Source organism: Triturus cristatus, chromosome 3_1 (assembly GCF_964204655.1).
Source record: "Triturus cristatus chromosome 3_1, aTriCri1.1, whole genome shotgun sequence".
Taxonomy (NCBI): domain Eukaryota; kingdom Metazoa; phylum Chordata; class Amphibia; order Caudata; family Salamandridae; genus Triturus; species Triturus cristatus.
In genome coordinates this window covers 50,149,982-50,222,070 of record NC_140583.1, presented here as the reverse complement: position 1 = coordinate 50,222,070, position 72,089 = coordinate 50,149,982, and the positions used below count along the sequence as shown (strand labels likewise).

Below are 72,089 nucleotides of genomic sequence, written 5' to 3'. Positions count from 1 at the left end.
GTGGAAAGCTTTCAATATTTATTGAACCTAACATGCTCTCTCATGCAAAAACTGTGCTGTCATTTGGAGACCTTCTGAAAGTCAATAATGTGATTAGCACAACTAATAAACTACATACAATGAAAAGCCCTGCCATAGTGAATGACAAATCAGCCCAAGCCTACCCTTGCTATGGAAAAAATATATTATACTAAAGATCTCTTGGATTAGTACCGGACCCCATTCCTGAGAGTCATAATCAGTTGGTCTACATCTCAGACTAGTAGCTTGTTCATCTCAGGACTTCTTCTCTGCAAGCTTCGTTGGGCTCTGTTTTTAGAAATGCAAGTGTTGACTTATATGATAAGACTTGTTCTGTTAAAAAACAGCAGTTGGATTTATCTATTGTGTCAAGGTGTTAGTGTCTGAACACAGAGAAAAACAGGGCAGAATGTCGTTTGGCCTTGCATGATGTACAGACTAAACCCCAGCAGAAGAACAGATAACAATACATATGCATCATATTTAAAAAATAACAACCTGGCATAAAAACAAGCGTGTTACTGCTTAAAATGTGCAATGCATAGCAGCCTATTATATATGTGCTTGGGCCAACATAAGGCAAAACTACAGTGGGCTTTATAGGGGACTCATGACAGCCCTGCAAGTGGACTGCCCAGAGTCTTTTCAGGATCTGCACTCTCAGACTGGGTGCATTGATTTCAACCACATCACTGTAGGCGGAGACTTTAAACTAAGTATAGACCCCTGCCTTGAAACCGCCAGCCTCTGCCTTGGCTGGGAAGTCAAGATCTCATAAAATCTTGAGAGACATCTGTGACACACATACATTAACAGATGCCTTGCACCTGAAGAGTGTGTCCACATTGGGATTTATCCATTACTCTGTCCAATATAAGGCTTGGTCATCCATTGAATATTGCCTTTCATCCGTGACCCTATGCCCTCAGCTGGTTACACTCCAACATCTACCCCATACATTTTACAGACAACTCTCTTCTCCATGTCACATTCTTACCATATGCTGGTGGCCAGGAGAAATATTTGCATTTCCCCACACTAGCGTTACAAGATGTGCTTTTCCGTTCCAAACAGCATACAGCAGTATTAGATTATTACTGCATTAATGAGGGTTCAGTGGACTCACATACCACCATCTGGGTGGCTTTAAGGTGTACATTCGGGGCATATGCATATCCATGCACTTAGGCATGCTGAGAGACTTGCATAACGAGTTTAGACACATCAAAAAAGACCTGACAGACCTGGATTTATGGGCTTCACAATGCTATGGGGATCCACACCCACTTACCCGAGCCACACTGCTGACTGAATACTGAGAACTGCCTAAATTTGAGGTCCTCTTCAAGGTAAATATGTTAGGGCTCGTATATACAGAGAAGGCAGCATTTCGGATGTACACTGGCCCGACTCCTCTGTCCCCCAAGAGGCATGTACTATACAGTAGACCTATGTACACATGGGGGATCCAACTTAACTGGTCCAAATGCGAACTATTCCTTTCACTCCTGCCACAAAACTCACTAGGTGCGAATTCCCACTGACCTGGTGCAAGGGGTTGATTAAATATATAAGCATTTTCGTACACCAAGATAGGGAGCAAGTAGTGTGGCTAAACTACGGCCCGTTGTTGACACACTATCAACACAGGTAGACCTCTGATTCCTTTTACCGCTCTCAATGGCTGAAAGATTGCCATAGCTAAATGGTAGTCCTCCCCCTATTCCTTCACTTCTTCCTAAATATTCCTATACCACTCACCAGCTCGTTCTTTGCTACGATGCGTTGACTACTCCTCAAACTCGTTTGGGCCGGTAAACATCCATGCATCAGCTGGGACATACTAGTATTTCCAAATGAGAGAGACAGTTTTGGTGTACCTCACCTACACCTATATTATGTGGCAGGCCAATGTCAATATGTCAATGTCAATATGTCAATGTCAATATGTCATCACTGGTATCATGCAGATGCTAGGCTTCTATATTTCAAACCTGGGATAGACTTGGCCACAACAACTCCCCTTGCCTCTATCCTCACCAAGGGAATTCCTTTCGACACAAAGGATATCCAAAGTTACCCACCATGTGCTGGACATGGAGGAAACGTCAGCATATTTTAGGTAGTTCTCTACTTCATTCTCTAGATTTAACACTATTAGACAACCATTGGCTCTCCACCACCTGCGAAACCCTAATCAAATGGACCTTGATATGGTTTCCACATGTTCAGGGACATCTTCCCTGTGAGTCATGTCATGTCCTAACGCACTCCACAGATACCCGCTTTGCTTTGGCCTCAATTATGAACCTTTTCATAATGCACCAGGTGCACAGCGTGCTGAGAGCTGCCATACTGGCATGCCCATTAGCGCCTGACGACTTCTCTACCATAAATCTCAGTAATAAATTACCCTGACAGGTGATGACTGGTCTCAAAACTACGTCACGTCAGTATGGTGCTATTCCCGGCTCATGATACGAAACTCAGGACCTACTTGGAGGAGAACTATGGGGGTCATAATTATCGCGGGCGGATTGCCACCGCCCAACCGGCGGTGGCCATCCGCCCTCCATAACAGAAATATCATTTTTGAAATACCAAAGTGTTGAATACCATTTGCAAAAATATAATTGCATTCTTAGTTCTACAGCGGGTTGTGGGTTTATAGGGGAATAGGGTGGGTAGTAATTTAATTATATTTAATTAATTGATTAATTTGTATTTATTAATAATTGAGATGTTATAGTGTTAACTGTGTAAATTAATGTATTATTAATTAATCATTAATTGGTTGTTTATTAATTTTAATTATTCAATTGGTAAGTAATTATGGTAATTGTGCAATGAATTTTAGGTTTGTGTTGTGACATTTATAGGTGTAAATGGTGGGAAGAAATGTATTATTAATTTATAAATTAATAATTGGTTGCTAATTTTAATTAATTAGTTTGTAAATAATTTTGGTAATTGTGTAATTAATGATATTTGAGTGTGGTAGTTTTTATATGTGTAAAGGGTGGGAAGCAAATTATTTTTAATTGATGAATTAATAATTACTTGTTAATTAATTGTAATTAATTAATTGGCAATTAATTAGGGTGATTGTGTAATTAATGTTTGGTGTGTGTTGTGGTGTTTTGTAGGAGTAAAGGGTGGGAGGTTTGTGTTTAATTAATGTTAATTATTTGATATTTATTTAGGGTAAATGTTCATCTTTTTATGTTTTGTTTTTACTTTTAAATGGGTAAAGGGTGGGTATTAAATAACATTTTGTATTTATTTATTAGTTGTTAATAGTAATAGTTTCTCTTTAAAAAATAATATATAATTATTTTTTGTTATTTCATAATTTGATTTAGGAGAGTGTTGTGGATATTAGATTGTTAAAGATTGCGTACTCAATTAATATATATATATATTTGTATTAATAAGATGTTTTTTTTTATTTATTATTAATTATGTTAAGTATGGAAATAAATGTAATTAAAAATGTTGAAGTGTTTTGTTATTGGTGTATGAAATAAAATAAATATATTTATGTTTGAAATCATTTTTTAGTTAGTTTATATTTTCTACTTTTAAATAATTACTGTTTACAAATGTATTTTTTAATTATTTTATATATTATTTATTGATTTTTGTTGTATGTAGTTAATATTAGAATAGGTGTTGTTTGTATATGTTTAATAGATTTTAATTTATATTTTTTAAATATTGTTTTTTATTTTTATGATTCGTTAAATGTTGTAATATTTTTTGTTACAACTGTTTGTTATTAGTAGTTTTTGTTTCCCTGCTATCCAACACTTTACATAGTGTTGCACTCACTGGAGGAGGAATAATAATTTTTACCTCTTTGCTATCCAGTATTTTCCCTACTGTTGGATTCACTGGAGTAGAAATAGTAATTTTTACCCCTCCGCTATCCAACACTTTCTCTACTGCGTACTCACTGGAGAGAGAATAACAATGTTTACCCCTCCGCTATCCAACACTTATCCTACTGTTGTATTCAGTGGAGTGAGAATAGTTATTTTTACCCCTCCACTAGCCAACACTTTCTCTACTCTTGAATTCTTTGGAGTGGGAGTAGTAATTTTTATCCCTCTGCTCTCCAGTACTTTCCCTACCATTGCACTCACTGGAGTGGGAATAGTAATTTTTGCCTCACCACTATCCAACACTTTCCCTACTATTTCACTCTTTGGAGTGGGAATAGTGATTTTTACCCCTTCGCTACTCAACATTTTCCCAACTGTTGCACTCACAGGAGCTGGAATAGTAAATGTAATCCTGCTGCTATCCAACACTTACCCTACTTTTGCACTCACTGGAGTTAGAATAGTAATTTGTATCCCTCCACTATCCAACACTTTCCCTACTGTTGCACCATTTGTATTGGGAATAGTATTTGGTACCCATCGCTATCCAACACTTTCCCTAATGTTGTACTTACTGGAGTGGGAATAGTAATTTTTACCTCTCCACTATCCAACATTATCCCTACTGTTGCACTCACTGGAGTTGTAATAGTACATTTAATTCCTCTACTATCCAACACATATCCTACTTTACACTCACTGGAGTGGGAATAGTAATTTTAACCCCTCCGCTAGCCCACACTTTCCCTATTGTTGCACTCTTTGGAGTGGGAATAGTAAATATTACCTCTCCACTATCCAACACTTTCCTTACTGTTGCACTTACTGGAGTGGGAATAGTAATTCTTTCCCCTCCACTATCCGACACTTTCCCTACTGTTGCTTTCACTGAAATGGGAATAGTAGTTTTTAACCCTATGCTATCCAACCCTTTCCCTACTGTTGCACTCATTGGAGTTGGAATAGTACATTTAATTATTCCATTATCCAACCCTTTCCCTACTGTTGCACTTATTGTATTGGGAAATGTTAGTTTACACTTTATTAATAGTTTAATGTTTTAATTTATTATAGAAAGTTGTTTAAATTATTGATATATATATATATATATATATATATATATATATATATATATATATATATATATATATATATATATATAAATATATAATTTTTATATAATTTTTAAGTTTAACAAATAAATAAAGATAATAGTTGATACAATATTTTTAAGTAAATATATGTATATGCATACATTATTATGTTTGTGTGTTTATATTCTTTTAATTTAAGTGTATTTGCCCATGTTCCTCGTTGGCTTTGCTCTAGCAAGTGTATTGTTTGCTCTATCACCAAAAGCTGCTGCTAAGCCTGTGCTCGCACAATGCAGTGCATGCATGTCTCGTGCCAGATACCTCACTTATGCTGAGATACAATAGGCATGTGTAAATACTACTGGCCTTTGAGGTTTCTTTGTCAGGGCTGCCAACATCTCATGGTGACGTTCAAAGTGTTTGCTACGTGCAACCTTTCATTGTGCCCCTGCATAATTACTGCCTGTACAAGGGTGTGAATTAAGTCTGGGCGGTGAACTCCACTCCGCTCGAGGAGTTTGCAGAATTTTTCGCTTGCGTTCGTCAACATCAAATTGGCGAGTGTGGAAAATCAACATCCCGGCAAGATTTCTCAACTCGGGCGGTGAGATTTCTCATTACGATTGGTCACGTATGCTCACGATTGCTCGCGTTGAGAAACCATCCACTTGCATTGAAGAAGCTGCCTGTCGAGTAAAAATCTACTCGAGCGGCAGAAATGAAGCAGTGCCCGCTTGCAATGTGCAAGGTGCCGTTCACGATGATTGCACAGTGCGGACAAGCACCTGGCATTGAAAATCACCATAAACGGCATTTATCTAACACACTCCACTGCTTGCAGAGCTCTGCTTAGCCCGGCAGTTTTTTTTGCACTTTGCATAGTTCCGCGTGGCAGAACTCCACGAACTCCGCCTAGACTAAGTGTGAATGATCTAGTTTAGTGTGTTTGTTAAAACGTTTTTAAGGGCTAATATCATTTTCTGAGGCAGTGTTAGCCTTGTAAAAGGTGTAAGGCTGCAAGTGATGTTAATGCTTAGAACTCATAAATTCATGTTTCAGAAGTTTACTCACAACCCTTTCATGCTTTCTTCTAATTTAGTATTGAACCGACTTAGGGTGACCGCTTTAAATTCGGGTCTTTCCCTTTATTTTACAGTTCTCCTCAGTGTGGTCTGTGGTTAGTTAGTGTTTGGTACAGTGTGTGCTAGGCTGGGCAGGCCTAGTGTGTCCTTCTGATAAGGAACTAGACAACAGCACACTAGTGGGAGTCTGGAAATAAACAGTCCCAGACTTCCAATATATTACTTATAAAAGATACAGCACAATAAAGGTGTCAGATGCTAGTCCCTACTGAATAGGTGGTCTGTGGTGTCACTGCGTGAAGCCGTTAGAGCATTTTTCAGGCACCGAATGTGTTTTATACTTTGTATTCAATACGAGTCTTTCACCGTAGAATAAGGGGGATTACACTGATTGTTCGTGAAGGAAGTTGCTTACTAGATGGCAGTGTATGCAATTATTTGTACAGCATGAATAAAAACAACAGCCTGCGTCATTAGGTATATGCAATAATCTATATATTAAATGCCTACCTGATAACTTAAAAATCATGCATGAATTTGCTACTAACCTAAAAACGTTCTGAAAAATTACAGCTTTTTCACCATTGTTCATTGCAACACTCCATATCACTGATGCATAAAATGTGTTATTTTAAATATTACTGTATGTGGTCCAGATTTTTTTGGGTTTTGCAACACGGCCGGAAAATCAGGGAGCCTGCGAACACAAAACTCTTGCTCAGACCGCAAAAAGCTTACAGATATCCTGAGGAATGATGAATGATTTACGTGGCACCGGCCTCGCCAACAAATGAGATCCATTGTAGCGAATGCAATAAGAACTTGACCTTCTAAATCCCAGGCATGGTGGTCAATGTGTTTGCGGCACCCTAGGCTTGTTTTGACAGCGCACTGGGTGCCTCAGCACATAGTTTGGGAACTGCTGTTCTAGATGATGGGAACTGAAAAGTGTACTTCACCTTGCCTCAAGCACCTGAAGGGTGGTGTCGGCAGAGGGCAGCACATCTCCGATTCTTACTAAGTTTTCCCACTTGCCCTCCCGCCAAAAAGGGGGTGAGGACAGGAAGGGGGGTGCCTCCTTTTAACAGGAGGCTTGGGCCACATTACAAAGGCAAAAAGAACATTTGATGGACAGAATGCAGAACAATGTCATACATTCCCCCTAGTACAGAAATCTGGGTCTAAATCAATTGTTTTTTTGCTCACCAAGCCATTCCAGTTTGGACCCAGCCATATGCAAATCAGTCTTGACGCTGCTCCTCATGGGAACAGCGCAACCCAAATTATCAAGCTACGTTCTCCCTGACTAAGAAGACAAGCAATCCAGGACAGGTTTCACCCTTGCTATGGGCTCATCAGCAGAATCTGGCTTGGTTACAGTGGCACAGTGAGCATGGGACTCACGTCTGGGCATACCCATGCCATATTAGGGTGGTACATGAAACACACAAAAGGTGATGGGAGGCTGCTTGCAATAAGTCCATCTACTGCCAAGGCCACTCAGTGTAGCACTCGAATCCATCGTTCTTTTGATGACAATGCCACCTCAGTTTGAACCCAGCAATATACAACTCAGTCTTGTCCCTGCTCCTCATGGGCACCGTCCAGCCTGAACTGGAAGGCCAAGTCCTCCATGAACCGGGACACAAGCAACCCAGGACCGGTTTTGCCCTAGTTGGCAGCTCATTAGCTGGGTACAGCTTGGTGCCAGTGACACAGTGAACATTGGACCCAGGTCTGGGCATACTCATACCACTTAAGGGAAGTACTTGGCACACAAAAGAAATTGATGGGGGCTGCTGCAATAGGTCTATCCAATGGCAAGCACTCGGGGTAGCACACCAACCCATTGTTCTTTTGCTCACCGTGCCACCTCCATTTAGACTCAGCCATATGCAAATTAGTCTTGACACTACTCCTCATGAGAACAGTAAAGCCCAAAGTGTCAAGCCAGGTCCCCCCTGAACCAGAACATAAGCAACCGAGTAATTTTTTTGCCCTAGTTGTGGGCTCATTAGGCAGGTACAGCTTAGTTCCAGTGACATAATGAGAATGGTACCAAAGACTAGGCATACCTATGCCACTTATTGTGGTACCTGAAATGATGACGATATGCAATTTATAAAGTGCACAGATACTCCAAGGAGTGCCCGGTGCTGGTTTCAGGCTGCCTACAAAACATAGATCATCCAGTTAAGCTTGTTGAAAGAGTCATGTTTTGAATTGTTTCTTCGAGATGGATAGCTCAGTTATTGAATGTAGCTCCAGGAGAAGTTTATTCCAGGCGGCCAGTCCTAGATATGAAAAGGACATGCCCCCGATTCTAGCCCATCAGAGTTTTGGAATTTTTACCAATCGATCGCAGGAGGACTGTAGGTCTCTGGAGGGGACATAGGAACACATCCTCTCTCTCAGATAAACAGCTCCAGTATCATGCAGGGCTTTGTGAGCAAGAGCCAGAGATTTAGGAGGGATCCTTTTTTAGGTCGAGCATTCGAGACCACCTGTATATACTTTGGTATATACTTATTATATATTTATATGTATATGTACTTTGTGGGCTCTGGAGATCAGCCCTAGCACTTGTCTGCTTCCGCTTAGGGACTTCTTTTTCTGTTCAACTGCCTCTTTTTAACTGTCTTGATGGAAAACGACCAGCAGAGGTCAATAAAATACCAGAATTGCCTTAGCATTCTCTAGATTCCAGTCCATAGAAATTGTCTTCCACGAGCACCCATAGACAATAATATTTTTTCGAATCTTGTATTTTCAGTGATATGACCAACGAAGGCCCTGATTTTATATTAACAGTAATATTTCTCTCCATGTGTTCCCATACCTGGCGTATCACGCAGTTTGGTGCTTACTTTCCCTCCATGTTAAAGAACAGTAGATGTTTCAGCTCCCAGGCTAATGTGATGCATAGCTAATTACATATAAAGTCCCAAAGGCGAGACTGATTGCATTGAAATGCTTGTCTGGTTGGCCCAAGCTATTAAAAACATGCAAACACATACGATTTCTAGCTATACATGTAGTTACACAGTTCAAAACTCTTACATTCCAATTACACGAAAGTACACCAGAAAGGCTTAGGCGCATATGTATGAAATTTAGTTTTTGCGATTCTCAAAAAGCGATTTTTAGAGAATCGCATTTTTAGAATTGCAAAACTCAATGTAAATAAAAAATCGCTAATATTTAGCGATTCCCAAAAATTTGCAGAATTTCACTGCGACCCCGCAAATAGCGATTCCTTAATTGCGAATTCGCAAATAAACAATTGCAAAAATGGAGCATCTGCAATTCAGGTGCAGCCTGATGACAGCACAAGCAGGAAGTGTGACTGTCCATGCTGCACCTGATTGCCTAAGGCTGAGTCAGAGGCTGGGAGGAGAGGCAGAGGACTGAGAACTGCATTTTCAAACATTCCCAATGGATCCCCACGATAAAGAGAAGGACAAGGAGGAGGCTGGGAGAAAGAGAAAGCAGAAGTTCAGCGAGAGGGAGCAGGAGGTGCTGATACTGGAGATGGTGCACAGCCATGAATTATTATTTCCGTGTCCCAGAGACCAGAAAGAGGAAAATATGGCTGGACATCCAGGCACAGCTAAATGCCATTGGTTTGACCCAGCGCTCCGTGGAGGACCTGCGCAAGTGATGGTACGATATGCGCTCCAGGTCCAAGGACAAGGTGGCAACCAGGCTGACAGAAGCTAAGAAGACTGGTGGGAGAATACCAACTGCAACAGAGTCTACACCCCTGGAGGAGTTGGTGGAGTCCACCCTTCAGCCCGAGAGCGTCAGTGGCGTGGCTGACATTGACAGCTCCAACCCCGCAAACACCAGACAAGGTAAGATGCATACCGAATCCTGCGTAACACATCACCATACGATTCACACACTCAGGAATGCACCAACTACAGAGTACATATGCTACTCCAGTATACTTTTTCCAGCACACACAGCAATGCATCATGGGAGATGTAGTCAGATGCATCGTACAGTGGGGGAGTGAGACACAGCAATGTAGAAGCTATATGAGTAATTCAGAAAAGGCCACAACACTAGACAGCAGTTAGCTAACGCAAACTGAGAAAACTTTATTCAGTGAGAAATGCAGAGCATAACACAAAATGAAAATTTGCATTTTCATTTACTGCACCACCTGAAACACAGGATGACAATGCAGGAGCTGAGGAGGCCGCACATATGGAGGAGCAGGCAGGGCAGGAGGACACCGATGATATAACACTCACCACACCAGTCCCACCAAGAAAGCGCAACATTGTGCCACCATTGCCACTTTTAGAGGCAGAAACACAGTCCGTAGCGGAGGATGATGCCCAGGCAGAGCCAGGCCAGTGTGCAGCACAGGTCCAGGAACAGCCCACTCTGCACCATAGGGCGGAAAGATCTGTGAGACGCAGGCCAAGGGCGAGCACCAGCGCTGCTGCAGATGATGAACACCCGGTGTTTGTTGGACTGGAAGGCAGCATGGTGAAGATACAGCGCCTGCAAACAAGATCGTTGCGGTCAATTCACCGGAAGCTGGTCTCAGTAAACCACAACCTAAGTGACATGAGGGAGGGCATCAGGGACATGACAGGTGCAATCAGAGAACCGTGTGCCACAATGAAACAAGAGCAGGCAGCCAGACGCAGGGGGAGACAACGACTCTACAGCTGTTTGGACACCTACAGCAAGGCGGTGAACCGCCTGTGTACTGCCATGATCCTGCTTTCACGTTGCTCAGTGAGCATGCAAGTAGAGATGCAATGCAGCTTGGATGTGGCCAAAGGCCTGGTGCAGGTCACGACCGCCGTGGACCAGCTGCAGACAGCCACCACCGGTGGCATAGGACTCCTGGGCTCAGGGGATAGCGAGGAGCTGTCAAGCACGAGCAGCATAACCCCACCAGTTCCCGAAACCAGACGGCGCAGTGGGAGACAAGGCAAAACATCTGAGGAGTCAAGGGAGGGCAGTCAGCACCCTGAGCGTACGCCAGCAGGACGTTCCAGGAAGAAATGAACTGTCATCACTGAGGATAGCAAATGGGAAAAGCAACCCATTACATCTGGACTTGTGACTCGCCTACATACCTGCACTGTGGCCATAACATGTGCAACATCTAGTGACACTTATGATGTGTTTGTCAGGCTGTGTGACTAAAATTACCCTGCTGCTAAAGGATTGATTAAACACAGTCATGCACCAAAACATCTTTTGCATTGTGTCATCATTTCTCACCTAGAAATAGTTCTGTATGATCTCATCACGTCTCTGTCGTCCAGCAGCGGCCCCAACTCTAACTGCTGGTCTGCAAGGCGGACCTGGGCCCTCATCCTCAGAAGTATCTGTATCAGCTAGTTCTACTGGAATGTCTTTTTTCGTAGCTATGTGTTGGAGCTCTGCACAGGTAGCCACAATCTTGCAGCAGGTCTCTGGGCTGTATTGTAGTGCTCCTCCGCTTTTATGCAGGCAGCGGAACCGGCTATTCAGTATCCCAAATGTCCGATCAATTACACAGCACGTACATTTGTGTGCGCAATTAAATCTCCCCTCCCTTGCATTGGCTGGATTGCGGTATGGTGTAAGGAGGAAGTCCCGCACTGCATATGCACTGTCACCTACAGGATGGAAAACAAGACTTTAGTTACTGTCCTCCCACCCCAGACATTTACTGTATGTTAGAATGTTTGACATGCATTTACCTAGCAGGTTGCCCTCAACAAACTCCCCAGCAGAGAGACGTCTGTATATCCCACTATGTCTAAAGATAAATCAGTCGTGAGTACTGCCTGGGTATCTCGCTATAATCTCATTGATGATATATTTGTCATTTCAGATGACCTGTATGTTTAGTGAATGATAAGATTTTCGGCTCCGGAATACATATTCATTGTTTGATGGGGTGAGAGGGCTAGATGGGTTCCATTGATGCAGCCAATTCCATGGGGGAATTGTGCAATCTGGTAGAAGTCCTGTTTTGTTTGCTGTAATGCCTGTTGTGTGCTGGGGAATTGTATGTGACGATGTAGCCTCTGTACCACTGCATCCAGGTAGAAGAGCGACAGGCATCTCTGGGAGACCCCACCTGCTGCTGCTTTCACCCCTTGAAAACTCCCTGATGCCAGTAAGTGCAGTGAGCACAGGACCTGCACATGGGTTGGAATTGTTTGGGTCCTGAGTGTTGGGTGTTCCAGCAGGGGTTTCAGCTCCTCTATCAGGTCCATAATCGTGGCTGAGTCCAGCCTATCCTTCTCATGGGTCTCCTCGTCAGTCTGCTGGAACAGAGTGATGCGCACTCTGAAGATCCTTCCTGTTGCCTCCTTCTCTGTGCTGCAGTCCGAATTCGCAGCCTCCTGGCTATCACATACAGCGCTGCCATTGTGGAAGTCCCTGTTGCATTGTGGGCTTATTTAAATAGGTTGCACCTGGTTACCACCTGCTTTGAATTGGTGGTAAAATCAATGTGCAAAATTGCGATTCTCACAAATTCACAATTTGCTATTTTTTCATACATTGACTTACGAATTCGCATTTTGCGATTTCTCTATTTGCAAATATCGCAGGTTGAGGTTGCGTGTCGCAGTTTGCGAATTCGCAGTGATAATTCACAGATTTTTGCAAATTTCTATTTTGCGATGCGAACCTATGACATGCATAACACATGTCTATATTGCGGTCGCAAACACTGTTTTTTTGTGATTCGCTGTGTTAGCTTTATATCATAGAAAACAATGCATCAGTCTCACTATTGGAAGTGATAAATATACATAGTTTTAATTCTTCAAATAATTTCAATTACAATTCACTTTAGGTTTAGAATAGTCCATAAATTAAAACGATACTGAAACTTGTAATCAGTGGAAAAAATCTATTCATGTTTCAGTGGTTACAGTCCATATTTTAGTTCATAACTCTAACTTTCCAATTACATTACAGTGCACTAAAAAGTTTAGCATATTTGTATTACAAATGAATCAGAGATCAAAATTCGTAGGCAAATTATATGCATTAGTGAGAAAGAGAATCATGGTCGCCATGTGTTTTATTACAACACTCTAAAGTTCCCATACAGCAAAAGCTAATGAAATACGTGTTTGGTGAACCAAACCACTTAAAACTCCAATCCCCTTTCCTGTCCTAAGAAGAAAGATAATTGGTGCGCTGTATCAAGGACGCTCTTATACTATGGTATCTGATTCTAGGGGTAACTGTGGTTCATGGTCAGCTTTTCAGCAAGTCCATTCAGAGCGCTTCAGGTTTTTTCCCAGGTGGTATGGCTCCGGGAAGTACCAGATGGGTTTATGTGGTACTCTTAATATGTACCAGTATTGGAGGAAGATGGACCGAGGTCGTGATGCTACCAGCAGAGCAGCTTGGAATTTGGTAGCCAGTCACACAGAACAGAAAACATTCTCACAGAAGATCATGGCAAGCTGGAGAGAAGTGGTGTGGGTTGCAAAGGATGTGTATTTCAGCCGCAAGCCAGTCATTCCAAATGCAACTCCATATTTGACGTATCCTCTGTTAGTAGTAAGTCAAGCTGGACTGGGTCTGTTTCGCAGGGCTTGCTCTCTAATGGGGAGTCACAACATCACACTCGGGCATCCCTTTAAGATGAATCCTGTTACGTGGGTTTGACAGGGGTCAACCGCAATCAGCACATCAGCTTGCTTTAAAGACTTGACATACTCTACATAGGGTGGATCCTGGAGGAAGGAAGCCAGACTCTGGGATTCACCCCAAGTGGACTTCCATGTCATTGCACTCCTGCATCCCTTTAACAGAGATGCTCTTCTTTAAATTTGGTATCAGCAGACCTCAAACCAGTGCCACACCTCTGGCGCTTCCTAGATGGGCAGCTTAGTGTTGTTCATCTTCCTTAGCCCAGTTGAAATGACAGGGCCTGCCAAACTATTTACTCCCCTCCTGTAGATATGGCTGAGCCTCACAAAAACACAGTCTAAAAAAGCTTTCTTTTTTATAAAGATGTTCTAATGATTGTTTGTGAAGATGCAAGAGATGTCTCTGCAGTTCCTCAGCTATGTTAGTGACTCCAGTATCTACATCAGCTACTAACTCAGAACTGACCAGGAGACAGGTGCCAGCAAGAAGAATAATATTATTAATTTTGATATTGAGTTTTAGTGGCACACTTTTTAAAGTAATCCTAACACGTGATAGTCTTAAAGCATGCCCATTTAATCAAGTAATCATCATGCAAAAGCAAAAGCGTTCACAAGATACTGCAAGGTATATCAGAGCAAGCAATGTGAAAAGGAGTGAATTAATAAATGATATAAAGGACAAAGTGTTCTAATTTATAGAAAAACTACAAAAAATGGTCAAAAATAGTTTTTATAGTCTCTGCAAGATTCCTAAATGTTGTGGCTGCAACAGGATTTGTGACAGAGCTTACTTTGTGTGAAACACAGTTATCAACAAGCATTTGTAATGTAATAGGTCTCGCATTCACGCAAGTTTAAGCTATTGGCATTGTAAATTACAATGCCTATTATTTTCGTTTAAAAAAAAAAAAAAAAAAAGCATTGTCATTTACAATGCCAACAGCATAAACTCATGTAAATGCGAGACCTATTGCATTGCAAATGCTTGTCTAATAGGGAGAAAGTGTAGTGGCTTCAAATGCGAGGACATATATGTTCTCAGGGGAAGATTGAGGAGAATTCGGCCCGCCGAATTCTAAACCACTTGAGGTCTGTTACAAAGATATTTTGGACGATCCAAGCATAGTGCATTTCCATAATCCAATCTGGAAGTTATCAAGGTTTGGAACCCATTTTCTTAGCTTCGACAGACAGTAAAGGAAAGTATGTTTTCAAAGTGCGTAGCAGGCCAAAACAAGAACCAACCATTGCCTAGCTTTGTGATAGGAAGAAAAAGGCACTGTCCAATTTGAATCCTAGATTCTTTACTCTGCATTGTGGGGGACATCCTTCAGCCAGAAGGTCCCCCATAAGTGTGGAGATGTAGGGAAAAAAACACAATCTTTGTCTTGTCAGGATTTTAATTTGTTGGTGGATAAACAGTAAAAGAAATTTGAGAGGCATTATTTAATGGCAACTCCAGAAAACCCTTCTCTTTTTCCATGGGTGATATGAAGCTGAGTGTCCTCAGTATATGATATTAGCTTGGCCCACAAGGTCTCAGCTAGCACAGCTAAGGGTGTAAGATACACATTGAATAAGGTTGGGCTGTGAGCTAAGACTTGAGGCACTCCAACTGAACGCTCACAAACTGGAGGAAAAAGACGGCATCCAAACTTCTTGACGTCTTTCATCCAAGAAGGAAGTAAGCCACTTCAGGGACGAGCCACCAATCCCAATAGATTGGAGATGGGCAACACATCTCAATTGGGGACAGAATCAAAGGTCGCCGATAAATCAAACATAATCAAGAAGACCTTCCCTCATTTTTCTATGGTGTCCTAGATATGCTTTGTGATTTCTAACAGGGCCGTCTCAGTACTAAAGTTAGGTCTGGATCTATAGGCTGTGGTGCCACCATTACTAATACAGCAAAGGAAACAGAGCAGAAACACTCAAATGGATATTCTTTTAGAGGTCCAAGCTAAAACAAGCAACAGACAAAAATGTATGTACTTCCTAAATGTAGTGTGGAGGATAAATCCCTAACACCGCGGACATCTCATATAGAGGTCTGCAGGGTACTAAGGGCACACACAAGTTCTACTGAGGAGATCTGTGAAATAAGTATATGACCAAAGTTGGTAGCACTATGTTGCACAAATTCTACTGGTAATGCAGAACAGTTAGTTTGGACATCAGAGTTTTGGGACTGAGTCTCTCTACTATTTCAGTGCCTGTTGGCCCAATCCTGGCTAGCTCACAGTGCCTAACCTGAGATCCTAATCTTCCCGGAGTAAAATATGATTTTGGCAATCATAAACATGACCCTCTAGTCCCCAAGAGAACCGTGGAAACAGATTCTTCCCTTTTGTAACTCAATTACTCATACATGACCGTAGTAAACTGAGGAAAGACATGAAGAAAGGAAACTATTGTAGCCTATTATAATGCAAATGTGTTGCTATCATAAGGCAGGTGCAACTAAACAGAGCAATTAGCATTACTAAAAGACTGTATAGGACAAACAGTCCAACCATAACTAATTATAAACCTGTCTAGGCCTCTCCTTCTTATGCGAGCACAGGGGTATATTCATGATCTCTGAGACTGGCCTTAGGAGGTCTACATCATGAGTATAAACTTAGTCTAAGCAGGGCTGCATGTCGGGCACTGCGGTCATTCCAGATCGGTCGTCTCAGCAGAATTCGTCTCTCTGGCCTCCAAGGGGACATGACACTGTTTATAAGAAAATACTATTCTGCTGTGCTGGAGATGTAGCTGTGTGACCATGTTTTGTCTAGGTGTTAGGAACTGTTGCTGAATGAGCAGGAAACAAAATTACCTACCTCTACATTGTCATCGACATGACGACAGGAGAGATTCAAGCATGTGAATCTATAAAACATAACAATGCAGGAGCACAACAATGTAGAGGTAGGTGATTTTATTGCCATTTCAATGTGGTCATTCCATTTTCCCAGTGATGTGAACGAGCGGACAGAGAGGTATTCCTTACCAGAAATGAATGTGATTCTTGTGTTGGCCGCTCACTTGCTTGTAAACATATTACCATTCACGGACCGTGTAAGGCATTGGCAGCTAATTTGACCTCTTTCCTAAAAGGAAAACCAACCCCTACAACTCTTCCCCAAATTACTGTATTTTCCAATGGAAGTTATTTAATGTTAAATGACCAAGATAGTTGTGGGATGATAGCCGGTATTCTGAATGTCTTTTCTATTTCACAGATAATAACTTGCTGTAATTACGTGCTTTTTCCTCCAGCGTGCATGGTTTCAGATGGCTCCTTGTGTCCTTCCATTCCAACTTTGCAGGCTGATTTCAACAAGCTAAGCTGACTTAAAGCCTTACAGTTTCAAAAAGATGTGGCATCACCCGCGGTTCCTCCTTTTGAGCAGAGTAGCTTCGCCCAGCTTGCTGCAAACGTGGCAGCTGTAGCAAACATAATTTAAAACACAATTTAATAAAATAGTAAATGCGCACAGTGTCTCACATCGGGAGATGGACCATTCCTGATTGGCGGCAGGAATGACTTGCCTAAAGTGTGCATGTTGGATTGACCGACTGTCTTGGGTCAACCAGCCTAACATGCATACTTTAGCCCGCACCAATATAGCTGTATAACAGCCAGGCGAACTACAGACACAGGTTCCTAGTCTGAAAAGGAGCACTGTGTCTGCTTGCTCTGACCAATCATGTTGTTACTCTCATGCTAAAAATGGCATGAGAGCAGCTGGAGGGCTGTTTAAGTTTCATTGACCCTTTTCTTCCGAGTTAGGCTTGGTGGTTTGAACAGTGCCTTTCTTCTCTGAAGACACTGCTATAAAAATATCAATTGCTTGTTGAGGCGCCCGCTATACCCACGCATGCTCTCCATGTTTGAGGCGCCATTGCCTGGCCCCAAATCACGCTGGAAGCAGTCGGTACAATTATCTTCCCAAATGTAGCTGAGCTGCACTACATCCCCCAGAAGTGCTGTCCTGTGAAATACTGCAGCCACTGGAGGAAATCAAACAAATGTTTGTCATCTCTATGAAACAGACTATTACATTATGAATAGGGTCACATAACACTGATGGACTAATTATACACTGGACACACAGGCAGTGCAGGTGCCTCGGCGAGGCTCTCATACATACAGGAAACAAACATCTATGTGCCAGGAGAGAAAGTGGCAGCAGAGAAGAGTGGGCTGAGAAGACAGCTGCATTACATCGCAGACAAGGAGACTATAACTTAATGTACAGGAAAAGCAAGACACCAACCAGATGTTGGACCCGCATCTCCAGGGTCTTCCTTGCACATGTAAAACTAATTTTGCTAAGTGCTTTTGTTTTTATTTATTTTTGAGAAATGACATTCTACAACTCATTTGATGGAGGTGAGTGCAGTGCTACTAAGTTCTTCTTGTTAGCAGTGAGTTCCAAGACCCGCTGTTCTTTATTTACCCCATCACTTACACCTGTCACGAGCCACCACTGTTTGCCATTAACATCTGCGTCTTGATACCTTTGAACTATAGGTTGCAACGACTTCCAGTGAAATACAATTGTTTAAAGCACCAACCTCCCACAGAATTTTGGGGAGCTGGGCCATTGCATTTTTACTGTCCCAATACTGCTGGTATAGTGCACTTTTTCAAAAGCAATTGGCACTGGCTTGGTCATTACCTTCCAGAAACTCTTTGGAGTAATACTGGCCCTTATACATTCTCTATTTTCAAGTCTTTTTGGAGACATTCCCTTGATGTTATTCCTGATTTGCTGCATTTTGGTTCTATTTTTGATGCTTTGCAATGGATTTTCTGCTTTGAATTCCACTGGTCATTGAGTTACCACCAGTCCAGCTGTGCCATGAGTGCTTGATACGATTCTTTGGAGCCTCACTGCTCCAGAAACTGACAACTGACTGTTTATTGTCTTTCAGACCTGCCTGGTTTACTTGCGTGCAACCCATGGTTCATTGCCTCTGGTGTCCCTTTGAATAGGGACACAGGGCCTCATTTATGGGGTTTTTGGGCAGCACTGCAGGCCTTGCTGCTGCACCGCCCGACGGCAAAAGAAAAGGGAAGGAATACACCGTATCTTTTAGATTCGGCGCATATCTGTCCTTTTACCCCCCGCCGGCACTCAATGGGCTGCCGTACGTCAACACAGGCAGCTTCGCATCACGGTGTAAGGGTTACTGCGTTGCAGGTATGATTATTTTTGAGCAGAAGGGAAACTTTCCGACACAAAAACAATCAAAAGAGGCTTCTCCCTCTTTCTATGTGTGCTGCAGAATGCAGCGCACAGAAAAAGAAAAAACGAAGAGAAATAAAGATAATTTCCTAGTTATGCCTCCCTTATGCCTTCTCTGGGGAGGCATAGATTTTTGGCGCTGCCTCAGACTTACGATTTCTTGTAAATCTGTGGCAGGGTAAAAAAGCCATGGATCTTGCTGGGAACATCCCCGGCAACACCCATGGAATGCCCCTTTCATGCAGTTTTCTGTGTGAAACGGGCACATATTTTCTTAGTGCTGCTATGTTCTTGTCTTTGGTATTACTTGTGTCCGGTATTTTGTCCTTTATAGCGCCGGGACGCCCCTTTGCTGGGGCAGCTGTGCGCTCTATAAATCCGGATAACATAACATAACATAACATTTATAAGGCCATGAAAAGCAACTCAACTTGGCTTAAGGTTATCCCAGTGGCATATTGCACCACTGGAACATCAAAAAAGTGATGTTCTGGCGGTGCAATTGTGCCGGTAGTGCCCCATAAACGAGGCCCTCAATGTTTGTCTTGCAATGCAACTGGCTGTTCCTATGAACATGGATCATATGATGAGTTGAATAACGACCCATTTTCAGAGCTGTCCTATAAACTTGCAGTAGATTCAAGACTTCTATTATGAGACACTCCCGTTTTCAGTGATGGATGCTTTGGCTCCTAGAATTTCAAACTTCGACTCTGGTAAAAACGGATGCAGTACGAGAAAATATTTTCTCAGCATCGGCTGATAACGAGAATCATATCCGTTCTTTGGAGCTTATAAATGGGCCTATTGCAGAATCATTGAAAGTTAAAGCTGAATCCATTCTGGATTTAATAGACCATCAATATTTGGAAGAAATACTAGGTACCTCTGGTTCCAGTTAATTCGGCCCCTTTTCAAAACATTTATTTTGTACTTATTTGGCCTATTTCTTTTATTATTATATATTGAAGTATTGCACTGAATTTGCTTGGCTTGTGCTTTAATTATTTTATTAGTCACTGAGTTGCTTTCACGACCAAGGAGGTGGGTGTAGTGATTTTCCTTCTGGACCCGGTTTGGTTCTCCCATAGTTTTGCATTTAAGGCTGACTCTGCTTGCTTCGCATAACCACCTATAGCACATTTGCTTTTGTGAGAGTGTTTTTTGAGAACATACTGTACATGGTGTTTGTTATTCAGGAACTCTTCTTGGGGTTAGTTTACACATTTGTACAAGGTTGCTGTGAATACATAACAGGTTAGTGAACTGCTTTTTCTGCTGGTTCATCAACAGTTCCTAATGCCTAGAAATAACACGATAACACAGCTGCATATCCAGCACAGCACAACCATATCATCATTTTAACTTTGTCCTATCCCCTACGGGACCAAGAGAAGAACACAGGCGCCCTTGCTCTATGGTACATTGTGTCTGCATACAGGCAGGGTTGTTTTTGAACAGGAAGGCACAACTTCCTGAACAAAAACAATCATCATATTTTCCTCTATGCGTGCTGAAGAATGCAGCACTTGTAGAAAGAGAAAATGAGGAGAAATAAAGACATTTCTCTTTTTTACACCTCTGATGGGGCGGCGTAGCATTTTGACTCATTCCCAGGTTTACTTGTCTTTGTAAGTCTTAGAATGTGCCAAAAACTGTGGTGGATGTGTGGGAACACCCACGTTTCAACCATCGAACACCTTCCCAACACAGAGGAACGTTAGGAAGTGCCTTGTGCTGCCTTGTATCAATCCAGATTTACTAACCATACAGAGCTATGCAATGTTGCTTTGCATGGCTTAGTAAATCTGACTTGAGGGCTTGGGTCATCTGGTGTGACACAATGGAGATGCAAGCGCTTAGAAAATCTGGGCCCCTATGTCTATTACCAGATATGTACTGTGCCTCTTGCTGTAGATTCCCAATATCCATCACAAGAGCTTGCCAGTGCCCCATAAAATAGACGCCTAATTGGAAGAGCTGAAAACTGTCTAGTGTAAGATATTCCCAGTGTCTTGTACAAGTGGTGAGCATTGCCTGGTACAACACCTGCCCAGTGCTGATGGAAGGAGCAGCACACTGCCTAGTGCAAGATATCTTACTAAAATGCATTCTTAATACAACTCTCACAGTCACAAAGATATATTTGTACAGCTTTATCAATCCAAGGCCACCAAATGTCCTCTGTGACTCCTTGTTTAGAGGTCGAAATTCGTAAGTGCCCTTCATGTGCCAACATGTCAGTCCTTTTCCGCAAGCTGAAAGGTACAACTAACAGTTCAATGCTGTTCACCAGATGTTCCACACACAATAACTCCACTACAGCATGCACTTAAGGGACAAATACTGTGCTCACACAGCGCATATATGGCCATCCACTCTTCACCCCTTGACTTGAGACAAAACAGTGTCCTGTTGAAGTGCAACTCTCTATTCCCGCTCTGTAATCAAACCATCAGGCAAACCCAGTATCTGCCTTGCCTCTCACACAAAAATATCTTCTACAATTTTTTCATCAGTGCTATCAGCAAGTAGCATCCTGGATAAATAATCTGCCTTCAAGTTTCGTTTTCCAGACACATATTCAATGTGATAATGCTATATTACATGTGTGAAATTGCCACTTAGTTTCTCCGGGTGTAGCTCCCCCCCCCACCTCCCCTTTAGTGCTCAACAAGAGGTTTGTGGTCTTTGCATAACACAACTCAAACACCCCACACAAATTTTCTGAACTGTTTAGTAGCTCACCTCAATGTCATAGCTCCTTTCTCAATGGTAGAGTAGGTCAACTCTGACCCCAGCAGTGCTTTAGATACAACGACAATTACCTCCTCCCTACAGTCACTCCATTTCTGTAATAATACTGCACCTGGGCCACTGTTGCTTGTGTAGATGATAATATAAGCACGGAAGAGGCATCGCCATCATCCACAAGGAAACGCTCTGATGCACCACCACTGAAGACAACACCACATCAATCATGGAACACCTCAACGTCCAACTTCAAACATACTTCAAGACTACCATCAAAGGAACCCTCTCCTACAGCCCCCTAGGTCCCCACCTTGGTTGGCCACCATCTTCAAATTTGTCTCACCTCTAGCTCTTCTCCAAGCACTACATGATCCTCTGCAACCTCTATTTCTACTTCGACGATCCTAAAGATGCAAACTCCACCAACGTCCTGAAAGCATGAGCAACATCGACCTCACACAGCAGGTCACCTTTCCCACACACAGCGCAGAACACACACTGGGCCCTATCTTCTTAGCCAGTGACAGTCATGTTCAGCCATGTAACCGAGCTAACATGGACCAACCACACCATCATCCACTTCACCATCACAGGCTCCCTGGGCTCCACCACCAAGCCCCTCAGTTCCTCTCACTACAGATGGAAAAAAGTTACAGAGACCCAGTGGACTGCTGCCCTCAATATCACCAGGCCCATCACCACCAGAATCTTGGAGCTGGAAGTCCAGAATTTCTCCAACTGCCACCATGAACAAGCCCACAATCTTAGCATCATCCAGGACAGCAAACTCACCATGAAGTGCCAGGTCAAAGCAGTATCATTCTCCTGCTTCCGCACCCTCTGCATGCTTCGAACGATCTTCTGATGGATCCCCGTCAACAACAGGAAAACAGTTACACAAGCTCTCGTCACCAGCCGACTGGACTACAGAAACATACTCTGTGTTGGCACCACCCCCCTCCTCATCAAGCGATTTCAGCCAGACTCATCCTCAACTTCCCCAAAGGGGCCAGCAAACACCTGCCACCTCAGACGCCTCCAATGGCTCCCTGCCCAGAAGAGATGTCAGTTCAAGATGCTAACTCAATCCTTAAAAGCCCTTCACAACCAGTTATCAGCCTACATCAAACACCACCGGAACTTCCACAAGCCCGCCAGACAACTACCCTTTGCCTCACTCGCCCACATTCCCTGCATCCACCAAAGTCACAGCGGAGACCATTCGTTCTCCTACCTGGCTGCCAAGTCATGGAACAACCTCACACTCCACCTGCAAATGTCACTTTCACTCGCTGCATTCAGAAAGGGACTCCAGACCTGGATCTTCAATTAAAGACCCACGAGACCTCAGAGCCTGGATACCCCCAGTGATGGTTAGCCGTACTCTATAAGTAGTGCTTTATTGATTGATATTGGAATCCCAAGGTTTGAAAGGTTTTAAAAGGAGAGAGCCTAGAATGTCTCTACTGGGCACTGGCAATTCTCACTTCAGATATATGCACTTCCCATTTAAGCAAATCCTTAAGGGTTGCTGCTTTATGACCAAAATGGAGATTACATTTTGAGCAGTATTTAATCAGACGCAAGTAAGACTTTAACTATTCCTTATTTTCTGTAGACGGACTTCCACAATTGCTTTCGAAATATTCATTTGGAGTTTCACACTATGAGCACTTACATAGTGCCCAAATAATCCAAACCATTCGTCTCAAACTTGCATTGTCAAAATGTAACTGGAGTCCTCCATATCAAGAAATACAATACTTTGTTCAACCTGTCCTCATGTTCAGCCAAATTATTACCAAATACTAAGATGTGATCTTGAAAGTACAATACACCAGACAAATCTTGGAACATCAACCTCATCAATCTCATCTTGAGTGTTAAAAATCATACCCACTTTCAAGATACACAGCATCTCATATATATTAGTCAGAGGTTCACAATCCACCCAAATATTATGATTGAAATCGTGTAAATCAACAAACACCCTCAGCGATTAGTTACCTTTGCGGTTAAAACTATAGGTGCTAATTACTCAGACCCTTCATGGATTCTATGATGTCACGTTGACACAACTGATTCAACTCTCTTTGCAACTCCCCCCGTAAACATAGAGGTATCTTGAAAACCTTAAAGACCACAGCCTTGAATCTTTGAGCATGATTTGATGCTGAAAATCAGTCTGTTTCCCCAGTTTGGCTGCCATAATTTCATGGAATTTCTGTATACCTCAATCATTGTAAGACAAACTCAAACAGTCCTCACATTGAACAAACGAGATTTGAATATAATGCAATCAGGAAGATTAGGATTAAAATGATGTCCAATTTACTCTGGTCATCCCATCCCAACAATTTGGATGTTAATCCAGTATTTGAGAAGCACGAACAATTACCCGAAGTTGTCAAGGCGCTGGGGGCCATCGGGAAGATTAAGCAAGATATTGCCCAGAGCCACATGGTGATATGGGCAGACCTGCCGTCAGGACCGGAGATCGAACCATGAGCCCCCGTGTTCTGGCGTCAGTCGCCCTGGCCTCTGCGCCACACCTCTTCCCTACTTTGGTAAATAAACTACAGACAACGTAGTATTTTTCTCTAATTCAAGCTGTGCCTCAAATTCACCCTCAACCTTTGTGCCACTGTAGGCAAACATCTTGACATTGAAGGGTTTCAATGTAAGGGGTTGAATTTTTTCCAACATCTGTAAACCAAATGTATTAAACGGTGACCACAAATCTGCCATCACTAACAGTTCAATGCTGGGCACCTGATATACCACACACATTAACACCACTGTAACTTGCACTTAAGGGACAAACTCTGAACATCCCTGGAACACAAGTTCAGTTGAGATGGATGGCACAGATCGGATGTTTCCTCCTAACATGACCTGCAGAATTCAAGCGATATATGCACTCCTAACTATCCAGGTTTCCAGTTTCACCCTTCCATGTATTTCTACATGTTAGACTGGGCACCACATCAATGCTGTCACCATCACTGCCATATTCTTCTAACTTGGACACCAGAGACTTTTATGAGATGTGACAAACTCCAGCAAAGTGCCCTTTTTATTACATTTGATAAACGTCTGGGATAGGGCTGGGCAATGTTTCAGTGATGTTGCATGATTTTTGCAGCCACATCTGAAACACATTAATACTTTTCTCATACAAGAATGACCACAATGATAATCATGTGTTTCGACTGGGACCTGGTCTCAGCAAAACTCTTATCAACTTTTGTTCTATCCTTACAATTTGATATTTCACTGCACTGTACTGAATTGTTAGAAGATGACAAATAATAAAAGTAAGCATCCGAATTCTCTATGGCTCTAGCAATGCCTACTGCTGTATCCAAATCTGGAATGTCAGTCAAAAGAAAAGGCTCTTGAAATGTCCTTAGCTCATTGTGCACATCATGATAATTGCACGTGATAGCCAGGGTCCTTACGGCTGATACAAAGTTGAGAAAACTGTAAAAATATATTTCTTTCCAAACAGCATTCCTGAATGGAGGGAAATATTTATCCTGTGCTTCTAGAACAGTTGCATATTCATCTACCATATAAGTAAAATCTCCAGCTTCCAGTTGGTGACTTTCTACCCATATCTCTATGATGGGTAATACTTTTAAAATTGCCCTGCCCTCCAGGCCTAAGTTTTAGAACAATAGTGCTTTTTTCTTTTTACTAGTGAAAATGTCTCACTCTATAGTATCGCCACAGACTTCAGAAGCCTCTGTCTATCTTGATCACTCCAAAGGTGTTTTTCCCTGAGTTGACAAGAAAGGTTGAGGAGGACATATAATCAAATCAAGGTCGGGGTGTCACTGTTCCAAGGAAAAGGGTGTAGGTCTTAACCATATCAGAAGGGGAACAATCAACAAGACATCTCCAAAGATACCATACTTTTATGTATTACCCAAAATACATAAGGGGATTCATCAAACACATACCCTCATTCCTAAAAGACACATGAGATGACCTCAACATGATCGCCAGCTTGGACAACATAGAGAAGATCAACATCTTGATGACCCTTGACGTTGAAGCACTACACACGAATATTCCCCACGATGCAACTACTGAGGTTATAGACACCTGCCTCAGAGCAGCAACACTGACTACCACAGCACCGGTCGACTTTATCATGGAATGCGCCACGATGGCCTTGAAAAACAAATTCTTTAAGCACAAATATCAGTTATACCACCAAATACAAAGCACTTTAATGGGCAGTACCCTAGCCTCCAGCTTGGCCTGTTTATACATGACCCATTTTGAATGTCATCATATATTCACACCATCCAACCCCTACCAGATGAATATCATCACCTGGAAACGATCCATTGACGATATTCTCATGTTCTGTAATGGTGATGAGACCAGATGTCACAAACTTAACGAATGGGTCAATATCCTGGACCCCCTCCTCATGAACACCAGGGCCCACTCTCACAAAGAGATACCATTTGTGGACCTTGTGATCTCCATCAACCAAGGAGAACTTCGCACAAGAACTTACAAGAAGAATACCGACTGCAATAGTCTGCTTACATTTGATAGCCAACATCTAAGAGCTCTAAGTGAGAATCTACCTTTCGGTCAATTCTTACATATCTAGAGGAATTTCAGCACCTTGCAAGCCAAAACCCTGAGGCACAACCTGCAAAGAAATTATCCACTAAGAGTGATCAGAGAAAAGAGCCCACAATAATAACCATGAGGCCCAATTAGAAAATACCACACGATCAACTGAAGATGTCATCACGTGCGTGATCACCTTTACTCCAAAGTCTAACAAAATAAAGAACATCATTATGAAACACATGGAACATTTTGAATGCAGGTTGCATGAACTTGGTTTGGCCATGGTTCGCATTCAATAGAACCCTGAACTGGAAAGACCAACTGGTAAATACAAGACCACGATCCAGTAAAGATCCAGGACAACCCACTTTATGGGCACTTTCCCCAGTGACTGGCCACTACCCATGAGGCTCTTGTAACGTATGTCCTTTCACCCCACACTCACAAGAATTAAGTCTGGTCAACAGCTTTACATGGACACAAAGACAACACACAAATAGTAACACCAAGAACTGCGTGTATCTCATCACTTGGCCATGCAACATATACTATGTACAGATGATGAATGAAGCCATTAGGATCAGGATAGGGGAACATGGAAGTGTCATCCAATGTGGATGCAGCGCAACAATGATGAGCAACCATTTCAATAAACTCATCAGAGGTTCTAAGATGGACAATCCTGAAATCCAACCTAGTGTGGAACGCAACATCGCTCTTTAAAAAAGCATAAGCAGGCCTGAATGATGACATACCGTGGGTTGAATGGTGACAGAATGTTTATATGAACAAACACACTCTAGGTACTCTTAACGCGGTCACAACCTAAGGGAATCGTATACCACTACTATTCAATATCCCCAACTTGACGATATATATTTTCTATATATTTTTTACTACCCTCTTTTTAAGAAAATCGCCTATCCTGCATTGCATTCGAAAATACAGAACCTCCTTCTTGATGCGAGGTTGATCAAATTCTCAACTACAGAGGTTCCATCTTAATGGAAGGTTGATGAAAAATACGATCTGACCGTTAAATCATTCACAGGTCATAATGAAGTGATAACAGTCTAATTATAACATCCTATACACACAACTTGACCAACCTTGGGAATGGACCCCCCCCATCAACAATAGACAATACTGCCATCACTTTGGTTTTCACTTTATGAGAGCCAGATCTAGCACAATCAGTTTCCCCACTATTACAATATGGCTGCCAGACATGAGCGGTGACCGCTCTCCAAGTAACTCCATGGGCAACGTCCCAGCCAATATAATGAACTGGCCCCTCACTAGTCCTTGCCCCTGGCGACCAGAGGAGCTGAGTAGGTTCACTGAAGAGGGAACGCTGCAATACATTGAGTTTCGCATCATACAATCTCCTTCAGGATACCGGAGATCATGATCGATAATTGACCCTCCTCTGCTCCTAATACACAAAAGAGATATCATACCTCTCTTCCAAGTCTTGTTTGTCATCCTCTTTTAGCCCTCAACAGTGCACGTCCTCTGCCCCGACCGATAAGACATAGCTGCCCGTCCACTAGGCAAGGCTATGCTTTTGGGCCAGGGGAAGCACACAGACAAGCAAAATCGCATGTCTTATTATTCACATTTTGTATGAGTCATGTTATGAATGTACAGAGCACATGAGGCATTGGGCAAATATTATCAGAGGGAACCTACGTTATTGCGAATTGATAAAGGATGCATGGCACACTTTGTTGTGTGTGGCACTTTTCCCAAAAATCTGGTTCATGATTGAAATACACCTCGTTTGTTGCCAGAAAGGAAATACTTCATAATTTTATTTAGTTACTATCATGTTTCTCATATTCTTTTTGTAGGATGGACAATCAATTTTACTACAAAACAAGTAGGTACCAACTGCATAGGGTAAGACATAATATGCTCAAAATGTACAGTAGTTTATTCAATCTTTATTAAACCTGAAGAAGCGCAGCAGTTCTCTTATAAACCAAAGAGGTGCAAAACATGTTGACCTGCACTTTATCCCACTAGCGTCTTGGACCCATTACTGACCCTTATAAGTATCACCAACCATTATGGCCTTTTAACCTTACAGGGTAGTCAACATAATGGTAAATCTGGCATCCCCTAGTCAGTTTTATCTCACTATAAACATACCTCACTTATCACCCCACTTCGGACACCCTTGCACTCATCATACGGCCACCAAACCAAAAAGCTTTGCGAAAGTGACCCTTCGGAGGACCTGTAGGGCAGCGCAGCGCTGGCACGAAGAGGAGCACCTGCACGATGATAAAGTATGACATCCCTAAGGATGTGCGAGGGCACAAGAAACAGTCTTGTTGACTGTCCCCCTTCTGATTTGTCTAAAACCTACACCCGTTTCTTAGGACCAGTGATCCCTGACCTTGATATGAGTATAGTTTTGGAGCACGGGCACTAGACCTTCATCCGCTCCCAGTACCCCCTTCATTTTTTGATACTTGAGGAGAAAATACAGCTTCTAATCCTGATTGGATGAGTAGAACAAAGAGGCGGGGCACAGTCCCTGATGCCAGGAGACTTTAAAAGACTACTTAACAAGTGGTCGCCATTGCTCATTTCATATGTGTGATTTATTTGAGGCTTGCAGTGATGTGGCAATATTTGCAGTAATGTTCTAATTCCAGATTCATGATACTTGGCAGGACTGCCACTGTACTCATATAATACTGGTTCTATGATACATGATCTGTAAAAAGAGTCAAGACTTTATTTAATGTATTTATTTCACTTCATATCAGCACAATATTTCACACTTAGTGTAATTCACCATTGGATTTATCAGTGGTAAACTAGGGGTCAGATGTCAGGCAGGTTGCAAACTCTCGATTTACAATTGACAACCACTGCTTTTGACCTGCCTCTTAATATATATGGCCCTTACATTCTCTGCCTACAACAAGAAACAGAACAAATGACACAAGTTCAACAAGGGAGAGAAACTGGGCGCGACCAAAACTGAGACTTAGAGAGATGCCAATGCAGTGCTTAAATCATCCTCCCATTCTTCATGTGGAACAGATGTATTTTCGGAGTCATGAACGTCTGGGGAGCTGTGGCTTATCAGCTTCTCTTCTGTTAGGCTTTTACTGCAAGTAATCATTGAAAAACACAAATAAATTGTTAAAGTGTGACTTGTTCATGGACTGAACAGCAGAATTCACTTAGGTTGTCATGATACTTAATGAGTATGTACAATGCAAATTTACTGTGATGATTATTTGCATATTATTTGATCATTCTAAATTTCAATGAATTTTACTATTTTTCATGAATAATTGAGCTGTCCCGTCATAGAGTTGGTGAGCAGCACTTTTGGGGTCAATCGGACCCCAGCAGTCAGTGCATAGAGGCTGCAGAGGCTGCAGAGATAGTGTCTCCACCCATGCCATGGCAGACCACCCATCCTAATTAGATGTAACTGTTGCAGCAGAATTCTTGTTTGCTTCTCACAAACTAGCCCCCAAAGCAGAGATTTATTTCCAATAAAAAATAAACAAAACTAATGTCCCTGACATGCAGGGTGTCCCCCCCCCCCCCCAGCCATGGAGACCACTGTTGTCTTTCCCTGCCCGGTTTCGCAATATTCCCAATGTTAGACACAGGCTTTTCGTGTACTTGTAAATATGCCCATTGTTCACAAATCCTTTTGTGTGAAAGGGGCGTGCCATGGGTGTTGCAGTGTGTGTTCCCACGCATCACCCATGGCTCCTATCACATTTCCAGATTTACAACCTTCGTAAACTTAGCATAGGGATGCACAACCAGGAGAAATATTTTATTTTCTTCTCGTTTTCTGCTTTCTATGCGTGCTGCATTCAGCACACAGAGAAAGAGAAAAAACACCTCTTGTGATTGTTTTTGTATAGGAAAATGTCCATTTCCACTCAAAATTTCCCCCCTAAAACGCAGACAGCAAGGGCGCCTGCGCTAGTGCATGGCAGCCTATTGTGCGCCAGTGTAGTGAAAAACGCAGGGATGCAAAATATTATTGTAAATATGATGCATCCCTGTGCTTTGAAAGTGACTCAGTGTGGGGCAGCCAAATTCCTTGCGGTGCCACGCTGAGTCGCTTTCCCGTAGATAAGGCACAGTGGGTTTATTGCTGCATCAAAGGCAGAGACCTGTGGAAGATGGCTTACTGTCAGTGGAGGCTGCACCAGCAGTCAATCAGCAGTTGTTCACCTCCATTAACAGGGGCAACTAAGAGTTACCTAGGGCAGTACCTCACTAATTTACAACAGGACTCCCCCTCTGTAAAATGCAGGTCCCATTTGTATTCCATATTACAATGGTGGGATGAGTCTATTTATTAATTGGCACTAGTGCCCTTAACACATGTCACTACTACCAGGGTTAGATGTGGGTGAAGAGGCTATTTATTAACTGGCACTAGTGCCCTTCCACACATGTCACTACTACCACGGTTAGATGTGGGTGAAGAGGCTATTTATTAACTGGCACTTGTGCCCTTCCACACATATCACTACTACCAGGGTTAGATGTGGGAGATGAGGCTATATATTAACTAGCACTAGAGAGCTTTGTTATGGGCATCATCTGGAGATGTGAAAGGGTCCAACAGTGGCCACAGCTCTGTTTGAAAGTGTATATGAACCCCACACACTGACTTCAGGAGTAAGTGGAAACTATTTCAGAGCTCTCAGGAATTCAAGAAGGTTGTTTTTTATAAAGTAAACGTGTACGTGTTTGTTAATCCTTTTCTGCTGCTACCACACCAACCTCATTCACTTACCGAGTGGTGCTTATTGGTCAGACGTGGGCAATCCTCCACATGCTGACCTTGAATGCTGACTATTTAACGTCAACTTATACATGCATATTATAGTTTCCCCGCCCCTACTCCCCTATTTATTGAGTCTTGTTCTCTGATTTAAATTGTGCAATCCTGCACTAATTGACATCACATGCAATAGTCAAGGAGGTCCTATGCAATGTAAGGTATTAGGTGTTAGAACTTTGTTTGAGTATTGGTGGACATGTGAGTGGTTCGGCCTTCCAATGCACTAGGCTCACACACTTACATTCATTCCATGTACAGTTTGTATAAATATCTTCCATTGATCCCAGTGGTTAACGGGTGGACTATAGGGCCATTTTGTGGTTTTTGTATACGTTGTTTTCTTGACAGAGAATTTGGTATCTCTAAGCAGGCTCAGCATCCAGAGGGTACAGGCTAACCTCAAGCACAGTGAGCTAAAGCAAATGCCTTCGTGCAACACAGGCCTTCCGACACTTTTTCCCAGATAAGAGCAAACACCTCCCTGCTGAGCCTCAGTGATGAAGAGCCAGTGGGTCACTTTACCGCAGATAAACTTACCGAAGGTGTAGGTGGCCTGGAATCCCTTCATATTCGTTGACTCATCACTGTGGAACTGGAGAAGAAGGAAGCTCCCGGTGGAGGTCACTGGTGGGACTAGACTGGATCCACAGTATTTCCCAATAAGCGGGGAGGTGGTCTTGGCACCATCGAAAATAGACAAGGAGTCATAGGCGCATTCTGGATGAGATTCAACTGCAAAGGATGTGAATGTCAATGAGACCTGCAGGGTGTAAAAGAAGTATGTGTTAGTCCTTAAATGATACCGCTGTCATGCCAGCAGGAGATAGAGTGCGTTGGGGAAGAAAACTATGTGACAGTCGTTACTGACCACCTCTATCATGCCAGTAGGGGATAGTGTGAAAAAAGGAAGATGTATGCACTGGCTCCTATTTACTATTACTGTCTTGCCACCAGGAGGCAGTGTGACATAAGGAAGCAGAAGTATGTGTTGGCCCCTATTTACCATTACTGCCCTACCAGTAGGGCGAAGTGTGACATAAGGAAGGACAAGTATGCGTTGGCCCTTATTTACCATTACTGTTCGACCAGCAGGAGGCAGTGTGACATAAGGAAGCAGAAGTATGCTCTGGCCCTTATTTACCATCACTGTCCCACCAGCAGGGGTCTCTTGAGCTCTTATATATACACAGTTCAGTGCCTAGACACCTTCATCACCCAGAAGTGACAGATGATCATCTGAGTGGAATGGCAAGCTAGGTAAATTTTTTAAACATGACTGACTACCTGTTCTGGAAAATCATGATGCCATACCATCGCCTTAGGCAGAACCCTAAGAGGAACTTCATGATTCCAGGGCATACCTGGCTTGTGTTCTTAATGCGTTCTGATTGTCAGTACATTGGGTAGCTGTGGCACTTACCTTGTATCCAGCTGGAGCCACGAGGTAGAAACCACAGTCCATATTGGCACCGTAAACATTGGGGAAGTTGGGGGATGACACGGTGCCAGCAGAGCTGGTGAATGTGCCGCCACATTTTACTGTCAAACGAAAGAAAAAATCATCTTAAGTACTCTGCAGCATTGAGTTCTGCACACAAGTTTGCAATGTCCTCACGCACAAAACAAAGAACAGCTCAGCTTCAGCCCTTCAACAACTGTGTGCCAAATTGGAGGCAAGAGAAGGGTTCTGCCTGAGGCCCCCTGCACGCTGTTTGTACTTCAGCTCACGTGTCCCTAAAATAGTAGTCCATGGCAAGTAATTGAAGATATAAGTGCACATCTGGCAACCAGCTGCGTAATGTCATGAGGTCCCAGCCAGAAAGTAAACATTTTCTCTCAGGATAGGGAATAATAGAGCTCATGTCAAGGGAGCAGTTCTGTCACTATAGGACCCCTACTATCAGAGATCCTTGTTGGTATACTCCCACGTCACTTACTGTTAGTGTGTCCATATATTTTGTGCACAGTGTGAGCTTTGACAAACCTGATCATCAGTGGGCAAGATTCCACAGGCCAGGAGATCAGAAACAAAATACCACTAATCCTTGTACCACCCCCACTCCCTTCCTCAGTCTCAAGGGGATTATGTCAGTATATTGGGCCCACGACACCTCCTTGTATTCCGTGGGTAGACCTCTATTGATTCTGAGAAACAAGCACTTTCTGCAGTAACCCTTATGCAACATGAAAAGAGATCCTCAGCTCACTGGGTGTCAACAAGAGGCATTTGCGTCCTCTCTCTCCCTTTGCTATAGGAGGCCTTTGCTCCCTCCCTCCCCGGCCTGAGATGTCCTGACACCAAGGACTGTATTATTGATGAAGGAGGTCTTTGCGATCTCCCTCTCCTGACCGAGAGCACCCCAAAACCAAGGACCGTACCATTGCCATAGTAGGCCTTTGCGACCTCCCTACCCTGACTGAGAGCTGCCAACCCTGAGGACTCTACCATTGCTGTAGGAGCCGTTGCGCTCCCACCTCCTCTGTCTGAGTGCGCCCAACACCAAGGGCCGTACCATTGTTGTAGGAGGCCTTTACAAAACACTCCCTTTCTGAGAACGTGTTGACAGGAGAGACCTTACTATTGCTGTAGATGGACATTGCGACCTCCCTCCCCTGACTTATAGTGCCCCAACACGTAGGACCATACCACTGCTGATATGTTGTGTTAGCTGTACTTATATAGTGCATGGCTACCCCAACATCAGGGCGTCCCAGCGTAGCAGGCAGGAGTCCAGGGAAAGTGATGCTAGTTGGATGGAAAGAAAGCCAGGCATAGTCTGTTTCTGAAAGACCAGGGGACAAGGGCGCAGAATTCATACATATCATGCGCTAGATGGATGAAAACAACCAGGCTTTGATCTGTTTTCTAAATGCCCAGTGATCGTGTGTGCTGAGTGCTGTGAGAGAAATAGAGTTCCATAGGGCTGGGGCCAAGGACCTAAAAGAGATCCCGTCCGCTCTACTCCTGTGTACCCTAGGAGTGCAGGCCAAATGCAGGTCTGCTGAGTGCAGTGCTCGCGTTGAGACATATCGTGTAGAGAGCTCCTGCAGTTTTTGGGGGCCCAGGCCGTGTAAGATCTTATGGTTGGTGCAGAGAGTTTTCAACTGAATACTCTGTTCGACAGGCAGCCAGTGTAGGTGGTGCAGGAGATGGGATGTATGGCAGTGCAAATAGAATGCAGGCAGATGCATTCTTTGCCTTTGAAGTCTCTTCATGACAGTTTTGTTTACTCCAAGTAACAGTCCATTGCAGTAATCGAGGCATGACAGCACCACCGATTGAATAATCACCTGACGGATGGAAGCATCAAAAAACCCAAAGATCGGTTTCAAACCCCGTAGGTGGCCAAAGCATGTACCAGCCACTTTTTTGGCGTGAATTTCGAAAGAGCGGGAGTTGTCCATCAGGACCCCTATATTCTTAACTGCACTTTTTGGTTGGGGAGGAGTGCCCAGTGTGGCATGCCACCACTGGTAGTCCCATTTATGAGTGTACCGGCCTACCAGAAGCACCTCCGTTTTTGAGGAGTTAAGTTGAAGATAGTTATCCGCCATCCAGTTGTAGATGGCCAGGACATCTTAATGGAATTTCAGTTGGTCTTGGGCTCGGTTATTGGTTAAAGTGAATATCAATTGCGTTTCATCCGCGTATGATATCATATTGATCTGCCGAGCTTTGGTCAAGAGGGCTAGAGGAGGCTGTAGGAGCACTTTGCGATCTCCTTCCCTCCTGTTTCTCAGAGCTCGGCGACACCAAGGACCATGCCATTCCCGTAGGAAGCCTTTACAACCCACTCACTGAGAGCAGCCTGACACCAAGGACCGTACCATTGCTGTAGGAGGTCTTGACGTCCCACCTCCTCTGTCTCAGGGTGGCCTGATACCAAGGACCGTACTGGGGCTGAGGGAGGACTTTGCGACCGTCCGCCCCTTTCTGAGTGCGTCCTGACACCAAGGACCGTACCATTGCTGTAAGAGGCCTTTACAACCCACTCCCTTAACTGAGAGTGGCCTGACACCAAAAGCCGTACCATAGCTGTAGGACGCCTTGTCATCCCACCTCCTCTATCTGAGAGGACTCAGCACCAAGGGCCATACCATTGCTGGTATGGAACAAGGCCTTAAAATTCACTCCCTTGACTGAGAGTGGTCTGACACCAAGTGCCTTCATATTGCTGTAGAACTCCTTGCTTCCTCCCTCTCATTACAGAGACCGCTCCACCATTAAGGACTGTACCATTGCTGTAGTAGGCCTTTGCGACCTCCCTCCACTGACTGAGAGCATCCCGACACCAAGCGCCATTCCATTGCCATAGGAGGCCTTTGTGACCTCCCTCCCTTGACTGAAAGCACCCGACACAAAGGACCATACCATTGTTACAAGAGGCCTTTGCGACTACCCTCTGCTGAAGGAGAGTGTCCCGACACTAAGGACCATACCATTGCTGTAAGAGACCTCTACATTCCTCCTCCCTGTATGAGAGCAGCCTGACACCAAGGACCGTACCTCTGCTGTAGAAGGCATTGAACCCAGTGGCTGTGATAGAGCTGTCCGTCACAAACTCCAGCAACATCTGATTTCCGGAAGAGGTGAATGGCTGGAGCTGTCTGGTCCCACATGCTCTGCTGAGTAAGACTGGGGCTGTCTTATTGTTGCCATCATAAATTGTGAGATAGTCAGAGGTGCAGCTTGGAGATGATTGGAGATCGAAGGCATCAAACAGCAGAAGAATCTGAGAACAAAGATCAGTAAATTAGACATTCGGCCTCCGATGTGTCTAAAACTTTCTATCCATCATTTCTTTTAAAAAGACCTTATTTTCAATTTTTGAAAGTTATCAGCAGATTAGACTCAGGCGGTGATTTTGCATTCACGTTTGGACAATACCTGCACCTCTTCACCTCGACTCTTAAATTTAGTGACTGTTTCCCTTTACAGCCTCCCTCAGCACCTTCCCTCCACTTCAGTTGTGTGTTCAAAGAGACATGACACCGTTATGTTGTCCCTGCACCTCCTGTCTTCTCTCGTTGTGCCTCTACTTGTAACCAAACCTCTGCTGAAGCTCAGGTATGTCTTGTGAAGAATTTACAAGCTAGGGGGCATGTTTATGAAATTGGTGGCACTGGGCAGCTCAACAAATCATGTTGCTGCACTGCCCTGCATCACAGGGAGAGGGAAGCAATGCACCGTATTTATCCAATATGGCGCATTCCGGTCCTCTTCCCCTGTGATGGCACCATTTTGGCAGCATAGTGTCAACACAGACAGGGGTGCCTTCCTGCACAAAAACAATCCTGAGAGGCTTTTTCCTCTTTTAATGTGTGCTATGGAATACAGCACACGTAGAATGAGGAAAAACCGTGGAGGAATACAAATATTTCTCCTACTTATGCCTTCCCTGGGAAGGGGTTACATTTTGGGGCATTCCTAGGTTTAAAAGTCCTTGTAAATCTGGGAATATGTCAAAATCAATGGGAGTTGCATGGGAACACCGACCGCAACATCCAGGGAATGCGTATCAGGGAAGAGTGAGGCATGACAGCAATTTGCGCTGCATTGCCTTACTCCAGATTTATGAGGCCACTCAGAGCCCCACAAAGTGGCTGAGCGTGGCTTCATATATCTGTCATAGAGGATTGCGTTGTGCATATGTCATGTTGCGTGGTGCAAGCATGGCGCACACCTCTCATAAATATGTCACTGGATTCTTGATTGCCTGGGCTAAGATGCAGTTTTCCACCAAACCGACATACCTGAAGGAGTTACCGGGAAGCTAAGCTTGTGTAAGCTTCGATACACATGGTAAAGTTGGCTCCTCACTGGGCTCATAGTGAAGGCACTATACCTCTCGGGCACTGCATCAGGATTGCCAATTACCTGTGTCCTACCTTTGAATGAGTGATGCCCAACAGCAGACCAATTAAAAAAAGAAGGCTGCCGCCCTTCAGAGTAAATCTCACAAAGGAGTTCCACACTTGGAAAGGGTTGTATGTTAGAATATCGAGCAGAGAAATATCACATACAACAACATTGTAGCCAGAATATTAGCTATCGCGACATCCTGATTATGTAGAGCTAAGTACAGATTTACTACTCTCCGCATCACCCTACCTTAAAGCCATATATCTATATCTTATCAAGATAAATGTGAAATTAAGTATAGTAAGTCTATACTTACCTATACATATATTGAACATAACCATATTTTGGTAGCTGATATTTTGGCTATGATTTTTTTGCAGCACAATATTTAAAATTCGATTTTCTTGTCCCATGCCCTCAGGGGATAATACCTGTCGCTGTGCACCCCAGTATTCTGTCCTGCTATACTGTTCATTAATAGATTAACCCTTACATGTCCATATCCTTTGGGGAACACCTCTGGGATTCCCTCTCACCTTTGTTTACTGCTCACATGTGGCATTTTTTTGAAGCCCAATTTGAACTAGATTAAAGTCTAATTTAGTTGCCACTTGTAGACCCACTCTTTAAACTTTATTCCATCTACTCTGCAGTGGCAGCACTACTGTAGGTTTCAAGAATCTCTTCTGATTGTTTCTTCTCTGAAGCTCTGTGGTTATAGTACTAACGTCATTGGAGATAACATTCCAAGGGCAGATTCTTCTCCTCCCAGCTGATGGACCACTGTAACCATAAAGACCTGCCTCAGCAGCTGCCTCTGCCACCTGTCATTCATGCAGGTACTAACCCAGTGGACTCTTGCAGGAGGAAAGCGGGACTGACTTCATTACCTTATCACTAGATGAAGGCACTCGGATCAGGTAGACACAGTTAACGTTGTTAGGGTATGAGGAAGGGTTATTGGGTGACGTCAGGGTGCCGGTTGGGTCAGTGAGAAGAGTGCTGCACAAATCTGAAACCAAATATGAAAATTAAATGTCTTGAAACTGCACAATGACCCTGACACGTAGAGCTTCAATGACTCCTATCCAGAATTTCTCTGTTATATTCATTAGTATTTAAGCAGGCATCTTATATCTCCACCAAGAAGAAGCCCCTTGATCTAAACAATGATCTATGTGGCTGTTGCATGTCTTCGCAATGATATGAAAGCATGCAAAAGAATAAAAGTAGGTACCAAAAACTACCCAGGGCACAATGAGATTCAACACAAACTTGCCTGGTGCAGATAAAACAGCAGTAGGGGGAGGATAGGGGTTCGGAGACATAGATAAAAAAAGAAACTCTGCAAAAACAAATTATTTTGCACCAGGAACAAAATCTTTTTATCACTCCACTTTCTCTGTGCTGGTCTGTAGAGAGTTATACATTTAGATCAAAGGAACAAACATGGTGTATATGGCTATAAAGCCAATGAAACCCTAATTTGAACTCCATAAAGGGAACAAACAGGGTCATAAGGAAACTCTAACATTGAAATCATCTGAAACACCAACATTAGAGGAAAATTTTTCCATAAAGAAGGACATAGTGCTCAGATCTCATCAGGTTAAGAATGGTGGGATTTAGTCAGAGGATAAATGATGGCATTTCATCAGAAGTAAAAAATGGGATCCCACTAGTGGATAGATGGTAGGATCCCATCAGTAAATTGATACTGGGATCACTGCATGAGATGAATTCCAGGATTTCATGAAAGGGAAAAGAATGTTAACTGTCCAACAAGGGTATTAATGCCTGGATAAAATCAGTAGATGAATGCCCTGATTCAAAAATGGTCAATGATGTGGTCTCATGGGTGGATGTAGCCAAGATGCTATGAGTATATGAAAGATGGGATTCCATCGTGTGTCAAATCAATCAAATTAAGGCACCAGTACTGAGATCCTATTACGAAATATGTCCTAGTATCTTATCAGGAGATTCGTAAGGATCCTGTCAGAGACCAAACTGACATTGTAGCCAGAAATAAATTGTTGGATCCTGTCTACACATGAATGCTCTGATCCAGGATGCAGGATGCACCGAATCTATTCTGGTAGTGGAATACTGGGATCCATAAGTAAATTTATGCTGGGATACCATTATGGATAGAAGCCTCACATTGCACTAGGGATGAATGCTAGGATCCAATCAGAAAATAAGTGCTGGAATCCAATCAGGGGGTCAATGCTGGAGACCAATCAAGGGAATAATGCTCAGATCCAATCAGAGAATAAATGCTTGAATCCAATCATGCAATAAATTCTGGAATCCAATCAAGGGAATAGTGCTCAGATTCAATCAGAGAATAAATGCTGAAATCCAATAAGGCGATAAATGTTGGGATCTTATCAGGGCATAACCACTGGGATCCCTTCAGGAAATACATGCTGGCATCAAGTCATGTGATAAATGCTGGGGTCCAATCTGGGAATAAATGCTGGAATCCCATTGGGGCACAGAGCAATAATACAGTTATAGTTGCCTACCTTAGCTGAAGATGGTGAAACATCTTTATCATGGCTGATACTGTTAGATTTATCGCCCACATTCCATACATTGGACTATCATCTACTGCTTACTTACTTGCATATGATATTTTATATCATTTATTTAACGACCCTAGTATCTAAACACAATAATTAATTTCATAGGATGTTCTCTACAAAAAAAGACAAAACAAAGTCCCATGATTGATTATAGTGTTGGAAATTGATCAGGAATCATTAAAAAACCTAATGTTACAGCCTAGGAGCAAAGGATATTGCGACTGCTATGAAATTCCAGACTCTATCTGCCGGCATGCACTCCTTACTGCACTGGTACAGGGCGTTGATTTTGGAAACATCCAGTTTGCTAAGCCCATCTCTCTGTCCGATGGGTACGTCAGGATCTGGCTTGGGGACCATGCTTGGCTGTCCAGATTTGTTACTGAAAGCATACCTGCGTAAACGAAAACATCACAGGTAAAGGCCACCATGTATGTGCTATTATAATTCATTATTCACCCAAAAAACTATACAGCGAGCCCAGGTTCGACTACAGCGGGAACAGGTGGGGGTGAAATATTTGGTGTTTGCTTAAGGCATTGCGTGTCTAATGGTTTTACTGAACTAGCCACTGTAGATCCTGCCTAGCTCAGTCTAAAACTTAACAGTTCTCCATTTCATGAGCCTCTAAGGCATTAGTGGCAGTGCACGCTCACCTTAGCACCCTAAATCACGCTCAGCAACTCAGATCCTTAAAAGCACTGATTTAAAAATGTCCTCTTGTTGAGTCTCACAACATTTCTGCTTACGACAGATGCGATTCATCAACAATGGCACTTCTACTCTAAACTGAGTATGTTACCCACTCAGACAGCATTTCCCTGCTTTCTGCACCCATGGACTTCCCACTCTATGGTAACATGTTCCCATACAGAGCGTCAATCCTAACCACTCATGTTCACCAACACAGCCATTATTACGTATCCCGCTTCACATACAGAGCATCAGTCTTAACCAATCATGTTCATCAACACAGCCATCATTTTCTACCCTGCTTCACACACAGAGCGTCAATCCTAACCAATCATGTTCACCAACACAGCCATCATTCTGTATCCCGATTCACATACAGAGCGTTGGTCCTAACCTTTCATGTTCACCAACACAGCCATCATTTAATACCGCCACTGCAAATACAGAGCCTCAGTCCTAACAAATCATGTTCACCAACAAAGCCCTCACTCAGTACCCCTTTTCACATAGAGAACGTCAATCCTGACCAATCATTTTCACCGACACAGCCATGATGGCACCACTCTTCCTCGTCCATGGACCTTCCACACTGTGGGAACATGTTCACTGACACAGCCACGAGTCTACAGGCCTTTCTCACATTTATCACCTATGACTTTTCCAAATTCTGGCATTCATGACTCTTCCCCCTAACAAACAAAGCCACCATTCAGGTGCTCTTCTTCACATATAGAGATTCCAATGTGTACCAAGCTCTGATCCCTGTATCGACTCCACCACCAAAGGTGAAATAAACATCACCCTCTACTTCCCATTTCCAGCAATCTTAGTGCTGATTAAAGAGATCACATCAAAATGTGATCAGAATCATTAGGTGTGATTTAGGGTTTGATGGATGAAGGATTAAGGGGGTGGAGGAGGACACTAGGAATGCCATCCCAATGGTACTCCATCTGCCAAATTTAGAAATGGCCTCAGCTCAGCAGTCATCTCTACACAATTAAAGGAACCATCATCACTGCAGTTCCTTTCAATTACTAAAGGTTTTCATCCCGGTTGTGGGAATCGTTATTACTTTCTTCCAGTTGCACACTGCTAGGTTTTTCCTGGTGGTGATGGACAGGAAATAAAATAAGCTATTATCCTGTTCACCCTAAATATGGCTGGCATTGTAATGTCATTCCTCAGATGGACGCTACTCCATACACTATCAGAGGAAGTATTCCATCAGTAGAGCCAACGGGGGCTACATTGACAAAATACTTAGGGTCCGCCCATCTCAAAATAAAGTGGTTCGTCTAGGGCTTGGCGAACACAGTAATCTTGTAATGTTTGCAACAGAGTACTGTCTGACAAAATCTTAATTAGGGTCACTGTCTATATGCTAAAGCCTTCAATGAGAGTTTTAAACAGGAAATCTCTTCTTATCTGAGCATCGGAGACTTACCTCCCATAATGCATCACTGAGGAGAAGTCGTATGGCAGGCCAAGGTTGTTGGTGTTCTCTTTGTTAAAGTTGCTGAGGTCTTCTGTTAAGATGAGCAGACAATAAAGATGAGTTAGTGACGACTATGCCTGACAGGGAACATTCCAAAAAAGAGAAGATCCTAGCTCACTAGGGGGCAAGTCTGCTTCTGCCATATCTGGGGTTAAATAAAGTCTACTGGCTAGGCTGTCAAATGTGGAAAGGAAATTTCAAATCTCAATTTTGACACAAGATCTAAAAGGATGTGATTTGAGGTAAATCACTCAATCGCACCAGCATGTGAAATTAAATTGTGTAATTCCAAATTTAAATCCTATCTGATGAAGAGCCCCATCTTGCCCCCTAGTGAGGTTCACACTAAATAAATCCGGGAGCGATGCATTGGAGTTTCGGCCAATTTTAAATATAACTCACTGTTGTCTTTTGAAGGGAAAATCATCTAATGCCAGCTCAGTGCAAAGTATTCAGGAGGGATTTACAATCCAATGCAATTGGCTTGTAAATCAAAGTTGCTTAAAGTAATGCACAGTTGCTCTATGCGCTGCTTTGCAATACTTTGTATCAGTGGTGGCTCCTCCGTTAAGGCGGAGGAGCGTCGCCCCACTGCTTCGCAGTAGGAAACATAAAACGATAATAACTCATGTTATATATCTTTTTAAGTTTCCTTCTGCTGCAGCAGCTTTCTGGGTGGGTTGGGTCTGCTCTGTGGACAGAGGAGCAGGGGAGGAGTGATTTCCCCACTCCTAAGTGCACAATGACTGTTTGGTTGGCCCTCTCAGGCCACCCAAAATGGTCATGCACTCTTCCCATATTTTCCATGCAGGCTGTATTACAGCCTGCATGGAGAACATGCCCCCCCTCCACCCCCGGGTAAGCACCGATACACTGCACTCAGACCAATCACAATGCTGCATTGCAGTGTTGTGATTGGCTATCAGGAGACTTGGAGCTGGGTGCTTCCTGTATCCTGCTGCAGGACAGTGCAGGAGGTAGAGGACATAGGAGAGGCGGACGCCAGCTGGCTGGCCATCACAGGCAGGCGTTTTTAAAAAAAGGGGTTTTCGTGCCCTCACCTCCCTGCCCTTGCCTGCACCCCACTACCCAAGTCCAATAGCAGCAACTACTGCTTTGCATCAAGGGGGAATTCGATGGGTTGTGCATGGGCATTCCTATGCAAACACCCACAGGTGTAGACATAAATTCCTATCTACAAAAAATAGTAAACCGGAATTTGGGCCAAAATCCTGCGCTTCCTCAAGAGAAGTGCATGAAGTGAAATTTTTCATTTCTCCTTCCTTTTCCCACTTTGCATCTCTGCTGCATTGAATAATTGTATTCTATAGTTGGCAGTCACTGATCCTCAATATCGACATCAGGACATAGGCATGTTAAATATGGGTCACAATATATCCAGTGCCAGGAGTTTTTATGTAGGCAAACAACAAATGGATTCAAATGAAGAATTGCTCCAGTTAATGCCGTCAGCAGTGGTAACTTTTGTGAAAAGGACACCTGCCTGTGACAGTAACAAATATTGATCGCTGTAACCAAGGGTCAGATTGGTAGAAATGGTGTGTTGGTGGCTATCTATGATAAAACCTAAGCTGAACAAATCCGGGATCCAAATCATTGCCAAGGTGAGCCCATCAGGAATCTGAGCCATACTCAGTTTTTTTTCCCAGTGGTAAGTGGAGCCCAAGGGGTGTCACTGACCAGGCGAGATGTTCTGTGTCATGATGGTCAAATAGTTGTCGCGGTCACTGCGGGCATGCTCATGGTAGAAGCCCAAGGCATGGTTCAGCTCATGCTGGATGACTCCTTTCCAAATACATTCCCCGGAGAGAGATACCTGCTGAAGTCCCCCTATCTTCCCGATGTACGACCAGCACCTAGGGGAAAAGATGGACAAGGGAGACCCATAAATCACTGCAGTAGCACCTTCATAGAAAGAATATTACAATCTTACCCCATACAAGGCATTGACCTGTGTGTCTCCTCTCCGACTGTCGTAATATGCAAGGGAGAAGGGATTCTAGGACAGTGACAATGTGCAGTCTAGGTTGTGATAAAAAGCCTTGCATGCAAAGGAAAGCTGTGTCATCCTCACCAATTTGATTAATTTCTGGCCTTTCCTGTGACAGTGTTTGTCCCAGTGGACTCCATATCTGGGAGTATTTTCTGCCTGGGTGGGCAGATCTACCAGCTGTCGATGGGTAAATCTGTTCAGTCCCCCATAACTAGGATCTGTTCTCCAACTCAGTCCGTTTCCAGTTGTGTGTTGCATGTTACATGTGTGTTGTGCTGCTAAACAAGCACATACATTGCATGTGGTGTCCTAAAATGATGGGTCCCTTTAGGATGTCTTTATCCTTTGTAGACTTATTTCTGCCTCTGGAATCTTGGCATGGAGACCTCATGGATCTGTATGTGGTTCTTTCCTATTAGTCTCAACATTTCTGTCCAGCAAAAGGACACATGACCCACTCCTGCCCCGTGTTGTGATGGACATTGCCTAGAGAAACCTGTCCAGTCAAACACCAGACATATCACAGCCATGTTCATATGTTGTAGCATTTTCTTCCAATGAACCGGCGAATTATAGACACCACCATAATAAAAGAGTTCCTAGTTGTAGCAGAGAACAACATAACATCCCCCTGTAGGATAACACTATGAGTGGGCTACAACTACACTGATGTACTAGAAGCATGCTTGGATACTGCTTGAGGTTGTATTTTGGCCATCTTCTGTTTTTTAGGTGTTCTCTATGTTAACTCACTCGCTTTCCTTTGTGTAAATACAATGCACAATCAAAATAACAAATAGCCTTTACTCGACTTTTAGTTAATCATGTGCAATAACGTTTATCGTACTGGGAGATTCAAACCCTCAACAACCTCCTGGAGCAAGCTTCAGCTACTCATACTTGCTGCTCTTAAGCAGTCACAAGTACAACAGGAGTAACTTAGTGTTAGACACTGTTTGCCTTCCAACCTCTTGTTTTTACTGACTTAGTTTTTGCTGCCCAAAGCATTCTGCGCACTTTACCACTGCTAACCAGTGCTAACGTGTTTGTGGTATTTACCTAAGTTGTGGTAACATTGGCCTATCGACAGTTGGCTTACTTAATTTACTTATAAATCTCCAGTAATGTTCACTAAATGTGCTCATGGCCTGTAAATGAAATGCTACTAGTGGGCCTGCAGGAATGATTGCGCCACCCACTTAAGTAGCCCTATAAACATGTATGATGCCTGCCATTGCAGAGCCTGTGTGTGCAGGTATAAAATGCCATAGCGACCAGGCAAGTTAAACCTCTTACCAGGCCCACATCTTCCTTTTAATACCTATAAGTCACCACTCGGATAGGCCCTGGACAGCCCAGAGGGCAGGGTGCAATGTTTTTTTAAAGCAGGACATGTGCTTTTAGGTTTTACGTGTCCTGGTAGTGAAACATTCTTACATTTGTTTTTCACTACTGCAAGGCCTATATCTCCCATAGGATAACATTGGGATTACCTTATTGCATCCATTCTATAAACATCATTTCCAAATGGGAAGATATGACAGGGTCAAGTTTGGTGTCTCTGGAATCCTAATTTAAAATGCTAATTTATGGTGAAGTCGGATTTTACAATCCTGAAAATGACACTTTTAGAAAGTGGAAATGTTCTTGCCTTAAACATTTGGGGCCTGCAGCCTGTCTTTGATCACATGTTTGGGGTGGACGACAGCCGGGCTTTGTTTATTCCAGCCAGGTCTGAACACACAATGGGATTTTAGGTGTGACCTGATAAGTCATCCTGACAAGATGAGAGGGAGGAACTGGGCACAGCCTTACTTTCACTTGGGGGATAAGGTTTCGGATTTAAATGAGTATGAGATTTCCATGAAGAAGCTTGACCTGCATTACCTTCCTAAATTGAGTACAGTGCTTGAATGCTATCATTTTGGGAAGAGGATGCAACGCCAAAGCGAGAGCGCAGAGCAGTACATAACAGAGTTACGCAGGTTAGCTTCAACTTGCAGTTTTGGGAATTCCTTTGAGGAACAATAAAGGGATCAGTTTATACTGTGTTTCTCTTTGAAAAAGTCTAAAGAGGCCATGTGGCAGAAAGACTGTAGTGCATGCAAGCAAGAATGAAGCAGCTTCAGTTAAGGTGGTGGCAGAGAAAGACAATGAGAATAAATAATTTCAAGGTAAAAGTGACACAGGAGGCAAGACAGGTCACAAATGTTTAGGCAAATGCTATTGGTGTGGTGAGTTAGGCCACATGGCTAATAGTAAAAAGTGCCCGGGATGGAAAGCAACTTGTAAGAATTGCAGAAGGAAAGGCCATGTTACTAAATGTTGTAAATCCACTATCAAAAAAGTAAGGTAGGTGAATTGTGAAGTTGAATTTGTAGAAGAGGTGGTTGTGTTGCAAAACAAGGCTGACGGTTTGGAAGAGTCTTTTGAAGTGGTACAAGTCAATGGAGAAGCCCTTAGAACTTGGTTGTTCCAGCAATAGCTCGACGTTTCTTTTATTTAATCAGCCTGTCACACTCACCCAGCGCCGGGACACTCGGCCAAGTAGCTGCGCGCTCTACAAATATCCTAATAATATAATAGAAGCGGTCAAAATGTTGTTTGACTCCGGAGCCAAAATCACGTTGATGCCACTTACGTTTAATGGAATAGGCTGCAAAACAAAGTGAAGCTCTCAAAGCCAGACATTAAACCCGTGGGTATGCTGGGGAACCAATAAAGTTGGCTGGGAATTTTTGGGGGTCTATAGAATTCAAAGATCATATAATACCTGGGAAGATATATGTGTTTGTGAAAGGTGACTCCTTAATAAGTTGGATTCATCAACGTGATCGCTATGTGTATCTGGACCCCAATGCGAATCCTTCTGTTTTTGTAAAAGACATTCCAGTAGTTTGCAGTGTTTTGGATGGATATGATAACTTGCTGAATGAGTTTTCGAATGTTTTCAGAGAAGAGCTGGGGTGTCTGAAGAGCTATGTATATGAGATTAGGCTTAGAGCCAATGCACTTCCATAAGTGGCTAAAGTTAGGAGTATGCCTTTGGCAGTCAAGGATAGAATGAAAGAGGAGTTGGACATATTGATTGCTGGCAGGATAATTAAGAAATTAGAAGCTTCTGAATGGCTTGCACCTGTGGTTAAAGCACGCAAGACCAATGGTGATGCTAGGTTAATTTGAACTAACTTAACAAGGCTGTGATTGTTAACCACTTTCCACTCCCCAATATCAGTGAAACTCTGTTTGTTGAATAGGGCTAAACATTTTTCTTCTTTAGACCTTAGTTCGGCGTATCATCAAATTATGCTGACTGACCCTTCACACGATTTTACCTCGTTTGCCACTCCCTATGGTACTTTTACGTTTTTGCAGTTGACCTTTGGACTCATATCGGCAGCTTCTGTCTTTCGAGGGCAATGGAAAAGGTATTGAGGGGTGTGGCAGGGATGAAGGTTTATCAAGATGATATTTTGCTATTATGGTCAAACATAGGGGAGCACAATGGAAGGTTTATGAGGTGCTTAGAAGATTATAGGAGGCAGGGTTGACATTGAAATGGAAAATATGTAAGTTTAATGTACCTGAGATAGAGTAGTTAGGACATCTAATCACTGGATCAGGGACTCGGCCAAAGAAAAGATTGGTGAACACCATTAAGAATGTGTCCTTGCCTAAGCGCAAGGGAGAACTTGTGAAGTTCTTGGGTATGGCAGAATTCTATAACAAGTTTGTGCCAAAATTCGCTGAAAGAGCAGTTCTTCTCGGGTCTCTGTAAAGAAGAGTAAAGAACATATGTTTGAAGTGATGGTTGTGAGAGGGAGTATAAGGACATGAAATCTGGTTTGGAGAAGGCCTCAGAATTAGGAAGTTTTGATACCAGGATGACATCATAGTAATGATGTATGCCAGCTCCAAGGAGTTGGGAGCTATCTTGAGGCAGAGGCGGAGGGAGTGTTTAGAAATGCAGGTAAGACTGATGATAACAAAATCTGGAATCTTAATAAGGTTGCCAAATGCAGCTCTGTTCTAGGAAGAGAATTAGCTTCTTCAAGCAAGGAGTTGTTCGAGGAGCTCAAGAGTCGACCCCAACAAGTAAGGAAGAGACCAGCTTGGTTACGTGACTGTGTTTAATTATACTTGGTTATGTTACTATGTTTAATTTTATTCTAGTTATGAATTTATATCCTTATTAGTGTTTTTCACTTTGCATTTTTTTTGGTTTAGTTAAGGGGGGTGAATTGTAATTATTTTACAATATCTTTTCTTTTGGGTAAATGAGGGAGGTGATGTGGTATCACAGGTTACAGAAACTTTAGTATGCAGGGTTATGTAACCAAATGGTGAAACGCAAGCTGGTATCCAAGGCATCAGCTCTTGAGATTAGATTGTCAGTGAGAGGCAAAGGAAACGGTTGGATGCTGACAACAGCCCTGTCTGCAGATGGGGTCTCTGTACAACTAGATACTTCAATAAAGGACTTAAATAAAACATGGCATGGCGGTCTCTACAACTTAACAGGTGTCCTGTGCTCTTATCATCCACAGGCAGGGTCTGGAGGTAATGAGTCTATCCTATGGATCCCTATCCCGTGTGATGCTGAATGTAGGATCAGTCCTTAGGGTTCCCTGTGCTCGTACGCATCCACAGGCAGGATCTGAAGGTAATGAGTCTGTCTGATGGAGTCCTATCGGTGTAATGCTGAATGTAGGATCAGTCCTTAGGGTTCCCTGTGCTCTTACCGATCTGCAGGAAGTGCCTAGAATTAATTAGTCTTTCTGATGGAGCCCTATCTGGTGTGATGCTTAATGTAGGATCAGCCCTCAGGATGCCCCTTGTTCTTACCCATCCACAGGCAGGATCTGGAGGTAATGAGTCTATCTGATGAAGCTGTGTCTGGTGTAATACTGAATGTAGGATCAGTGCTTGGGGTGCCATGTGCTCTTATCTATCCACAGGCAGGGTCTGGAGGTCATGAGTGTCTCTGATGGAGCCGTACCTGGTGTGATGCTGAATGTGGGGTCAGTCCTTAGGGTGTCCTATGCTCTTACCCATCCTCAGGCACGATCTGGATGTAATCAGGTTCCAACGCGCGGGTCACAAAGCGGATGCAGGTAACTGTTGCAAACTCACTCATTGCATCTTTGATGGCATCCACATCTTTGGCACCTGACGGAAAAAAGAGGCAGGATGACATAAGTTGAATCAACCTGGAAAGGTATCTATGAAGGACAATCTCGAGCATTGGTGTAAACGTGAACTCACTGTAAGTGGGACTAAGGGTGTAAGGCACAGAGACGGTCCCGTCACTGGATTTAGCCCAGAGGCAGCTGTTGTTTGGACATATCCTGGCACTGCGGCCTGGTTGTAGGGCGATGTCTCCCTCGTGGACCAGCTGTGAGCTGCCTACAATAGTAAAAGACAGTGACAGTGGTCAGTGTCTGCATTATAACTGGAAGGAACAGGAGCACATAAAAGAGAAGGAAGCTGATTTTAGGCCTAAAGTGTGATTTCAAGAAACACATAATAAAATGCAAGAATCATTGCGGTGGAGGAAGATTTCAGGTAAAACATCAAACTATGACATCATCACCTAATAAATAAATGTTCCCAGGGACTAACAAGGCCTGAGCACACAGGCATCCTTGAAACCCTCAGGGGTGATTTGTTGCTCCCCATAAATCCTTGCTTGATCCACAGTGAGTGATTGCAGCTTTTAATGTTTACTGGGAATGGTTTCCTGTGTCTTACATTCCTATAGTGTTGTCATCATGTCATATCAGGAGTTAATTATGGCACCACTAAAAGCATGTTACTGGCTTGCCATAATAAATTAGAACATATTGAGACAGAAAAATCAGATTAACAACTGCAATGGCTAAATGTCTTCTAAGCGCTTTATGTCGTCTTTCAGCAAACACCAGCAGTGACATCACCCTAGATTTAGTGTCATTCTCCGTTCACACATTTGTATTAAGTCTTTACATCTAAACTAGGATTGTACATGTCATTATCTGTCTTACATACAAGTATGAACCAATGTATAGAATTCTTTGAATATTTACTAATTGAACCAGACAAACGAGCAGGATCGATTTACACAATTTGTAGCACACAAAGGGTAGTTTGATTTTCATTGATATGTTTGTATTAACACAATCCTTCAGAATATATACCAGTGTGGACCAATCATGTGCTTTGATTAGTAATAGTAGTTCTGTGGTGATGACATGATACATATCTGTATGTTGTTGCCAGATGTTTCTATGATGTGGATTTGAAATGTGTTTGGGGAGGACTTTATTTCCCAGAATGCATTTCTTTTTCAGTGTGTTACTCCGCTCCTCTGTATGTTTTTAAAAGGGTGGCATCTGTCCCCAGATATTCTGCATTTGTCAAATACGAGCCAGTGATTCTGTATTGAGACCAGGTGTAAATGGCTGCTTCAATCTGCACTACAGGCTGCAGTGTCAGGCCTGAGACATGTTTAAAGCTCTACTTTAGTGGGTACCACAAGGAGTGCTGCTGCCCCGAAGTAGAGTTTAATGTACACGCCCTGGGTACACCCAGCACCAGATACTAGGCACTTACAAGTAAATTAAACGTGCCAGTTAGGGGCAGGCCAATGGTACCGTGTGTTAGGGAGAAGCAGAAGCACTTTACCACTGGTCAGCAGGGAACGAGTCCTAAAAGCCAACAAAAACGAGTTCAGAAAAGGACGGCAGAGGAAGGCACAGATCTGGAGTGACCCTGCAGAGAGGGCCGCGCCCAGGACCTTGGTTGTCTCTGGTGATGATCGTGAAGACACCTGGGCTCAGGCTCACTGTTGACTATCTTATAACGGAGTGTAGCGCCAAGAGGCCTGAAGTTTTCTCTAACTTTGGTTCTGTTTGGTGACGATCTCGAAAATGTCTGAGACAGGGTCACGGCTGACTATTGTTTAACAGAGTCTAGCGCCCAGACACCCTGAGGTTTGCGCTATTCTTGGTTCTAGCTTGATCTCAAAGGCGCCTCGGATCAGGGTCACAGTTGAATCTTGTGTAACAGAGTCTAGCGCCCAGAAGCCGGAGGTTTTCTCTTACCTTTGTTCTCTTTGGTGATGATCTCGAAGATGCCTGGTGTCATGGGCTCCTCTGGATCCTGGGTTTCTGAAAGAGAAGGCACATTCCCAGCTTCACATCAGCTGCTGGTGCACAGGAAGAGGCGATTCAGAAATCAATTATGAAAGATGAAATATTCACTGGAATCAAATGTGCATCTGTGTTTTCTTTGCACAAAATGTGCATTTCTGGCAGCTCTCAATCATGATATTGTGTGGGAGGGGGTGACATGCGCAGAGCCCTGTAGGTGCCAGGATATATGTGTCAAACAAGGAAAGATGTGCAGGCCCATGTGTCTTATGGAAGCTCTTACAATGCCTGACTTTCTAAATCCTTTCCCAAATACCGGCTGTAAATACACAATGGAGCGGGTCGATCAATAAACCGCTCCATTTCTGTCACCAGCCGATGGTGCTCAGGGTTTTGCTTCTCTGTGGGCGTTTCTCTCATTCTCACTTTTCTATCTTGGCAACTTCTCTTTTGCTCATGCGGACAGTGGTGTGAATGCTCCTCCTTTCATCCGCACACCTTGTGACTCATAGCAGCATTATGTACGTGCACAAGGCGCACATCATACTCTGTATCCGTTTGTAAATCCACAAAAAGAGATTTAAATGGATTCATTAGATAGTGCACGATGCAGCCGCCAACCGTGCCCGGAGTATAGCGCTTCATTATGTACAGGAGCTATGCTCAAGTTCAAACATATCCCGATTTAAAAAGTACTTACGATTTTTCTCCAGTCCATAGACATCCTGCAAAAGAGAAAAGTTGCATTTGAATCACCTGATGTAAGTATGAGGATTTTAGAACCTTAGGGAACACTAAAGCTGTGTTTTAAAAGATTACATAAAATATAGGTTGGGCTGTATGTCACAGCATCGAAACAACACATCTCCACCCGCAGGGTGGGCTGCAGGACATCCCCTTGCACAGTATCATCAAGGTGAGAGTATCTTGGGGAGTGGAGCTTTACTGTTCCAATGCCCCCTTGTTGACTTCCCTTGTTGATACTGTGCAGCTGATATCTTGCACTCAGTATTGCTGCGGGTCGATATTCAAGCGCCCATACTGTGGTAAAACACTGTGGCTCCCGGCCTGGTTTGGCCCCTTGTTTCACACACTCAGGGTTGCACAGGTGTCAAGGGTGAAGTCTGTGGTTCATGCACCTATTTGGATACTGACAACTGCTGAAGGAACGTTTCGGGGAAAGTGTCACAAGAACAAATGGCCTTCAGCAGCACAGATGGCTCCGAAGATGTACAGAGTTCACTATAATGTAACAGAAGAGTCTATGGAGTGGACCTTGAGGTACCTCAAGTAGAACCATCTGATGCCCGCACTAATCCTGATGTGGGTGCAAACTCTTCTCTGTGCCCAAATAGTAATTCCAACTCGCGTGCTAGTCCCATACCTGCGGGGAGTTTTGGAAAGGTAGATTGATTGACAGTAAAATGTGGCAGAAATCCTGCAGGCACACTCCCAAAATCTGTTTGAAAGTCTAAACATTTTTACATCTTCTGACACATGTGATTTAGGCCTTTACCCGCATCCCAAATGCAGAAAGCTGAGCACATTATTCAATAGCCATCCACCATGTAAACACCACAAAAAACCCTACCACACAGGACCACTGCTTACAATGAGCTCAGTTTGATGCAGGAATTACATGGTCCAATCAGAGACGTCAACATCTCGGTGGGTTGCAGGCCCAGGATGAGGACCTTGGTGCTGGAAGATGTCCTGGGAGGTTCACTACAAACACCCTCCCAAAGTCCTACTCCTTATAGGATTTGCAAACTAAGTCGCGGTGGAAATCATACTTTCAAAGTCACTTCAAATTTGATGGACACTTATCACCTGTCCAGGTGAGCTGACCTCTATCGCAGCTCGATCCTTATGGTGCCCCTGGCCTGCTGGACCGATACCTCACAAATGCACATGGAAAACTCTCCTGTTCCTATGATGTGCTTCTAAGATTACTCTTGGGGTCTAGACACATTGTGCAGATAACAATGGTGTAGCAGCACTGGGGGTGCAGGAGGTGTGAAGGCCTCGCATATGTAATGCTATTGCTGATTTACGCTCATGTGCAGTTGCGCTCTCTGTGAAGCACACCTAAGAGGCATTACATGTACACAAGGCTGTGTAATAATGCCACTCATATACTCTCCTGAACAGGTGTGCTCTCTGTGAAGCACACCTGAGAAGCATTACATGTACATAGAGTTATGTAATACTATCACTTATATACTCTCCTGTACAGGTGTGCTCTCTGAGAAGCACACCTCAGAGGCATTACATGTACACAAGGCTGTGTAATAATGCCACTCATATACTCTCCTGAACAGGTGTGCTCTCTGTGAAGCACACCTGAGAAGCATTACATGTACATAGAGTTATGTAATACTATCACTTACATACTCTCCTGTACAGGTGCGCTCTCTGTGAAGCACACCTTAGAAGCATTAGTTGCGCACAGGGTTGTGTAATATAGTCACTCAGATTCTGTCCTGTACAGGTGGACTTACAGTGGAGCACACCTGAAAGGTGTTAAATTTACACCGGGCTATGAGATACTGTCACTCATATACTCTCCTGTACAGGTGTGCTCTCTTTGAGGCACACCTGAGAAGCATTACATGTGCATAGTGCTGTGTAATACTGTCACTGAGATACTCTACTGCGGAGGTGTGCTCTCTGCGAAGCACAACTGAGCTGCATTAGTTACGTGCAGGGCTGTGTAATATTGTCAATCAGATACTCTCCTGTACAGGTGTACTGACAGTGGAGCACACCTGAAAGGTGTTACATTTACATTACACCGGGCTATGAGATATTGTCACTCATATACTCGCCTGTACAGGTGCACTGGAGACCTACATATTATGGTTACTGTGGTTCTTGGCTCTGCAGGTGTCACCATAGTCAGGTAAGGTACATCATAGAGGCTTTATGTGTACATAGGTCTATCTAACACTATTACTGCAGCTTTCACCTACACAGGTGTGCTTACAGTGATGCACACCTGAGAGTCTACAACTGCAGAGAACCATAAATAACACTAATACTGCAGCTCTCACCTGCACAGGTACACTTACAGTGATGCACACCTGAGAGTCTACAACTGCAGAGAACCATATATAACACTGTTACTGCAGCTCTCACCTGCACAAGTGCACTTACAGTGATGCACACCTGAGAGTCTACAACTGCAGAGAACCATATATAACACTGTTACTGCGGCTCTCACCTGCACAGGTGTACTTACAGTGATGCACATCTGAGAGTCTACAACTGCAGAGAACCATATATAACACTGTTACTGCGGCTCTCACCTGCACAGGTGTACTTACAGCGATGCACACCCGAGAGTCTACAACTGCAGAGAACCATATATAACACTGTTACCGCGGCTCTCACCTGCACAGGTGCACTTACAGCGATGCACACCTGAGAGTCTACAACTGCAGAGAACCATATATAACACTGTTACTGCAGCTCTCACCTGCACAGGTGCACTTACAGCTATGCACACCCGAGAGTCTACAACTGCAGAGAACCATATATAACACTGTTACTGCAGCTCTCACCTGCACAAGTGCACTTACAGTGATGCACACCCGAGAGTCTACAACTGCAGAGAACCATATATAACACTGTTACCGCGGCTCTCACCTGCACAGGTGCACTTACAGCGATGCACACCTGAGAGTCTACAACTGCAGAGAACCATATATAACACTGTTACTGCGGCTCTCACCTGCACAGGTGTACTTACAGCTATGCACACCCGAGAGTCTACAACTGCAGAGAACCATATATAACACTGTTACTGCAGCTCTCACCTGCACAAGTGCACTTACAGTGATGCACACCTGAGAGTCTACAACTGCAGAGAACCATATATAACACTGTTACTGCGGCTCTCACCTGCACAGGTGTACTTACAGTGATGCACATCTGAGAGTCTACAACTGCAGAGAACCATATATAACACTGTTACTGCAGCTCTCACCTGCACAAGTGCACTAACAGTGCTGCACACCTGAGAGTCTACAACTGCACAGAACCATATATAGCACTGTTACTGCAGCTCTTCCCTGCACAGTCGTGCCTACAGTGATGTGCACCTGACAGTCTACACCTACACAGAACCATATATAACACTGTTACTGCGGCTCTCACCTGCACAGGTGTACTTACAGTGATGCACACCTGACAGTCTACAACTGCAGAGAACCATATATAACACTGTTACTGTGGCTCTCACCTGCACAGGTGTACTTACAGTGATGCTCACTTGAGAGGCTACAACTGAAGAGAACCATATATAACACTGTTATTGCGGCTCTCACCTGCTCAGGTGTACTTACAGTGATGCACACTTGAGAGTCTACGCCAACACAGAAACTTATATAGCACTGTTATTGCAGCTCAGCCTGCACTGGTGTACTTACAGTGATGCACACCTGACAGTCTACACCTACACAGAACCATATCTAACACTGTTACTGTGGCTCTCATCTGCACAAGCGTACACACCTTAGAGTCTGCAGCAATACAGAACCATATATTTAACAAAGTTACTGCAGCTCTCACCTGTACAGGTGTACTTACAGAGATGCACTCCTGAGAGTCTACACCTACACATAACTATATATAACACTGTAACATCAGGAACATCTATCCGGAGATGCCAAGACTACCAGGGACTATCCTGTCAGCGTCTTCCCTCCTAACGACGGCAACAAAGGCGCGCCCGAAGAGTGCTGACATGGGCGCAGTCCTCACTACACAGAAAACAGGGAGCCTGGTAAATGTATAGGAGAGCAAAAGAAACCTGACTTCTCCTACCACATTGTACATGTGAAGAAGGGACACTACTAACACCGAGACCTTCACGCACCCATCCTCTAAAATATGTTACGCTAGCGCTCTCTACCTGTGCCCACGTGTTACCAGATAAGATAACACACGCCTGGCGAAGTGCCCAACTGTGTGTTGATGGCATATCAAAACTACACTATACAAGGATTGCACAGAACTGATCCGATTAACCCCACCAGATTGAGGGACCCCACTGTAAACAGCTGCCCAACAAGACTCATACTGCATCTACGGGACTGTCCATAGAACACCCAACAACTAGACTACAATCACAGTGGATGCCTAGACTGCTCCCCAGTGATTCATACCTCCTTGTTCTGCCAAAATTGGCAAGACGAGACCACAAAAAAAATCAGCACCCAACAATAACGTACAAGGGAGAAACCGAAAACTTGGCGGAGGCTACTTAAGCAAATAAATTAATGCCAGGGGTGCTGGCAGAGCACTCCCGTCGATTTGAAGAACTGCTCAGAGCAGCTCTGGATATTAAATCAACACTACAACCCAAAATAGACTCCCTGAGCTACCTACGAGAAGATCATAAAAAAGTGAAAGATAGATTCAAAAACTCTGAATCCACCTTAGCTACTCTAAGACCCACAGTCCTAAATACCCACAAATGCCTCCTAGGATTACAAGACGCGTGCTTGGGTCAACCACCAAGAAGGGAAATTGTGATGAAATTATGTTTGCATAGTGGGCTTGCCAGAGAAATCAGAGGGCCAAAGCGTGAAACTAACAAGGAAGAACGGTTTCTTCAAACCATCCTATGAGGTAAATAATCCACCTTCTTCTCACAGGGTACCCGGGGGCCCTCCTCGTCCAGGGACTCCACCCCACCTGGTGGTAGCCAGCCTATTTAAGTACTGTGACAGTGACCACATACTCCAAGCTACAAGGGCTTGAGTTCTGTGGATAGTAGACAGCACTACGGTACACATTTATCCAGACTATACATTAGAGGTGCAGGGCCGTAGTTCCACCTTTCTGGAAATAAAGAAAACCTTACGAGAGCACCCCATGAAGTATGCCTTGCAGTTCCCTGCCGCACTCCATATACAATACGAGGGCACCACTACTTTCAGCACGACACCAGAGGAGGCATGAAACTGGCAAGAGCAAAAAAGGATTGTCTGTCTCGCCTACAGCCATGTTACCAAAGTAGAGAGGGAGGTAGAGGTAAAGGCAAAGGCTAGGTTTATCCTCCTGACAGTTACGTAATTAGACTAAAATCGAGAATATCGTAGAAAACCTGCCCTTAGCTAATTAGATAGGATACAGCAAGAATGTGTTGTAATCCCTTGTCTAGAAAAATAACTTTTTTTCTAGAGACCCTTCACCCATCAGGGTTGCCCCTAGGTGGCATGCTTCATCATTGCAGCTTTACAGCAGCTGCATTCATCGATGCAGCTGCTGTAAAGGTTTGGGCAGATATCAGGTCCAAGGGTTAACTTGGACAAATCAATACTATTTCCTATGACACCTCTAAATCTGGAGCAACAAAGGCAGCTACCTCAAACTCCACTCCCCTGGTCCTGTAACACTTTTAAATACCTCGGAGTTCAAATATATCATGAGCCAGTGGATCTGCTGGACGGCAACATAGGCAGAGTACTTATTAACACTCGGTCCTCTCTAACGTTCTGGAGGAAACTTTCGCTCTCTCCCTTGGGGCGCATAGCAATATCCACAATTCTACCTCTGCCCAGATTGTTATATTTGTTTGCTGCTCTCACCTTCATTCTGCCACTAAACGTTTTTCGAGATATTTCCTCAACGTTGACATTACAGGAATGGGGCAAAAATAGGGCCCGCAAAGCTTTACACACTCTTGACTGAAGGAGGATCAGGTGCCAAGATTTTGTGGCAGCCCTGTTGCAATGGCCAATGCGGTGGTTGGCGGGCTACAATCTGACAGACCTAGGGCACTGGGCAACAGGATTACACAAACACACAGTATCAGACTGGTTGATGGGCTCAGAGACCCTCATGCCACAAAGAGAAACACAGAATACTTTAATGAACATAGCTTGCAATTGTTGGTCTCACTACGTGCAGAAGAGACAGAATTTACCACCATTTTCCCCAGACGTACCTCTTTGGGTACTACCTGGTCAAATGAGAATGACGTGCCGACCAGAGAGGGTGGACTGGGAAGGACCAGGTATAACCACATGGGGGTACCTACTCACTGACACAGTTTTTAGTACATTTGAGGAAATGGTAGATGATTATGGGGTACCTCCTGGTTCCTTTCTATGATAAGCATCCCTCACACAACAACTACATAAGACGTGGGACAGAAAATATGAGGAACCAGAGACATCTAAATTGCTCCAAACATTACTCACCCATGGCTCTGGTCGCCGGGACATCACAATGTTATACATTTTTATAAGACAAGGCACTGCAATCCTGTTAACCTTGCTCCATATCTACTCGGACACAGCACTTTCAGTAACATTGACGGACAAACAATGGGAACAATACCTGGGAGTACCAAAAATAATCTCAACAAATGCAAATCTAAAGTACACTCAATTTAATTACCTACATCACAGGTATGTCACCCCCCCCCACAGACTAGCACAGATGTATCTGACATCCACAGATCTGTGTCCCAGTTGCTCCAGTGAAGGAGCCACCGTCATGCACATGGTATGGGACTGTCCAGGATTCATAGGATACTGGAAGATGATAGCGGGTACACTTACAGAGGCAGCGGGTAAAGGGATAGCTTTAGATGCTAGAACATTTCTCCCAGGTATCACCAAATGATCATCCAAAGGCCAAACCTTAAGCAAATTCTTGGACCTCTCCTAAGGATTAGCCAAACGTAGGCTAGCTATGTCTTGGAAGTCCCCCATGGCCCCATCCATTCGAGTGTGGCTTACTGATTTACGCAAAGCTCTGGTTTCTGAGCTTGAGATATCACGTGACAATATACCAGGTCACACATTATTACCTAACCCTCCTGATTGGCAAGCTTATCTAACAGTTGTTGAAACAGAATTGTCGAGGGAACGTGCAGGAGTACGCCACACTTCAGAACCAAACAACAGATATAGCAACTTATGGTATGTTGTAGACCCCACTCCACATCTCATAGACGAACTATAATTCATGCACTGCTCCCTGCAACTGGAACCCCAACTCAACCACTGCTAAAGACGAAACACAGTGCGCACAATAAACAGGAACCTGACTAAACAGGCAAAAACAAAACAAAAAAAATACAAAGGGATAAATGAATTAACAAATTGTGCCTCTAGTTCTTCTTCTTTTAATTTGTTAGGCAACCAAAATAATTGTAGAATGTATTGTAACACTTGCAAAGTTGAATCTCTTTCTGTAAAGATGTGGGGTGCAATGCCTTCCCCAACCTAAGGTCGGTTACTATCTTTACACCCCCCTATTTTTTGCTTCATGAAACCATTGTATTGTGAACACTCATGGTGTAAATGTATAATTTCTCCTGATCTGAGAGACTGGCTCTACCATTTAGAAAATAAATAAATAAATATTTATCAACAAAAAAAACCACTGTTACATCAGCACTTACACAGAACCATATATAGCACTGTTACTGTGGCTCTCACCTGCACAGGTGTACTCACAGTGATGCACACCTGAGAGTCTACAACTGCACAGAATCATATATATTGAACACTGTTACTGCAGCTCTCACCTGTACCTGCACTCAGCTCTTTTTACCATTGCTAAAGGGGTCTCACCTGTACAGGTAAGCTCCAGCAGGTGCTCACCAGGCACACTGCGACCAGAGTCCATCCTCTGCTGTCCATCCTCGGGTTCTGGAGCAGTGCTCAGGTCGCCAGCGGTCAATGTTTCTTCCTTCTGGGAGATGCTTTGTTGACCCCAGACCAGTCCTTTATATACCCAGAAGAGGCTGAGCATCCGCCAATCAGCTCTCAGTCTCAAGGATGACACCTTTTTCTGCACAGGTCACAAGGTGTGTCTGTCCTGGAGAGGGTGCCCTGGGATCGCTTCTGAGGTGCCATAACCAAGATAATAAGCAGCTTTTAAGTGTGGTAAATTTAGTTTGTGACAGATCCTGCACCGTGATATATTTTTGTTTGAAAATCTTTCACTCTGCTTTCTTTCTTGTAAGAGGGTGAATTTGTGATTGGACACAGGCGCACCTTCGAGGGTTTGGCTCCTCAAACAACAACAAAAGTCCTCGAGGCACCGAAAGACCCGGATTGGAGAAGATCACATGAGACACAAACAGTGCATCTGATGAGCTGGACGTGCGTCCGAAGAGTAGATTTGATTTTTGAAGCAAAGTTAAGTAGCTTTGTGGCTGCCCAGAGTTGAACCTTTCTAGATGGAAGGTAAGGCAGGAGGATGAAAGGAAGAGTTGGTGGACAAAAGGAAGAGTTGGTGGACAAAAGGCTGAGTTTTAGGATGAAGGCAGGGTAGTAGGATGAATTGCAGAGTGGGAGAATGATAGGAAGTTTGGGAGGATTGAAGGAAGAGTGTTGGAATGAAAGGCTGAGTAGTGGGATGAAAGGCTGAGTAGTGGGATGAAAGGCAGGAGATGAATGGTATGGTGGAAGTATGAAAGGCAGAGTTGGGGGATGAAACGAAGGGTGGAAGTATGAAAGGCAGAGTTGGGGGATGAAAAGATGGGTGGAAGAGTCGACGAGAAACATAGTAGGAGGCTGAACGAAAGGAAGGGTGGAGTGAGGAAAAGAAGAGTGGAAGGCTACATGGACATAAAAATGATACAAGGCTGTGGACAGATCGAAGGAAGGGTAGACAAAAAAGTGAAATGATAGAAGGAAGGGTGTAAGGATGGCACCAGGGACATACAACCTTACACCCTCAGGAAGGGACTATGGTGCCCCTCAGGGCCGGACTGGGAACCAAAACCGGGCCTCGCAAAGTGCTCGGCTAGCCCCTCCTGGGGGCTTGGGGGTGTGGCTGAGCTGGTTGCCAGGGCCGGTTTTCGACGATTTTGTTACAGGGGCCGATATTGCAGCTATCCTGCAAAAACGGCCCTGTAACAAAAACGCCACCCCAAGGGGCCCAAAACCAGCCCCCACCCTGGAGTCCCACCTGGGAAATGTCCGGTGCCCGCTATGGTCAGTCCGGCCCTGGAGCCCCTTCTGAATTACAGACCTCAATCTCAGCTCAACATCTCCCTAAATTATGCATCATTACTTGAAGAGTTTAAAACAGCATTTAACGCTATTATCTTAATGCAAAACCAACCCTTGTGTCCAAAGTGACAATAGCACTACATGCTACAGGACACGCCCAGCAGTAGCCAGCAGCCGCTCACTCTCTCTTGGATTCTTCTTCCTGTGCTCCCGCAGCAGGATGTTTGCCCCAAATTATTCTTACTCAATCTGAACAAAATCGCGTAATTTCAGCAATTTTGCATTACAAGAGTAATGCGTAATTCCTGAAATTACTCACATTACTCTAGGGTAATTACAATTTTGGCCAGACCTAGTTTTTTTCATGGTGTATGATATATTATCTTTTCTTTTCATTGATAAGTGCAGCTTCTGTTTTCTGTTTTCTTCTGGTCTACTATGTTTTCTCCCAAAGTGTATAATATCTTCTGTTTTCTTTCGTAGTGCATGATTTCTTCTTGTCCTAAATGGCGCAAAGAGTCTTTTTTGTTTTTTTTGCAGGTGCTTTTACTCCTGGCCTTTCTCTGTTTCCTTACAAGCATGCTGTGTTAGTTTGTGCCTATTTTATTCCCCAATCTTTTGCTGCATGGGGAGTCATACAGGGCTCTGCCAGTGCACCTCACCACTGACATACACAACCTCCAGCTGTTCCAGTACTGGACGCGCACATAGATCTGCCTATGCACCTCAACACTGACATGCACAACTTCCAGCTGTTCCAGTACTGGATGCACACATAGCTCTGCCTATGCACCTCACCACTGACATACACAACCTCCAGCTGTTCCAGTACTGGACGCGCACATAGATCTGCCTATGCACCTCAACACTGACATACACAACCTCCAGCTGTTGCAGTACTGGACGCGCACATAGATCTGCCTATTCACCTCACCACTGACATACACAACCTCCAGCTGTTCCAGTACTGGACGCGCACATAGATCTGCCTATGCACCTCACCACTGACATACACAACCTCCAGCTGTTGCAGTACTGGACGCGCACATAGATCTGCCTATTCACCTCACCACTGACATACACAACCTCCAGCTGTTCCAGTACTGGACGCGCACATAGATCTGCCTATGCACCTCAACACTGACATGCACAACTTCCAGCTGTTCCAGTACTGGATGCACACATAGCTCTGCCTATGCACCTCACCACTGACATACACAACCTCCAGCTGTTCCAGTACTGGACGCGCACATAGATCTGCCTATGCACCTCAACACTGACATGCACAACTTCCAGCTGTTCCAGTACTGGATGCACACATAGCTCTGCCTATGCACCTCACCACTGACATACACAACCTCCAGCTGTTCCAGTACTGGACGCGCACATAGATCTGCCTATGCACCTCACCACTGACATACACAACCTCCAGCTGTTGCAGTACTGGACGCGCACATAGATCTGCCTATTCACCTCACCACTGACATACACAACCTCCAGCTGTTCCAGTACTGGACGCGCACATAGATCTGCCTATGCACCTCAACACTGACATGCACAACTTCCAGCTGTTCCAGTACTGGATGCACACATAGCTCTGCCTATGCACCTCACCACTGACATACACAACCTCCAGCTGTTCCAGTACTGGACGCGCACATAGATCTGCCTATTCACCTCAACACTGACATGCACAACTTCCAGCTGTTCCAGTACTGGATGCACACATAGCTCTGCCTATGCACCTCAACACTGACATGCACAACTTCCAGCTGTTCCAGTACTGGACGCGCACATAGATCTGCCTATGCACCTCAACACTGACATGCACAACTTCCAGCTGTTCCAGTACTGGACGCGCACATAGATCTGCCTATGCACCTCAACACTGACATGCACAACCTCCAGCTGTTCCAGTACTGGACGCGCACATAGATCTGCCTATGCACCTCAACACTGACATGCACAACTTCCAGCTGTTCCAGTACTGGACACACACATAGCTCTGCCTATGCACCTCAACACTGACATGCACAACCTCCAGCTGTTCCAGGACTGGACGCACACATAGCTCTGCCTATGCACCTCAACACTGACATACACAACCTCCAGCTGTTCCAGTACTTGACACGTACATAGCTCTGCAAGTGTACTCCAGCACTGACATGCAAAACACGCACCCATGTCAGAGGGTGGGTACAGAACAACTGGTGGGCACAGACGTCATACCGGCCGATCGTAGGCTTTCGTGCTATTGATCATAGATTTGGCACCCTGGCCCATTGGCTGGATACCATGGGCTAACGACTTGACCGCCCAAAAAAAGACTGGATGCAGGGGAGGGGCAGGTGTCGAATCTGGAGGACGGGCTGTGCAGACCACAAATCGCTTGGAGAGGATGGAAAATCTGCTGAAATCCCTGGCCATTAAAAACGAAGACTTGGAGACATGAGGTAGGTGCAGTAACCTACATATTTTAGGGATTGCAGAATCCACTAACACGGTACACTTAGATCTGTTTGTTGAGAGATGTTTGTGGTGGAGCTGGCACACCGCTCATTAGGTCCCGCCCCAATCCTGGATGCCCCTGAGGCAGATAATTGCATGACTGCTCAACTTCATGATCTGACGTGGTATTATGGCTATCATGAGAAACTGGTCCATTACAATAGCAGGGCTCAACAATTTCCCTCTTCTTTGATTTCACCATAGTGGTGCAAGAAGCACATTAAAAAAATGCAGAAGTGAAATAAACACTGCGGAATGCTGGGATTGCGCTATGGAATTCTGTACCCTGCGTGTCTCCTGTTATAGCACTTATTCTAGAGGTCTGCATCCTAATTTATAAAAGCTTTCTATTCCACCACACACAGTCCATCAGGGAAGAACAGGGCAGAAATGCTGTGGTCACTTGGACGCTAGCAGATCACTCTGGCTAATATATATGCCCTTTTGCAAGGCAATTGCTAAAAGATAGAAGTATGCTGGGGATCATGGGACATCAGTATGGTGGGACACAGTCACCTTACCACATCAGTACCTATGACCCCAAATCCAGATTAACTCATAGTGCTCTACTTCCTCTCCAAATCTTCCAGAGAGAGAGGTAACTTAGCACCCCAGAACACAACATGCTGAACTACCTCAGAAGTCGCAGTAACAAGTCCTCACTTTTCTTTTCTCACTTACAAATGTCCACGATAAAGGGAAAGAGACAGGTGGAAAGCTTACAATATTTATTGAAACTACCATGCTCTATCATGCAAAAACTGTGCTACAATTAGGAGACATAAGCAAGTGAATCATGTGATTAGAACAACGAATACACTGCACACAATGAAAAGCCCTGTCATATTGAATTACGAATCAGCCTATGCCAACTCTTGTAAATATTATATTATACTAAAAATCTTTTTGATTATCACTAGACCCCTTACCTGAGAGCCATAATCAATTGGTCTACAACTCTGCTCGTTCCTCTAGGACCTTTTGTCTGCAGACCTTGTTATGCTCTATTTTTAGAATTGCAAGTTTAGGTTTATATGATAAGACTTACTTTGTTAAACAAACAGCAGCTGAGAAATACAGGGCAGAATGTTATTTGGCCTTCCAGGAAGTACAGACTAAATCCCAGCAGAAGAACAGAATAATAAAACATATGCATCTTATTTCAAAACTAACAGCGTGGCACAAAAACAAGCGTGTTACTGCATAACATGTGCAAAGCAAAGTGCCTAATATGTATGTACTTGGGCTAACATAAGGCAAAACTACATTGGACCTTATATTGGACTCACAACAACATCCCTTTTCGTCACTGGAATAACACTGCAACTAACTAAAGAATGAAACATAAAAAACATAAGATAAGCCGACTCGAAGCATTCTTCAATGGTATTGAATTTAAATGCTATTAAAATAAAAAATGACTCGGAAAACACTCATCATGTCAAGTTATGCAAAAGGTGCCAAATTTATTATGTTTCAGAGGTATCTATGATGTTACATGCAAAATCATACGTGAGTAAATCCAAAATGGATTCATCTCCGCAGACGATGATAGGTTCACAGCCCAGTTCACAAGTTGCATAGAACAGACATGATCCCCAGTCTCAGCCAATGCTGAGAAAGAAGCTAGGCAACCCGCATCCAGAGCCATTACTCAGTACTCCATGTGCGATTGCACTTGTCTACTCAAGCAGTAGTGGCTCGTAGCTTGCAGCCTGAAGAAGCCGTATGCCCAAGGGACAACTTGGAAATTGGGTCACTAATGTACTCATCAACAGGTCTATGTCTATATCTATGTACACGGGTGCCGGCGTCGGCAGAGCCAGTCAAATATCAGACAGGTTGGAATGACCAATCAAGGACAATTCCTGGAGCATGTGAATTCCCAAGAATTGTAGATTGCACTCACGGCAAAAATGGAGCAGTGGTAGGTCCAGTGTGCATGCAAAAAAAGCATTTATTGTGGAGGAACAAAAATAGGACCAAAATGCTGCAAATTAGGATTAACAGCAGCAGAAATCCTCCAAACACGCTGAGAAAAAGAGAGTGGATATAAAACGGTATTATTCTAAAGATGGTTTGGAATGCACTAACCAAGCCAGAACCTACAACATCAAAAAATGGGTAAGGCCGGCTGTATTAGATGCATTCAAAAAATGGTGCACCAATTCACCAAAATGTAATGGGAGGTTTGTGTTTAGTAAGGACTGTATCTCACTAGATGTCCTTGCAACTTGTAATTCAAAAGTTTCTCAAGCAGATGTGTGAGCTACTTATTTCTGAAAAAAAAGTGCTTTGAGTCTGCTCAGCTTATTAAAATATGCCTTCAAAGTGGGAACAGAAAATCACAAGAAGCTATATATGACTCCTTGCATTGGGGGAAACAGGAAGGACATTATTGCACCAGGTGACGAGTTGGGAAATTCACAAAATGTAGGGGATTCCGGCTCGCATCCCACAGCAGTCCTGATCACTAAGCATTACATTACTTTCATTCGAGAGGACGGTATCAAGTGGGATTATTGTGGGGGTTAGTATTCGTTTTAGATAGCAGGCAAAATTCAACGTGGGTGGTCACATGTTTTCAAACAGTTGATTGTCTGACAGAAGAGTTGAATTTCTCTCCAGTAAGTAAGATTTACTAATTGGAAGTTCACAATGATATGTAAATGGGAGTGACTATAATTCATGAATGAAGCTGCGTCATAGGGGTTCATATCTACCAACAGGGAAATGTTTCATGCAAGCTGTGAATTGGAATGTTGACTTTGGCAAATATATATTACTCCCTGTATTACCCAGACAGCAGGAGGTGTTTCAGCTATTGTAAATGGGAGCTGTTCTAACTTCTCTAGAAGCAACATTGTATAAGTGGCATCCTTTTTGCCACCAGTTGTTGTCTTCATTTCAAATTAAAGGCCAAAAACAGGTGACTGGAATTTAGATAACGCCTGGGTACATGCCCATATTCGAGGGTTTGTAATGTCCAGCTGAATTGCATAATAGATCTAAGCAATCCATCACCATGACACAATGTCAACATGCCACTTTTCATAATATCAATAACAGATGACACAGTGTTAGTCAAATTGTAAATACGAGAAGACAGCGTATTAATACTTTTATCAATAACATAAAGCACTAAATTATCTTGATCAATTTGTCTCAAACATGCAGCATCTTCTATTTGCGACTAATGCCAAATTACATTATAAGTAGTATAAATAAATCTTTTAAAATTTGGGGACTTAGGGCCTAATAAAAAATCAAACAAATCCATACCTTTAGACAGGGAAGGAAGATGTTGTTTAAGCACCGACAGTGTGGAATGTGTGGAAAGATATCGATCCTCCTGGAGACGATGGTGTCGTTGGTGTCTGCGACGGAGTTTCAATCATGTGGCAGCGGATGTTACCGCCATCTTGAATTTTTTGGCCTCTCTTGCTGAGGAGGGACTCGCATATAGGACCATTAACACCTTTCGGTCCGCTATTTCCGCAGGTCACGTCATAATTGATGGTACTCCTGTTGGTGAACACCCGTTGGTTTGTAGACTCCTGAGGGGTATAAGGCTGTCGCTTCCCCCGGAACCTCGATATTCCCAGTTATGGGATGTTAATAGAGTCCTGAATCTGTTTTTATCCTGGCAGCCAAATAGGTTTTTATCTAGGAAAGAGCTGTCGGCCAAGATGGCTATGCTCCTGTGCTTAATTTCCTGCAGACGCGTCTCTGATGTCAGAGCCTTGGATGTTTCCGGGAGGATATTTTCCCCCACGGGGGTCACGTTCACCATTCGCAGGCGCACCAAGTGTGGAACGTCTACTGTCTCATATCCGGCTTATGGGGGCCCCCATAGACAGTTTCCGACTGCCTTTTCGTGTCGGAAAAACCGGCACGAAAAGGCAGTGAAAAACTGCCATTGTACTCCCTCGGTCGCAAAGAGGCGGCCGGTGGAGTAGTGAGGGATTTCCAGACGGCGGACGGGCTCTCTGAGCCTGTCGTTCCGCAATCCGGAAATCCGAGTTGGATTCCTTTCCTGACCGAGCCCATCAGAATGGCTCAGTCGAAAAGGAATCCGGCCGACATGATCCAATTCGGTCAGAAGGGCTCTGACCGTTGGTCAGAGCCCTTCCGACCAAAATCAGAATCGACCCATGAGTGGAAATAAAAATGTGATGCTGGACAGTAACTTGATGCAGAAAATGATGTCCAAAATTATAACAGACTATTTCTCTATAATTTGCAGAATTCATATACAAATCCTCCAACTCAAAAACAGTATAATATTCCAGCTCCAAGAGCATAGAGTTTACAGTTTCAACATCCCATTCATCTAAAAGTAAACAAGGTACTATCACATCACCCATAGAAACTCTTTGAGAGATCTCTGTAGGACCAAATATATCGAAATGAACTTTGCCCCAAACAATTCATTAGTCACTGGAACAGCTGAAATGTTTACGAGGGACAAGTCTCTTTTTAGTTTATGTGCAGATGAATGTGGGACCAACACCCCATAGACCAGTTCTGTAGCAGAGAGTTCTGGTAGATAATGGCCATTAATCAATTAAAAAAAACAATTAAAAATCCAATCCACAGAAATGGCAAAACCGAGAAAAGTGTAGTCCAAACATATATATTCAAGGTGGGACCAGATCAGTACTTTTCAGCCATGAAATTAAAACACAGAACACGATTCGCGGAGGTAATCTGAAATAAAAGTCTAACTTTATGACTTTCGATATTCACAAAGGCCATTTACGAGTAGTAAATTCAGACTATTGTCTCATTCTAACTTACGTTTTTAACTAGTTAAGGGAGTGGGCGCTGCCTAGGTTCGCACAATGGGTACAGGACCGAATTCTTGATATGGCACCTGCCTATCAGGTGACTTCACCCAAAGCCCACCAAATTGAAATGGATTATTCGAAACATATGATAGGTTGGTACCCAATACTATTTACATGAATTCCTGGGGTACAAAATCCCCATATCCAATTTTGTTTTCGATGTGGTATACTGTATTTATTAGTTGCCAGAAATAAATTAGACAGACAGCCGACATGTGTTTTGCCCATATGGTAGGCAGGCCAAGGGCTTTCTCAAGGCAAAAAGTCTCGTAGCAGATTGCTCAGTAGGTCTTGTAAGAGAAGGTAGTGGTTCTGAAATGAGACGCAAGTGGTCTTTGGACAAGGACAGTCTCTGCTGGCCGTATGGGCGAAACATGTGTCGGCTGTTTGTCTAATGTATTTCTGGCAAATAATGAATACAGTATAACACATTGAAAACAAAATTGGATTTTGAATCCCAGGAACTCACGTACATAATACCGGGCACCAACCTATCATATGTCTAGAATAACTTACATTTTTTCATAAGTCTAAGAGAGACCAAAACTTAAGTTAAACTGAGACAAAAGTATAACTTTACTCTGCGTAAATGCCTTTTGTGAATACCGAAAGTCATAAAATTAGACTTTTGTCTAAGTTTACCATAGTGAATCGCGTCCACAGATCCTTAATGGAGGAGGGTCAAGAGCAGAAGAACTATAAGAATAAAAATCATCTCGATCTATACAATACCCAGAATCATTACTTAAAAAATGGTGGGTCAGGTACTGGAACCAGACTAGAGGAATCCAGAAGAGGTAAATCCAAAGCATGTGTATCTTTATACACAACATCTGCTGTGGAAGACACAGTAGTAACAGCAGTAGTCACTTCAATCGCACTTCTGGATGCTGATGCAGGGTTTAAGTGTGGTGTATTCTGCGCCCCCACCCCAGCTAAAGAGAAACAGTTTCGTGTGAGTCAGTTGTTGCAGAGGAATTTCCTGTATGGTACCAAGAGTAAAGTTGGAACTACCAAGAACTACTTGTGGCCAACTTTTGAGGATCGGCCACATTGTGCAGTCTGACTTGTTCAATGGAGAGGAAGCGGAGGCAGGGTAACAGTCTTCAAATCTTGAATTCCAAGTTCAGGCACCGTCACTCGGTATAAAGAACTAAACTCATTTTTCACTGCCACATTCACGTGCACGAGGTTACCAATTTTTGGAATCCAACCAGAAGGTGCTGGTTTCTTCTCAATGCTTGCAGAGACAGATATTTTCAACTGCTTGTTGGAATTGCTGTCACAGAAGTCTTGTAGATCCTGTAAGACAACACAACGATTATCTACGTCTAAGAGCATGGCTGCCGCCACAATGTCTGCACCGTCTAGGTCTGAAATATACATTTTTATACCAAAGAAGACTTTGTAAAATGTCTGGCTGCCCAGAGATCTTTTGTGGAGGTTATTTAATGACCTCTAAACCCCATAACGGTGATGGATCCAACTATGCCCTGTGCCTAATACTCTACTGTTGAGGTTTGCTTTAAGTCACGGTTCATCCTTTCCACAATAGAATTGCCCTCAGGCCGGTATGGATTAGAATAATGAACCTAAACACCTAGGGAAGCCATGGAATCCCGATAAGCTTTGGAAGCAAAGGCCGGGCCCTGGTCCAAGTGGAGCGTACCGCATGCATGCGTCCTGATAAAGACTTGCATGTCTTTAATAACATTTTGAGCATCAGCTCAGTGCTGTGGCCAAACCCAGAGGAGCCTCAAGCAATAATCAACTGCTACTAAAATACATTTGAATGCAGTATCTGAAATCATTGAACCACAATAGTGCAAGTAAACACAGCCAAAAGGTTGTGTCTGTAGGGGACAAGCCACAGTGGATGCCTTTATTTGTTGACAAATGTCACAACGCAGGACATATTTCTTGGTGTGTTGATACAAACTGTGCCACAAATAATGTTGTTGCTGCCACGAAATAGTGGCAGCCACACATGCATGTGCAGAACCAACACCTTCATGCACAGGTGACCGCTGATTCTTCCCCAAGGCGAGGTCGCCCCCACTCCTCTGCTCCTACCTGCTGCCTGTTAGCCTTGCTCCTGCCTCCTGCCTGTCAGCCCCGTTCCTGCCTGCTGCCTGCATAGCCTTGCTCCGCTGCCTCGCTGCTGCCCTTGGGTCCCCTGCCGTCCACCGGACGACCCAGTCGCCGCAGAGCCGCCCTCAGAGCCCCTTCCCGCCACAGTCCACCGCCGACTCCGCCCCCCCTGCCCATTGGCCGCCCCGCTCCCGCCACCGAGCTGACCCCCCCTCCCGGCTCCTCTCTTAAGGGGTCCGTGTGCAGGGACAGGGAGTGACCGCTGAGCCTTCCCCAAGGCGAGGTCGCCCCCACTCCTCTGCTCCTACCTGCTGCCTGTCAGCCTTGCTCCTGCCTGCTGCCTGTCATCCCCGTTCCTGCCCGCTGCCTGCATAGCCTTTCTCCGCTGCCTCGCTGCTGCCCTAGGGTCCCCTGCCGTCCACCGGACGACCCAGCCGCCTCAGAGCCCCTTCCCGCCACAGTCCACCGCCGACTCTGCCACCCCCCTGCCCATTGGCCGCCCCGCTCCCGCCACCGAGCTGACCCGCCCTCCCGGCTCCTCTCTTAAGGGGTCCGTGTGCAGGGACAGGGAGTGACCGCTGAGCCTTCCCCAAGGCGAGGTCGCCCCCACTCCTCTGCTCCTACCTGCTGCCTGTCAGCCTTGCTCCTGCCTGCTGCCTGTCAGCCCCGTTCCTGCCCGCTGCCTGCATAGCCTTTCTCCGCTGCCTCGCTGCTGCCCTTGGGTCCCCTGCCGTCCACCGGACGACCCAGCCGCCGCAGAGCCGCCCTCAGAGCCCCTTCCCGCCACAGTCCATCGCCGACTCCGCCCCCCCTGCCCATTGGCCGCCCCGCTCCCGCCACCGAGCTGACCCGCCCTCCCGGCTCCTGTCTTAAGGGGTCCGTGTGCAGGGACAGGGAGTGACCGCTGAGCCTTCCCCAAGGCGAGGTCGCCCCCACTCCTCTGCTCCTACCTGCTGCCTGTCAGCCTTGCTCCTGCCTGCTGCCTGTCAGCCCCGTTCCTGCCCGCTGCCTGCATAGCCTTGCTCCACTGCCTCGCTGCTGCCCTTGGGTCCCCTGCCGTCCACCGGACGACCCAGCCGCCGCAGAGCCGCCCTCAGAGCCCCTTCCCGCCACAGTCCACCGCCGACTCCGCCCCCCCTGCCCATTGGCCGCCCCGCTCCCGCCACCGAGCTGACCCGCCCTCCCGGCTCCTCTCTTATGACGCCCCCTGAGCGACCGCGCAGCGGACGCGCGCAGCGGGAGCACCGAATGAGCACCGAAGGTGCGCCAAAGGTAAGCCCGTCTGCGCCCGTCCGCGCCTGGACCGCGCCCAGCGCCAGGACCCCTGGCCCCCGCAGACCCCAGCCCACCCGCCGGACGTACGACGCCGCCACCCTCAACGCACTCAACGCAAGCCGAATCCCAGGATGCTACCGAGCCACCCCGAGACGCACCCACGGACCCTTCTGCTGCAACGCCTGTAAGTTCACCTGCATCCGGACCAGCACTACTCCAGCACCGACCAAGACGTGCAACAGCAGCAGCCACCTGAAATGCATCCTGCTCAACACCCGCTCCATCCACAGACACGCCATCGAGCTCTGGGACCTGCTCGACACAACCTCACCAGACGTCGCCTTCCTCACGGAAACCTGGATGAACGCCTCTTCAGCGCCCGACATCGCCATAGCCATCCCAGACGGCTACAAGATCATCCGAAGGGACCGCATCA

At 44.3% G+C, this 72,089-nt stretch overlaps 1 protein-coding gene across 1 annotated transcript; it reads right to left on the bottom strand.

The window, feature by feature from the left end:
• Window positions 1-28,124: 28,124 nt before the first annotated feature.
• Window positions 28,125-59,624, bottom strand: LOC146859678 (embryonic protein UVS.2-like). Its single transcript, XM_085643432.1, has 13 exons — window positions 59,541-59,624; window positions 51,647-51,671; window positions 50,899-50,964; window positions 49,082-49,222; window positions 48,868-48,985; window positions 43,504-43,679; window positions 41,752-41,833; window positions 39,878-40,005; window positions 37,911-38,032; window positions 35,665-35,890; window positions 32,578-32,696; window positions 31,695-31,917; window positions 28,125-29,442 (listed from the first exon to the last, which is right to left on the bottom strand). The coding sequence occupies exons 1-13, from the start codon at window positions 59,607-59,609 to the stop codon at window positions 29,432-29,434; spliced, it is 1,506 nt and encodes a 501-aa protein (XP_085499558.1). The 5' UTR covers window positions 59,610-59,624; the 3' UTR covers window positions 28,125-29,431.
• Between the last annotated feature and the right edge of the window lie 12,465 nt (window positions 59,625-72,089).

Excerpts from the sequence above, each read along its gene's own strand:
- LOC146859678 (XM_085643432.1), bottom strand. The coding sequence starts at position 59,609 with ATGGACAGCAGAGGATGGACTCTGGTCGCAGTGTGCCTGGTGAGCACC. Across the intron at positions 41,834-43,503 it reads GACACAGAACATCTCGCCTG|AAGACCTCAGCAACTTTAAC; the intron begins GTCAGTGACACC and ends TCATCTTAACAG. Across the intron at positions 32,697-35,664 it reads CAATGCCTTCTACAGCAGAG|TAAAATGTGGCGGCACATTC; the intron begins GTACGGTCCTTG and ends TTCGTTTGACAG.